This window comes from Humulus lupulus, chromosome 1 (assembly GCF_963169125.1).
Source record: "Humulus lupulus chromosome 1, drHumLupu1.1, whole genome shotgun sequence".
In the NCBI taxonomy this organism is placed as follows: domain Eukaryota; kingdom Viridiplantae; phylum Streptophyta; class Magnoliopsida; order Rosales; family Cannabaceae; genus Humulus; species Humulus lupulus.
In genome coordinates, this window is record NC_084793.1 from 67,587,036 (window position 1) to 67,659,124 (window position 72,089).

At 34.6% G+C, this 72,089-nt stretch overlaps 2 protein-coding genes across 4 annotated transcripts; one reads left to right on the forward strand and one right to left on the reverse strand.

Annotated features, from left to right (window-relative positions):
• Window positions 1-30,341: 30,341 nt before the first annotated feature.
• LOC133793900 (uncharacterized) lies at window positions 30,342-45,456 on the reverse strand. 3 transcript variants are annotated; one of them, XM_062231147.1, is made up of 3 exons: window positions 44,894-45,456; window positions 44,354-44,501; window positions 30,342-30,488 (listed from the first exon to the last, which is right to left on the reverse strand). In XM_062231147.1, the coding sequence occupies exons 1-2, from the start codon at window positions 45,234-45,236 to the stop codon at window positions 44,425-44,427; spliced, it is 420 nt and encodes a 139-aa protein (XP_062087131.1). In that variant the 5' UTR covers window positions 45,237-45,456; the 3' UTR covers window positions 30,342-30,488; window positions 44,354-44,424. The 3 variants fall into 3 exon arrangements, with proteins under 3 accessions (XP_062087131.1, XP_062087135.1, XP_062087126.1); XM_062231151.1 differs by lacking the exon at window positions 30,342-30,488 and adding an exon at window positions 33,025-33,040; XM_062231142.1 differs by lacking the exon at window positions 30,342-30,488 and adding an exon at window positions 40,821-41,360.
• LOC133793889 (rho GTPase-activating protein 2) lies at window positions 41,009-43,739 on the forward strand. Its single transcript, XM_062231135.1, has 4 exons — window positions 41,009-41,355; window positions 41,972-42,092; window positions 42,232-42,582; window positions 42,676-43,739. Exons 1-4 carry the CDS (start codon window positions 41,009-41,011, stop codon window positions 43,330-43,332), a joined length of 1,476 nt encoding a protein of 491 aa, XP_062087119.1. The 3' UTR covers window positions 43,333-43,739.
• Window positions 45,457-72,089: the final 26,633 nt, after the last annotated feature.

Below are 72,089 nucleotides of genomic sequence, written 5' to 3' on the forward strand. Positions count from 1 at the left end.
AGGAAGGGTGCTAGAGAGCATGGAGCCCAGATAGTGGTAGGCTCTTGCTGTTGAAAGCATAAAAGATGGGAGGAAGGGTGCTGGAGAGCATGGAGCCCAGATAGTGGTACCTCCACTTATTAGAGCAAACAAGAGTGAAAGCTGGAAGACTCGTTCGATATGCATTAGATGCAAGAGGCGTCATCTGGGAGAATGCTGGGCAAGGGCATGTTTTGCTTGCAGCATGGTTGGGCATTTCAAGAAGAATTGCCCAAGGCTAAAAGAGCATGAGCAAAAGGGGATAGACAGCTCGATTCCAACTCAAGTGTTTATTCCGAAGCAGTCAGAGTCTGAGACCGAGACTAGTTCCTCGGGGGTGGCAGGTCAGTTTTTGGTTTTGATCTTTATTTTGTGCTGACTGATTTGGTGCCATGTTGTTCTTTATTTGTTGTATATAGAGAGGTATAAAGTTGATATACAGGTCATATGGTTATGTTATGATGAAAAGTGATACTGTATTGGTAATTTAAGAGATCAGGTGAATTATTGTGAAAGGGCTCATTAGTGACTTTGTTAAAGCTGGTTATGAATGGCTTTGGTTTGATCCAGGGTATGGATTGGTTAAGTAATTATGGAGCAATTTTAAATGGCAAGGAAGGAATAGTATTTCTTGAGCTTAGAAGTGGGAAGCCTTGTGACAGTTGGCACTATGCAAGGATTTGATATGTTTATGACATCTGTATTGTGAGCTAGAGTTCTATGCCAGGGAGATGCATGGAACTCTTAGCTAGTGTGGTTGATACCACTTAGTTTGTGCCAGTGTAGTCAAGACAGACTAGATTGGTCTGTGAGTTCTGGATGTGTTTCCAGGGGATTTGTTAGGGTTCCTTTATGTGGAAAGATAGAATGGTGATTAAGTTAATGTCAGGAATGGAACAACACTTAGGGTACTATTTTGAATGGCTCGGTAGAGTTGTAAGAATAAAAGGCCTAGTTAACGAGTAATATGGTATTCTTTAAGGTGGATCGTTGATCTAGTCAATACCAGTTAGAGATCAGGGAAAAGGATAAATAAAAGATTGTGTTATATCAGATAAGGGCACTAGGAGTGCTGAGTTATGATTTGAAAACTTGTTTAATGCCAAGTGTTTATGAATCAGATGTACAGAGCATTCAAAGGTTTATTTGAATGGGAATTGTGATCGTCTTGGACGATGGTATTGTGATGCTTTTCTCTGCGAAGATTTGCCAAGGTTAAGGAACGCCTTAGGATCAAGAGCTTCCTTGGGTGCTAAGGATATTGTAGGTGCCTTGGGAATTAATTCTGAGTCTTCTTGCAAATCAGAATTAGTTTGAGGTTGTTGTGACACCTCAGTAATAGAGAAAGTTGGTTGCCTTTGCAATGCGTTGGTTAAGGGATCTGACCAGAACTAGAGTAGAGTTTCTGGTGGGCCAGGTGGCCAGATTTATGTTTGAGATTATTATCTCAGGGAAGATCAAAAGGAAAGATGGTTAAGTGAATCACAGATAGGAAGATTGAGAAGAATGTCTTAGCTGGATTAGCTAAGGGTTACACAGTGTTAGACATGAATTTATTGAGGTATGGAGATCGGATTTGGGATCCGATGGACACTAGGATTAAAATGGGAGATTCCGGATGAATCTTGTTTATTCTCCTATTCTCTTCATTCATGCATCCTAGAAATGTAACAAGATATGAAAGTTTTGTAGTGATGGCCTGAGATGGAGAGGGATGTAATGGATGCATGGTAAAATTCTTAGTCTGTTAGCAGGTCAGGACAAAGTATCAGGATTCAGCAAGGCCATTGCAGCCTTTGAGTATTTTATAATGGAAATAAGGAAAGCACCGTGATGGGTTTCGCGGTGGGATTGCCCAAGTTAGTGGATCAGTGTGAATTGGTTTAGGTCATCATGGACCAGCATTTTAAGTAAGTTTATTTTGTCATAAAGGATAAATAATGCAACTGATTAGTATTCAGATCCTTGTGTGAGAAAGGAATAGAGCGCCTTCTTGAGAACTCAAGGTCTATCTTATTAGATGAAGACTCTAGTGCGACTTCCAAGTTTTGGAAGGGTTAAGAAGGCAATGAGTATATAGATGGAATTCAGTGCAGTTTATTACTCTCAGACTGATGTTAAATCAGAGAAAGAGGGTTATCCAATTATTATTGGAAGAACATCTTATAAGATGAATGAGTTAATATGTATCTGGATCCTGAGCTGATTCAAGGGGTTATTGAGATTATTGGAGGATGGAGCTTGGATGCTCACTTCTCATAATAAATGGAAAAGTTTTACTGAATTGAAAAGCAGGAATGTGAAATTCCAAGTAGGATAATGTATCTTCTTTAAAGTATCACCATAGAAAGGGGTGAGGAGTTAAGGGCAAGCTAAACCCTAGATTATCTCGGCAGTTGAATCCTAGATAGGATTGGTTAGGTTGACTTTGGATCAGCCTTATCTTAGGCACTGCCAGTTGAATGCAATGTGTTATGTACTTCCATGCAGTGGACATGGGTTAAAGGAACTCATGAGTTGAGTTATAAGAATCTGAAGGTTAAGTATTTTGGTAAGGAATAGCCAGTTCAGATTTTAGCAGAAGTAATAAGGTTCTGAGGAACAGAGTGTACCTTAAGCTAAGATAATGCTACAGAGACTGTGAGTTCGAGGAAGCAACCTGGAAAATTGGAGTCAATTGTACAGAATTCTTATTCCGGGCTGTATAGATAAATTTCGAGGACGAAATTTTTGTAAGGAGGGGATAGTTGTAATGCCCCGAATTTCCTAATAAGGGTTAGGACCTTGATTAGGAGGTTGGGAGGGCCATAATTGAATTATGATGCTATTTAATGATCATATGCATGTTTATGAGAATTATATTATAATATGATGATAAATGCATGCATATGGGTGTATTTATAATTATAAGGGTATTTTGGTAATTTGGCCCGTTGAGGGCGTAATTGTGTATTTTCGTGCATGTGGGTGAGTTATGATTCGTACCACATTATATGTGGATTTTTTCGAGCCTTTCGGCATGAGACGATCATGAAATGAAAGTGTTCGATCTGGTCATAACGGATTTAAGTTCGGGGCTCGGGGTGAGTCTCGGGGTGATTTTAATGATTAGAGCATTACCGGGAATTTAAAGGGTAATGGGATACAATTTATTGGTGTTTGAGAATATCGAGAATAGTGGGAATTGGAGAGCGTTAATTATGATTAACGAGATAGGTGGGAAATACCGATTTTTCCCTTGGTGGCTATTAAGGCTTTATTTTAGACTTGAGGGTATTTAGTCTTTTCACCCTTAGAGATTGATATAAGCCATTAAGTCTGTAGAAAGAAGAGTAAAATAGAGTGTTGTTATCCTTCTCTCCTGATGGTTTTTCTCCCTCATTTTCCCTTGAATTTTCAAGCTTCTTTTTGAGGAATCAAGCTAAGGAACCAAGCTGGGATAAGCTAGGGTTATGCTCCACCATTGAAGAGGGTGTGTTGCTAAGATTGAGGTGAGTTTTTAGCCATTAGAACTCTAGCTTTTACTCTGTTTTCTTAGTTGAGTTTCAGCTGGTTTTTGGGTTGGAAAGTGGGGAATTGATTGGAGTTTTGGCTAGGGTTCTTGGGGTTATGATGCTTGGGACATGTGAGGATGGTATTTGGGTTCATTTGGGACTGAATTTGATGTTTGGAAGCTTTTTATTTGGGTTGGAAATGGTAGAATTGAAGGAGGAGATTTCTGGGAATTTGCTGGCTGAAGGTAGCGCTACAGCGCCCAGTGTAGGGCGCTACAGCGCTACCTGCAGAGGAGGCTAGGGCGGTTTGGTTTTGAGTATAGCGCTGGGGCGCTAGGAGGGTGGCGCTGTAGAGCTGCCCTATTTCTTCAAAACCCTGTTTTGAGTGTTTTTAAGGGTTTTTGGCTCGGGGTTTCAATCCTTAAGGCCCGGGATCGAATCTACTCACCGTGTGGGCATGTTTCGAGGTCCCGAGAGTGGGGTTTAGGTCAAGACCCTATCTTGGTTGATTTTCATTAATCGGAGGTTATGTTTGGCTATGACTAGGTGACTGCTAAAGGATTAAGGATCGATCGTTCTCAAGGGTCGTTGTTGTTCTAATTCTCGCTCGAACTGGAGGTAAGAAAACTGCACCCTGTGTATATGTGACATGCATGGTTATTCTTGATGCATGTTGGATGTCTAATATAATGCACAAGAAACATGTGATTAGGACATGCTTTGTATACTGAGTATGATATTGTTCAGAGCGTGAGCCTCTGTGTTTATGCATGATCCTAATTGTGCTAGTATTTGTTAAGTAAGCATGTTGAATGCCCTGTATTCGGATATTGGATATGTGATATATGTTTGGTGGCATTGCTTACTTGTATATGGCACTGACTAGTCAGGGACACTGACCTAAGAGTCAGAAACGGCATAAGCGTCCTGAACGCGGGGTCGAATAAAGATTAGATCTAATCAATATTAGCGTTGAATGACCCTAAGGCATTAATGCTAGACCGACCCTAAGGTCGACGAATCTTATAAGTGCTTGGCTAGTTTAAGACTAGTTACTCATAGCCAAGGCCTAAGGCCTAGGTGACTGCTTGTCACATGGCTAGGGAACAGAGTTCCATGGTTATGACTCTATGGTCATGAGGAAGGTTATGTTGATGACTAGTCATCATGCACCTCTCTTATTTAAGCTAGTGAAAGGATCACTTATCTACTCGATAGGTTTATGCTGGTGACTATTTCACCAGATACCTATCTTGTTTAAGCTAGTGAAAGGATCACTTATCTATAAGCCTCGGTGACCCTATCGTCACATGGCTATTAGGAACGGAACCCACCTTAGTGACTGTACCACTGTCACTCTTCTGTTGGGGCTAAAAGCCCTGGATGGCTATTATGGTCATTGGTTGATGTGTTATACTCAACAATACGTGGTTTTGCTTGCCTGCTGGAATAGGGCTATATTTGCTAGGCATGTGCCTTATGATTTGATGACATGTTATTACTGGTCATGAGCATATTGAGTTTTCTTGCTGGGCTTCGGATCACGGGTGCTATGTGGTGCAGGTAAAGGCGAAAGAAAGCTGGACCATCCTTGAGCTGGAGAGCTTAGGTGACGATGTGTACATATGCGGCTGCTCGACCGCCACGGCCGTGGGTTGAAAGAGGAACTAGGGTTAAACCCTGTTTTGCCACTTAGATCGGCCTATCGTAAATATTTTCCTGCAATAGACTCTTAAATTGTATTTTTGGGATTCAAATGTATACAGTAAACGTTCTAATGAAACGTTACATCTTAACCAAAAAATTTAATCCCTAAACCGCTAATCATACTTAGTTACACGATTTTGGCCAAATGACTCGATTAGCGAGTTTAGCATTGGTTACAAGGCACACTGTAACGGTCCCTGGAGTTTGGGGCGTTACAACAACGTTGACCATAGGTCAATTCAATCTTAATTCTAAGTGAATAATATTTTGCTAATGGTATTATTCAAGTCTTTTGATTTGTTCGTTACCAACTTACCCTACAGACTAGCTCATACTTACATATTGGAGATTTGGTAGTATAATTGAGTGGGAGTATTTATCATAGACATGAAATCTATAGCTTCTGTTTAAGAAGTGAAACGATGATTTCCTTATAGCTCGATTAAAGTGTTAAATGATAGAGTACTCATTTATGCAATTAAGTTTACGGAAATATCATTTAAAATGGACTTAGTGGGAGTTAAGGACAAAATAAAAATGAGGGGTATAACAGTAATTTGCACCAGTCTCATTAGTAGATCATCTATAGAGGATTGAATGACGGTTATGGTTATAAAAATAGATATTGTGTTTACATTTGATGTAAAGTGTTCTATGAATTCAAGAGTACAATTTTGAGTCTATCGTGGAGTCACGAGGAATTAATAAGGTAATGAGTTTATTTGTTATAAATAAACTCACGGTAACTTATTGGAGCTTCAGTTCATGGATCCATGGCCCCCGTGTCATCTCTTATAAAAATGAACCTAGTAGTCTTGAATAATTAATTTAATTATTAATTATAAAAATATCATATTGACTAGGTCAGTGAAAATAAATAATGTTAAATTATTTATTGATATTTTGTGAGAAAAGAAATAGAAGAAACTTTGAGGTTTTTATTGCAAAGTCTCAAAAAGATTAGGACAATTTTGCTAATATTGAGATTGGTATTGATATTAATTAAATGAATTATATAATGGTCAAAAGTGTAATTGCTTAATTTTGACAAGTATTTAATTAATTATAATTAAAAATAAAATGAGAAACTAAAACCAATTTTATGTCCTCGCTAATTGCCTATGTATGCTAGTATTATTGTAATGCCCTAGATAGCCAAGACCATTACACTGTGTATTTAAAATAGTGTTGAACTTGTGAATCAAGTCATATGGACATAAACGTGTTACTAAGGTTGATTAACAGATTAGGGTTAAAATATTTTGATCGTAGAAACAACTATTTTCATTAAAAGGTTTGAGTCTGTACATGGGATCCCAAAAATAAGTATTTACAAGGCATTTACAACTCTCAAAACAAATACAACTTAAGCCAGCCTAAGCGGCAAAATCAAGTTTGGCTCTAGTCCTTGTTGATCCCTCGACCGTGGTGATCGAGCAACTGCAAATGTCCATGCTGCCCCTAAAGCTCTCCAACTCACAGCTGGTCCAGCTTTCCCTTTCCCTTACATGCACCACATAGCACCCGTGAGCCAAGGCTCAACAACAAAACTTAATTAACAAATATAAACGAACAACAATATATAAATCGTATACTTAAATCATTCAATTCAATAACAACATATCATATGCAATAAGCTAGGCAATAATAATAATCTATTCAGTTCAACATATAATTCAATCACAGCATTCAACACAGTTAGTTAAGTGCAAACGACATTTCTGTTTACTTAGTAACGTTCAGGCCCGGCTCCCTTAGGTCAAGTCCTCTAGTTATATAGCTGACCCTTGCTCACTTAGGTCAGGCTGCGTTCCACACGCCTAACGCCAGCCCCGACTCCCTTAGGCCAGACTTTCAGATCAAATATAAACAAATAAATAGATTGCAGAACACACAATCGATTGTAGCATAAATCAGCATGTCTATTAAGATATTCTCAAATATAGATATAATCACAATCGCACATATATATAATCACACTCGTTAATAGGGATCCAAGCCCCAATCACAACCCGGGTGCAGTTTTCTTACCTCGAGTCCCAAGCTAAAGGTCTAAGACGATCTTGAGCATGATCCCAAATGCTGAGCCTTAATGGAAAACCTAGTCACAACGTAATAATAAATAACCATTAAAACCTAAACCAATTAAAATCTTCAGAATAATATACTAGCCTCCGGGACCTCAAATTCTACTAAACAAGATAGTAGATTCCTTCCCGAGCACCTAGGTTTGAGTTCCTGAGCCTAAAAACCCTATTTGGCCAATAATTCCTCTTTGAGTCGCGACCCTCCTCAGAGGCCCTGCGGCCCTTTACAAGTTAGAGAGCAAGGGGGCTCTCTCCTAGAAGACACAGGCCGCGGCGCGCCCTAACCAACGCCACGATGCTTAGGCGATTTCAGAGAATCATCAAGGCCATCCCCTACACACGGGCCATAGCGTCTGAAGAATAGTGTCACAGCTCGAGCCCAAAACACAGAAATCTCCAACGTTTTCAATACAAAAATATTCATAATTTCCTACAAAAAACCTCAATTTTTTCAAAATCAAACCCCCAAACAAGTTCATTGCGGCATATACAACATTTATGACCTATAAACTAGCTCAAAACTACCTCAAATCTAAAGATTCACACTTAAGCTAATAACTTAAAGAAATTTTAACTTGATTACATAAATTTACCTAATAAACAGGTTTTAGACCTTTCCTTGATAACGATTCCGACCCTGAACTGATCCTCAAGTAATCCTAGCTTCAATTCTTCAGAAAAACTCAGCCCTTCCCCTTGAATTCACCAAGACTCCAACCAGCTTTGGGAGAGAAAGAGAGTAAGCTGAGGGAATGATCTAAGTGGTTTCTGGTGGTTTCTCTAACAGCCAAGTCTAACGAAAGCTTAAAGAATGACCAAAATGCCCTTATACTTATCCTTAGCCTCTTAATGCTTTTAAGGGCAAACCCGTCATTTACCGCATTTTCCGCTAATCCTCAAGTGGTCCTATAAATTCCCAATTAATCCCAGCGTGCCCAAATAATCACCAAATGTGCACTAAGTCCCCAAAATAACCCTAGGCTCACCCCGAGCCTGACATTTAACCCCATTGTGACTATTTCGCTAATCCGCTCACTAGGATCGCCTCGAGCCAAATACCGCAAATATATCCACATAATAATGTGTCTCAATAATTTAATACATATAATCACATTTATACCCTTAACGGTCAAAATTACAAATATGCCCTTATTAACAAAAACGGGCCCACGTGCATATTTAATACACATAAACATGCACATATATTCATATTACCATATAAATCATGTATGCCACATAGTCACACATTTAATCAATTAATTCCACACATATATATCCAATTATGCCCTCTAGGCACACTAATCAAGGCACTAAGCCTTATTAGCTATTTGGGACGTTACAACTATCCCCTCCTGGTGAAAATTTCGTCCTCAAAATTTACCTAAATAACTCGGAATGCTGATCCCACATAACCGACTCTAGCTCCCACGTCATTTTCTCGACCTTGCTATTCCTCCATAAGACTTTGACTAGAGGAATCGTCTTGTTCCTTAGATCCTTGTCCTTCTGTCTAGGATCTGAACTGGTCGCTTCTCATAAGACAAGTCTGTTTGTAGCTCCAGATCCTCATATCCCAATACATGGGTTGTATCTGACACATCATGAACTCCTGATAATGATGGGGGCAGAGCCAATCTGTAGGCAACTTGTCTGATCCTCTCTAGGATCTCATAAGGTCCTACGAATATAGGACTCAGCTTGCCCTTCTTCCCAAATCTCCACTCCCAGCAATGGCGAAACTCGCAGAAATACGTGGTCCCTGACCTGAAACTCCACATCCCTACGCTTAAGGTCAACATAGCTTTTCTGTCTGCTCTGTGAAGCAAGCATTCGAGCTCAAATCTTCTCAATAGCTTCATTAGTCTTCTGAATCATCTCTGGCCCCAAATACTTCCTTTCCCCCATCTCATCCCAATGAATGGGGGACCTACACTTCCTTCCATACAACATCTCGTATGGAGCTACTCCAATCATTGACTGATAACTATTATTGTAAGAAAATTCAATCAATGTGAGGTACTTACTCCAAGACCCCTCGAAGTCTAGCACACATGCTCTAAGCATGTCCTCCAATATCTGAATTGTCCTCTCAGACTGCCCGTCTGTGTAAGGATGGATGGTTGTACTAAACTTCAGCTGAGTCCCCATGGCCTTCTGTAAGCTACCCCAAAACTTAGAAGTAAATATGGGATCCCGGTCTGATAGTATAGACTTTGGAACCCCATGGAGATGCACAATCTTCCTCACATACAGCTCTGCATACTAGTCCACAGTATAGTTTATCCTCACTAGCAGAAAATGAGCTGACTTTGTATATCTGTCCACTATCACCCATACCGAGTCATGTTGTCCCACCGTCCTGGGCAAGCCTCCTACAAAGCCCATGGTAATATCTCCCCACTTCCATTCAGGAATACCTAAAGGCTGTAACAACCCCGCTGGGCACTGGTGTTCAGCCTTCACCTGCTGACAGGTTAAACACTTCGCTATGTAATCAACCACGTCCTTCTTCATCCCAAATCACCAGTATAACGACCATAGATCCTGATACATCTTCATAGTGATTGGATGTAATGAGTATGGTGTGGTATGAGATTCATCTAGGATCTCTCATTTGATACCCGTGTCCATCAAAACACAGATCTGATCCTTATATCTCAGCCAACCTGTCTCTGAAATGGAATAATCCTTAGCTACTCCAGCTTGGACATCCACTCTATTCTCCTTCAACCATGTATCACTCATCTGGCCCTCTTTTATTCTCTCGAAAAGGGTGGACTGTAGTGTAATATTGGCCAACTAGCCAACTACCAATTCTATCCTTGCTCTGGTCGTATCTTCTGCCAATTCCTTCGATATCTACTTTGAGCTAAACAACTGTCCTGGGCCCCTCCGGTTCAAAGCATCTACCACTAAATTGGCTTTACCTGGGTGATAAAGGATCTCACAGTCATAATCCTTTACCAACTCTAGCCAACGTCTCTGTCTCATATTTAGGCCCTTTTGGGTGAAGAAATACTTCAAACTCTTTTGATCGGTGTATATCTCACATTTTCTCCATACAAATAGTGTTGCCACACTTTCAGTGCGAATACCACCACTGCTAGCTCCAGATCATGGGTATGGGTAGGGTATTGTTGCTCATATTCCTTCAACTGTCGCGATGCATAGGCAATAACCTTCCCACTCTACATCAACACACATCCTAACCCCAGTCTCGATGCATCGCAATACACCACAAATTTGTCCCCATCTGAAGGAAGACTCAGTACCAAAGCAGTAATCAATCGCCGCTTCAGTTCCTGGAAACTACCCTCATATTTGTCTGACCATGCAAACTTCAGATTCTTCCATGTCAACTCAGTCAATGGTGTCGAAATCTTCTAAAACCCTTCAACGAACTGCCTGTAATATCTTGCCAACCCAAGGAAGCTCCTAACCTCTGAGGCGTTCCTTAGCCTCAGCCATTCTCTAACTACTTCAACCTTGGTCAGATCTACCTTAATCCTGTATCCACTGACAATATGACCAAGGAATGTCACATGCTGTAGCCAAAACTCGCACTTTTTAAACTTAGCATATAACTGGTGCTCCCTCAACCTCTGCAATATCAATCAGAGATATTGCTCGTGCTCTGCCTCTAAACGAGAGTAAACTAGGATGTCGTCGATGACGACAATCACGAACTGGTCTAAATAATCCTTGAACACCCTGTTCATCAGATCCATAAACGGTGTTGGGGCATTGGTCAATCCAATGACATGACCAAGAACTCATAATGCACGTACCTTGTGTGGAAGGTTGTCTTCGTGATATCATTGTTCTTGATCCTCAGCTGGTGATAACCAGATCGAAGATCAATCTTTGAAAATACTGTCTTACCATGTAACTGATCAAACAGGTCGTCTATCCTTAGTAGTGGGTACTTGTTCTTGATAGTCAACTTGTTCAACTCCCTATAGTCTATACACATCCTCAGGCTCCCATCCTTCTTCTTCACAAAGAAAATTGGAGCACTCAAAGGTGGGAAGCTATGTCTAATAAATCTCAACTCCAATAACTCTTATAATTGTACCTTCAACTCCTTTAGCTCTGCCGGAGCCATTCTGTATGGTGCCCTCGACACTGGTTCTATACCTGGCGCTAACTCAATGATGAACTTGATCTCCTGGTGTGGTGGCAGTCTTGGTAAGTCCTCAGGGTACACATCCAAGAACTCACATACAAGTCTAGTCTCCCCTAGTCCCACTGGCATGACCCTAGTGGTATCCACCACACTGGCTACAAAAGCCTATACAACCTCCTTGTAATAGGTCTTTAGCCCTCAACGTTGATACCATGGGAAGGCGAGATCCATGCATAGTACCAACAAAAACAAAGGGGTCTTCACCCTCAAGCTCAAATGTTACCATCTTCTTCTTGCAGTCTATAGTCGCCCCATGCCTGACTAACCAATCCATCCCCAAAATCATGTCGAAGTCATCCATACCCAGCATAATCAAGTCTACTAATAGTTCCTTGTTGTCCACCATTACTGGCAGTGACCTAACACATCTCCTAGAAACTACTAGTTCCTTTGTAGGTAGTATAGTCCCAAACGCCGCAATATAATACTATCAAGGGCTACAAAATCTGTCAATCACTTTGCTAGAAACAAATGAATGTGTAGCACTAGAATCAATCAATACAGTATATGAATTGGCTACGCTAGAAAGATGATCTGTCACCACTGAGGGACTAGCCTCAGCCTCAGCCTCTGCCTGAGTCAAGGAAAACATTCGAGCTGGAGTCAAGTTGTCTGCCTTCCTTGGTTCTTCTTTCTTCAAAGTCGGGCAGTCCTTCTTGAGGTGCCCAATCACTCCGCACAAATAACAGGATTTCGCTCAGCATTCACCCAGATGGCGCTTCCTGCATCTAGCACACTCTGGGTATCTTCTCCAAGCCTCATTGCTACCTTGGCGACTGCCCTGGACACCCCGACCCCTCCTATAAGGACCAGCAGTGGTCGAGGTGTAAGTGGTATTCGTCTTCTGATCACTGGGACCTCTGCCCCTACCAGATCCCACAACAGGAGGCACTACTCTTGGAACATCCCACCTTGCAACGCTCTCCCTCCATATCTTGTTCTATGCCTCCTCAGTTGTGAGGGCCTTCTCAACCACCTAGGCATAAGTCGTCTCCCCAGGCACTGATGTGATCTATACATCTCGGGCTATCATAGCATTCAACCCCCGAACAAACCTGTCTTACATGGCTACATCTGTAGGCACTAGATTAGGTGCAAACTTCGCTAGTCTATCAAATTTCAGGGCATACTCAGTAATTTTCTTGCTGTCCTGTACCAAACTGGTGAACTCATTCACCTTTGCCGCCCTGACGACAATGTTGTAATATTTCTAGTTGAACAAATCTCCGAACTCATCACAACTCATAGTAGAAACATCTCGAGTTTGGGATGCCACCTCCCACAAAATGTGAGCATCATCTCGAAATATGTAAGTGGCGCTGGCCACCCAATCATAACCTACCACCCTCATGGAGTCCATGATGGAGGTGATCAGACTCATCCACTGTTCAGCCTTAAGTGGATCTAGTCGTCCATCAAAGATTGGAGGATGATGCTTCCTAAACCTTTCGTACAGTAGCTCCCACCTGTTCCCAATCTCAGGCTGTTGTACTACTGGTGCCACAGCATGTGGCAAGTATGGTGCAGCGTTCTTTAGTGAAACCTGTTGTCTCAGAAGACGAATCTCTTCCTCTTGACTCTGAAGTCTAGCTTGCATATCAGTAAGCATCTGTGGCCAGTTCTTAGGGACTAGCAAAGGGTTCTGGCCCTGGCCATCATTCTAGCCTCGATCTCGATACCAGCTAGTCGAACTGATCGTCTTGGAGGCATAACTTTCCAAGTTTATCTGTATTCAATGACTCAGCTGATCAGGCAATGATAACAGGTTTTTTTAAATCACCCCACGGTCTAATGTCAATACTCGAGCAACAGTATACAATTACAATGCAAACAAGCATTTTAACAATTATTCACATACAGAAGCAATGCTAGTAAGCATGCCTCATCATATACACATAGCAGTCTAGGGCCAGGCTCTATCAATATATCTCATGCTTCCTAGTAAACAAGCAAATAAGGCATTTATATTTCATTTAAACAGTTAAACATATAATCACATATACAGTTACCAAACCCTGGATCGAGCTTATCTTTAGCGGAGAGTGTACATACCCAGCCAGTCTTTAGGAACCCTTAAACCTAGACCGCTCTGATACCAAGTTGTAATGCCCTGGATAGCCAAGACCATTACACTGTGTATTTAAAATAGTGCTAGACTTGCTAATCAAGTCATTTGGACATAAACGTGTTACCAAGGTTGATTAACGGATTAGGGTTAAAATATTGTGATCGTAGAAACAATTGTTTTCATTAAAAGGTTTGAGTTTGTACATTGGATCCCAAAATTAAATATTTACAAGGAATTTACAGATCTCAAAACAAATACAACTTAAGCCAGCCTAAGTGGCAAAATCAAATTTGCTTCTAGTCCCTATTGATCCCTCGGCCGTGGTGGTCGAATAGCTGCAAATGTACATGCAACCCCTAAAGCTCTCCAACTCATGGTTGGTCCAATTTTCCCTTTCCCTTACCTACACCACATAGCACTCATGAGGCAAGGATCAGTAAGAAAATTTAATTCACAAATACAAACGAACAACAATATATAAATCGTATACTTAAATCGTTCAATTCAATAACAACAGATCATACGCAATAAGCTAGGCAATAATAATAATATTCTCAGTTCAACAAATAATTCAATCACAGCATTCAACACAGTTAGTTAAGCGTAAACGAGACTTCTGTTTACTTAGTAAAGTTCAAGCTCGACTCCCTTAGGCCGAGTCCTCTAGTTATATAGCTGACCCTGGCTCACTTAGGCCAGGCTGCATTCTACACGCCTAACGTCATCCCCGACTCTCTTAAGCTAGACTTTCAAATAAAATATAAACAAACAAATAGATTGCAGAACACGCAATCGGTTGTAGCATAAATCAGTATGTCTATCCAAATATTCTCAAATATAGATATAATCCCAATCGCACATATATATAACCATACTCATTAACGAGGGTCCAAGCCCTAATCACATCCCGAGTGCAATTTTCTTACTTCGAGTCCCAAGCTGAAGGTGTAAGATTGTACGGAGCACAATCCCTAATGTCGAGCCTTAACGGTAAACCTGTCACAACGTAGTAATAAATAACCATTAAAACCTAAACCAATTAAAAGCTTAAGAATAATATACTGGCCTCTAGAACCTCGAATTCTACTAAATCGGGTAGTAGAATCCTTCCCAAGCACCTAGGTTTGAGTTCTCGAGCCTAAGAAACCTATTTGACCAATATTTCCTATTTGAGTTGGGACTCTCCTCAGAGGCGCCGCGACCCTTTACAAGTCAGAAAGCAAGGGGGCTCTCTCTTGAAGATTACGGGCCACGGCACGCCCCGACCAGCGTTGCAGTGCTTAGGTGATTCTAGAGAATCACCAAGGCCATCCCCTGCACACTGGCCACAGCACCTGAAGAATAATGCCGCGGCTCGAGCCCAAAACCCAGAAATCTCCAACGTTTTCAATCAAAAAATCTTCAGAATTTTCTACCAAAAACCTCATTTTTCCCAAAATCAAAACCCCAAACAAGTTCATTGTGGCATATACAACATTTATGATCCATAAACTAGTTCAAAACCACCCTCAAATCTTAAAATTCACACTTAAGCTAAAAACTTAAAGAAAACTTAACTTGATCATAGAAATTAACCTAATAAACAGGTTTTAGACCTTATCTTGATAACGATTTCGACCCTGAACTGCTCCTCAAGTAATCCTAGCTTCAATTCTTTAGAAACACTCAGCCCTTCCCCATGAATTAACCAAGACTCCAACCAGCTCTGGGAGAGAGAGTGTAAGAAGAGGGAGTGATCTAAGTGGTTTCTGGTGGTTTCTCTAACAGCCAAATCTAACAAAAGCTTAAAGAATGACCAAAATGCCTTTATACTTATCCTTAGCCTCTTAATGCCTTTAAGGGCAAACCCGTTATTTACTGCATTTCCCGCCAATCCTCAAGTGGTCCTATAAATTCCCAATTAATCCTTACGTGCCCAAATAATCACCAAATGCGCACAAGTCCTCAAAATACCCCTAGGCTCACCCCGAGCCTGGCATTAAACCCCGTTGTGACTATTCCGCTAATCCGCTCACTAAGATCGCCTTGAGACGAATACCGCAAATATATCCACACAATAATGTGGTCTCAATCATTTAATACATATAATCACATTTATACCCTCAATGGGTCAAAATTACAAATATGCCATTATTAACAAAAACGGGCCCACGTGCATATTTAATACACATATATTCATATTACCATATAAATCATGTATGCTACATAGTCACACATTTAATCAATTAATTCCACACACATATATATCCAATTATGCCCTCCCAGCACACTAATCAAGGCACTCAGCCTTATTAGCAATTTGTGACGTTACAGTTATAGAATGCATTAGGTAAGATGAATTTGATAAGGTAAAAATTCACTCATAATATTCTATACCTTGCCGCCCACCTCTCTTAGTTTTCTCTCTATGAATTCTCTTCTCATGTGCTGAGACTTGCCCACACAAACAGTAGGTTATTTTAGAGAAAGACTTGGAAGACTATGGTATTATTTCAAAGTAGTTTGGATTCCTTGCAATACCTAGCATTCAACAAGGACAAAAGTTTAGGGAATCCAAATGGCATGGTCTTATATTGCTGTGTATTTGTAAATGCTCTAATCTTTATTATGCTATTTACAAATCTCTGTATGAAAATCACATCTATGAATGTATTTATATTTTCTATTGTATGATTTTATGCTTTCTACTATGTATATTGTTTTAAATATATATATATATATATATATGGAGCATGCATATAGACTTATATAAATGAGATCTTACACTTTGTAACCTCTCAATTTTGCATTTTACCACTAAAATGTCCCAACTCATTCCCTTTGATTTTGTAACTTCCATACACCTAATGAGAGTTAAAATCATATCTCCAACCACTATTCAACATAATAGCTCATGAAATTAAATTTAGAAATGTGTAACTCTTATTTTATACATTAATAGGTGATCTTTTGGAAGTTACAAATGGTTACTGATTTATAAGATGTGTAACTCCCAAAAGTATATTACAAATTTAGACAAACCCATTTTTCCCACTTATTTGTAACTCTCAAAATATGTTACAAAATGTGCCAAGCTCATTTTTTCACACTTCTCTTTATTATTTAATCTAACATTATATTATTTTACAAATAATATAACATTCCCCCACTAGATTAAATAATACTTCTTTTGTAACCCTTATTTAATCAATCAAACATTATATTAAGAATATAATATTCCACCGCTTGATTAAATTATAACTATCTCTATAGAAGTCATTGCATTTAGTGCATAAAGTAAAGTATTTTTCAACTTGAACTTTACCGTAGTGTAATTACCACAAAGTTTGTTGAAAATTTGGTTGCACTATGCATTGAACCAACTTTCCCTAGTAACACATACATTTTCTATGTTCACTTAAGACCTCAATGTCTTGCTTTGCACCGTTAATGGTCATGCGCACATTCTATTCATAGACATTCTTGAGAATGACTCCCATTTCTCATGAGGGCCGACTCCACCCCTAGGTCTATATAGATAGAACTCTTACAATATTTTGTTACCCTAAAATACTTGTCCTCTCAATACTAAGTTCTTTTAAAAAGTATTTCGATTTTAACCCTCAATTTGGTAACACACTAGTACTCATATCTCAGATGAGAAACTTTTTGAGTACTATTAATATTCACTTAATTGATAGTATTAAGATAGCTTATCATCAACCATGAATCTCTTTAGGGAGATTTAGTACCATCCCTCAAGATAGTACTAAATCTTTTGTAAAAGATTTAGTTATTTGTCAAGTTTTCACTTAACTTCTCAAAATTGATTCCATTTTGAATCATTTCTTTCTTATGCATGTATCTCTCATTATTTTATTCAAATTTTGTGCTAGCTATAGTTTTAATAAAATAGTTACACCTTTATCAAAATCGTGAGTTAGACCATAGTCAACACCACCACTATTTTCACACTTCAATACTAAAAATAAACATGTTTTCTTGAATATTGAATTTAGAAACATCTTTGTTTCTATAACTCCATTTATTGTCTAAATTGATTACTTCTTGAATCAAATATCTCGTAAACTAACCTTAGACATCAAGCATGTCTAGATTACCCATATTATACATAAAGCTAAAATAATTTAGAATGTGAAATTTCAAATCACATAACTTGTATGTATACATTTAATAAGATGACTAAATAAATCAATCATTTCTCAAAACTAATTGACTAATTTTGAAGCATCCATTTAGAATATAAATCTCTTCATTTCTATTAAGTCATTTACATTATCCTCCAAAATAATACTAGATTTATAATTCTCAAAATTCATCACGAGTCCTTAAACCACATGGTAATTTCACAATAGATCAAAATAAAAAAATAAAAAAACTTCAATGTTAGTTTATTTTGAATGATTTACTTGTGAAAGCAAGACACACCCCTTTGAAAGTATCATTCACTTGGTTTTCTTTCTTTTTATATTTTCATAAAATGATATATATATAAAGAAAAAATAATTTGTGAAAATTTATCAAGTAAATAATCACAAACATAGAATAATAGGATAACACTTTAATCCATTATTCATATTTTATTAACAACTTAATGTTAACATTTAACACAATACACACTCTCTTGATATTTAAATTAAAATACCAAGAATAATAAAATATCTTCATTTTATTATGAGTTTTATATTATTGTCCAAATAACTTGATGTCATGATAACAACTAGTTACCAATTTTACTTTAATTGTCTAAATAATCTCAAAATTACTTAAACAACTTTTGTGCATTTTCTAAGAGTCTCTTTGAGATTCTTTTGAAAACATCACTTTGACATCCATTGATTTTCTCATCAAAATCAATTTTAAGATATCAATTTTAAACACTTAAATCAAAGAAAATAAACTCACGTTGATTTCTCATATTACTTCTTTAGTTTAAAATCATCTCCTCGTTGAGATTATTTTAAACATATCATCATCTTATTATCATTAATGAAAATAAATAAAATTCTCTTTAATTTATTAACCACTCGTTGGTTTAAAGATTCAAAATTATTTCTCCAGTTTTATAATGTCTCCCCATTGAGACATATATTATTTAATATTTAAGATTTATTATCAGTAAATAATTCTAAAATATGTTACTTTTTTTTACCACACTTTAGACTCCAAACCTATAGGTCAATATGTCATCCCATAATTTTGGATCCACCTTGATCCATATTTCTTGCAATAGTAAGACACATCCATCAAAAGATGTAACCCCCTTAGGTTCATCTTTTCTTATCTCAGAAATTGAGATGCTCAACACTTAAATAAGAAAAATTAATTTCCCAAATAATTCTCAAAATAAATGGCAACTCATTCCATACCAACAATAATATAGGATAAAACCTATTTGTATCATTATCACCTTAATTATCATATTATGTGACACACCATGATAATCAGATAATTCACATGTATATACACATATTGATATATTCTATTGATTCACAAAATCAATATATAGACATGTCAATTTGTAACTACCTAATTATCATTATAAGTTCTCAAAATATAATTTTTATGTCAATATATATACTACTATCTCACATATAGCATGCATATAATATTTATAATTCCTAGATTATGAAAATCATGTCAAAAGTTCACTTTTAAGGATTACAAATTAAATTTCACAAATAGATGTATCAACTATGTCACATACTATCATATATTGCATATATCTCATATTGCATCAACATGTTAAAATCTACACAATTATTCCTATATCAACATAAGAAAACATGCTAATACATAAAATAAAATCCCATTACTATTATATAAACCACTATTCTTACCCATAAGTGGCTTGAAGCACCTACCTTTAAAGACGGATCCTCACAAGATCTTCATGGTTTCTCCTTCCATTGAAGATGAAAATAAGCTTTTGATTGTTAGACAATATTATATATTCCAATGGAAATATATACTCAATGGAGGATAAACGTAGTGCACCGAATTTTTTTTATATTTAATTCTGTGTTTTGTTTTATTTAATTGTTAAGTGTTGTGAATTTTTTATTTTTAAATTGTTATAATTGTTTGGTAGAATTTTGTGAATTTAATTGTTAATTGTTAATTTATTTATTTATTTATTTTGTGAATATTTGAGTTTTGGTTTAATGCACCAAGGTGCATGGTAGGTAGTGATGCACCCTAGTGATTGAGTGTGTGCATGTGTATTGTTGCATGGTGCACTTGTATAGAATTTTCTACACATTTTATTGTTTCCTTTTATTCGATTTATTTTTTATTTAATTAAAAAAAACAAAAAGAAAGGGAAAGGAAGAGAGGTGGACGGCAGAGGTGGGAAATGGAAGATTTTATTCCAATTTATTTTGTTCAATCAAATAAAATTAAAATAAAAGAAAATAAACAAGAGAAGAAACTTACCCATTTTCTTCATTAGGCTATTTTTGGCTAGGTTAGAATAAAAAGGGAAGAGAGAAAAAAAGAGAGCATTATGCTCCTTGGTGGCTTTCGAATTTTAGAGAGAGAGAGGGGGGGGGGGGGGGGGAGAGTGGACGTGAGCTAGAGAGAGAAGGAGAAGAAGAAAGAAAGAAAAGGGGAGAAAATTAAAGCCTAGGTGAGTTCTTTGATTTTTGAAAGTTTAATCCTCTCTTCTACATTCTCATCTTCTTAATATAGTTTTCATGTTAATGATTGTGTTGTTCTTTTATGGATTTCGAAAACCCTAGGAGAGTCAATATGGTGATCATATTTTCTTGAGTCTTGATCTACCAAGGAGGTAATGGAACCTCTAACTCTATTCTTTGTTTTATTGTTGTTCTAAATTCTTTGAATATGACTATAGCATATTGCTTCTGTTTTTTGATGATTTGATCTCTTGTTTATGGCTTGTGCAATATTGGTAGTTGTTTTGGGCATGAATATTTGCTAAGGGTTGCCTTAGATTTTAAGATCTATGAAACATGTTCTCAATGTAGTTTTGATGTTATAGTTTTCATAGATGCATGCTAGGTTTGGGTTTTGGTTTTCGCCTACTAATATATGTTGATGGTTATCTTTTATATTTTTTTTAGAAACATGCAAGGGATTTGTTGTTGTTGGAACATGTAGGTTTCAGCCTATGCAAGTATAGGGATCCTCTTCGTATTTTTTTTGTTATTTTAATTTTATGTTAGAACCGTGTTCTAGGATCCTATGTAAATTTTGGCATGATAATTAATTTGGACTCTTGTTATTGAATCCATGAAATTTGATGAATATATTTATGAGATTATGATGTATCAATAGGTTGATGCATTCATGAATGATGATAGAAACATGCTAGGTTTCATGTGAAAGTAAATAAGGATTTTTGTATTTTTATGTTAATGTTCTAGAGAGTTTTCGCCTAGGGGAGATTATCGATGCATGTTGGTTAATTTGTTGATGTCACCTGCACTCATTAGAAACATGTTAGGATAATTTGGAAAATGAAAGGAATTGTCTTAAATCTTGTATAAATTGATGTATTGGTAATACATGAAAATTCACATTTGAGTTTTGAAAGCATGAGTTTGAAATGAATTTGATGATGAATATTGCTTGGTGATTTTGTGTATAAATGGTATGAAACATGATGAAAATAATGATTTGCATGAATAAATGTTTTTGCAAGTGCTATGATGATTTTATGAAATTAAAAGGGTATTTTAATTTACATTAAAATGATATTTTTACTCAAATAAATACATACAGTTTTTTTTTTATATTTAGATAAAATATGAGTTTTAATTTCAAGATGGAGATTTTTTAGGGTTTATTTTGTTGCTGGATTTTTTGTAAAAATTATGAAAAGTCTTTTAATGAAAGAAAGTTTGTGTGTTTGTTGAAATAATATAACACCCCAAACTAAGTAAATATTAAAAATGATATTTTAAATGTAACCTTGAATGTTCACATTTTAATGAGCGTGATTTTTTTTATTTTAATTAAGAAAAATGTTGAAATTAAATTCACTTGTGATTTTTAAATAAATTAAATGGTAGCTAAAAGTTTAGTTTAATAAATTAAAAATAATTATTTGATTATCACATATGAATTTATACTACATAAAATTAAGTCTTAAATAATACAAGCAAAATATATTTTTCTCACACCTAAAAATTATATTTTTCTCACATAAATTTTGTAATTTTATTAATTTAAATAAAATTGTTATTTTTTAAAGGAAACATGATATTTATAAGTACTTTAGATAGTTTCAAGCTTTTGTTATTTTCTATGCAATTTAAAAATAATAAATGGATTTATTATATTTTTAAATGGCTAAACAAATTATTTTTATGAAATAAAAATAATATCTTAAGGGGTTTAATCAACTTACGGAATTAAAAGAAATAAATAATAGTGAGAAATTATGACTTCTAAATCTTTATTTTGAAAAATGATAGAAATAAGCGCATAGAAATTATCGTTTTTAACAACGTTCTCACGTATGCATGTCGCATGTAAATGCACTTTTACGTTAAAAAATATATCTAATATTCAACCCTGTGATTTTTACTTGAAAACCATGCATGTATAATAGGTAGAAGTTGCATTATTCGTTTGGTGATTTTATGTGTAAAATGTGTAGATTTCACCATGTGTGCATAGGTCATCCACACATGAGGTATATGAGTTGGGCACAAGAAAGCCTTATGTGATGCTAAAGAATTTCTATTTGATTATGAATATAGGCTCGTTGTGAAGTTGTTCAATTTTTGCCTTGCTCGGACCTGAGGTAAGGAAGTTAGATAGAATCTTTATAATTATGCTATGAAACGGTAAGATTAGTTTGTATGAGGATATATGCTATGTGTGATGAAGTACCATGAGATATGAAGTATGAAATGCTATTTTGATAAGATGTGATGAATTTGATTAATCATGTATTTCCCTTTGTGTTGATATGACTGGATTGCATGTGTTTTGTATGTTGTATGAAAAAGTGAATGGTTGTAGGCATGTTGAACATGACACAACAAAGGGGTTACTAATGATATAAAGACGTAACTCGAGTTACTAAGGATATAAAGACGTAACTCATAGGGCGGACGCACCGAGGTTATTTAAGGACCAAAGTCTCCTGTTTACCAAAAAGTGTGACATGGACAAGAGAGGGGGCCATGTTCACAAGGATGTAATGATAATGATGTTTATGCTTGATTTTTGCTATTGATGAATGATGTATGACGTTTGATGATGATGTTTAATGTATGATGATCACGTTTACGCATGATGCATGATGATGACGTTAAGTATGATGTATAGCGATGTATGAATATGAATATGAATATGTTTTGTTGTGTTGTGTTTACTTGTGTGTTGTTTGTACTTCCTTACTGGGATTTTAGCTCACTCACTTACTTTCCCTTCCAGGTAGCAAATAGGGTTTCTCTTTGGCATGCAGGGTGATGTGGGGAGTTCCGACGTCAAGGTGTGTATGGCGTGGGAGTATCCTATGGGCGAGCAAACGATCAGCTTAACGCCAATTTCTAAAGAACGATGTTATGTTTTATTTTAATTTTTCAGAACTTATCAGTGTGACTTGAACTTTATATATTTTTAAAACATTGCATGAGAACTTTTATTTTATTTTAAACTATTTGGCCCAACTTTCATGTTTTAGCAAGGCCCCACTGGGATTTTCATATAATACGTGGTTTTCTTCTATAAGTTTATGAGCATGTCAAAGTTTTACAAAGTATTAGTCTAGGGCATTTTATAATAAAACCACAAGATACACCTCCATGCAATAAATACACCTTGAATTAGATGATTGATAAAATAAAGGTTACAACTCTATGCTTAAAATAAAAATTAAAGGATTGAAAAAAAAAAGGAGAAGAAATGAAGAAATACAAACTCAAAGCAATAATAATGCAATATGAACAATAGAGAAAAATAAGAACAAAAGAAAGAAAAGAAACTCTAACACTTACATCACCGTAAGTGTAAAGTAGTGAGGAGCACCAACTTGAACAAGGTTCTAGACCTTTGTCCAAAAGCTTATTTCTTCCTATCTCTAAGCACTAAGAGACTCTCAAGTTTAGAAAATAGCTCCATGGAATTATCTTTTGAGAATTTGTGGCTTTATACTTTCTAAATCAACAATGAATAATGGGAATAATTCAATATTACAAACCCTAGATGTCAATCAAGAACCTTATTTAAAGTATATGAATGCAAATCTTGATAATCAAAGATCCAATGATTAAATGATCATGAGTTTAGAAATATTTAATCATCAAAACTAACAATAATGAACATAAGTAAAGAAGTAAATCACAATAGAATAACATAATTACAAAACTAAGAGTTAGAGAGATACAACCTTTGATTTGAGCACTTAAATCTTCAAATTTAGGGAACATCTAAATGCTTATACACAAGGAGTGTCGCTGTCCAAAATCTCTATTCCAGGTCTTCCAATTGTTGCTTGAAGCTTCACCGAGATAGAATGAGATTTGTGATTTAACAAGCCTTTGAAACTCACCAAGTCAAGCAATTCTTGATGAGTTTCTTTAAGAATACTTGTGATCTTTAAGAGCTAGACAGAGAAAGAGAAAGTTGAAAAGTGTGATAAAGGCTTTTCAACTCTAATAACACTTATTTATAGTGTAGTAATTGTCATTAACTCCAACCAATATGATTAGAAATTTTAAACACATCATTTGAAGCTAAAACACGTAACTGTACGGTCCCGTACAGATCGCCCAGGCGATGGGGGTTTTGCCTCCTAGGAACTTTTAGGCGTTGCATCACCTCCCACATGCGACATAATGAAAATGCCTCTGTAATAATGCTCCGAGCATGACCCCAAGATTCCTCCAAACTTTTTGGGCATACTTAGATACCTCGTTGTATAACTTTAGACCCATAAAAGTCAATTATAGATGCCAACTACAAAATCTCATATTTTCACTTCAACTTAAGTGAAAATCGTTAAGTGTTTTTACCTCATTATGTAAACAACTTAACCATTATATTTAACCAATCTCAGCATTACTAAGCCTTTGGTACATTTTCTAGCCAAGTGTTTTGTGGATAGAAAATTAGTTGTCTTATAAGTGAGCACTGGACTTCTATTTATAGAGTTTTGAGACACCTTTTAAATTTCAAACTCCACCAACCCTCTTAAATGTTACCAATGTTAAATTGAGTATTTATGGAATTAAGGGGAAGATTTTGGAGTTATTTGAAGTGTTCCACGCGTTCAAATTGATGAAAATGCAAAGTGAGATTAGGTTGTAAGCCTCCTAGACCACAACCTGAATCATTCTAGGCCACGGCCTAGAGGCTCTGTCTCCTAGGTCGCGGCCTGACGCACTTTGTAACCTCCAAATTTTGTATTTTTCAACTAAAATTTCCCAACTCATTTCCTTTTGTTTTTGTAACTTCCATACACCTAATAGGGTTGAAATTCATATCTCCAACCTCTATTCAACATAATAGCTCATGAAATTCAATTTAGAAATATGTAACTCTTATTTTACACATTAATATGTGATCTTTTGAAAGTTACAAATGATTAGTGATTTGTAAGATGTGTAACTCTCAAAAGTATGTTACAAATTTGAACAAAAACATTTGTCCCACTTATTTATAACTCTGAAAATATGTTCTAAAATGTAACAAACTCATTTTGTCACACTTCTCTTTATTACATAATCTAATATTATATAATTTTCCACACTTATTTCTTTTCATATTTTGTAGAGTCTCAGAATGTTTACTTAGTTAGCTAGTTAGTAGTAGTTGTAGTATTTTAGATTTCGTAGATTTTGATTCAACCGGGACTTAGTTGGAAACTCCTAGCAATAGTTATAAATTTTATAAGTTTAACCTATAGTTTAAGAATATTAATTATAACATATGGTTTGATTAATCTTGCTGGTCATAAATATGATATTTATTATAACCTAAGGTTTAGATAGAGCCAATAGGAATATGACACTTGTCATAAGAATGATTATTAAGAAATTAAGTATTTTAATAATAAAATAAGGAAATATAAGCTTTAGTATTCACCAGAAACTATTAGGGTCGTAGTTTGACTCGGTCAAAGCAGTTTTCCAACTTCAATTATGCTGAAAAATTGCAATTACGTGTTTAAAATATACATGTATGCCGATATATTGCAGGAATGGAGCTGATATATCGCCTAACAAAGGATACGGAAAACACGTTGACGTTGCACAATTGTACGAATGGAGGCTCGAGACTAGGCCAAAGCCGATATATCGCCACATAGGGGCGATATATCGCCTGGAGTGATATGATTTTTGAAACATAGTTTTTTATTTATTTTAAAATAAACCTTAACTACTTAGACCTGCCCCTGAATAGTTTTGATCGAGTCTTCAGCTTCTGATTGATGAATATTCAAATATTTTCAATTATTATCCATTATTTTATTCAAATCAAAATAGGGTTAGTTTCACTCCTTACCTCTATAAATAGGACCTAGTACCCAGCCCTTCCAATCACTCTTCAAGTTATGATCAGAGACTCCAAGGTGCTAGTGATTCCATAGAGTGATAAACACTTGGGTTAGGAATAAGCTTTGCCATTCTTAAGCTTTATAAAATACTTGGGAAGTGAGGATTAGTGTATTTTGGTATTGAAGTTAGACCAATCCTTAAGGTCAACTAAGGTACTCTTATTCTTTAAGTCCAGTTCTTTAAAACTCTTTAGTTTTCTTTAGTTCCTTTTATTTAGATCCTAACATTTGATATTGGTTTTTGATTAGGTTCTTGAAACTTAAAGATCTTCCTTGGTAAGTTTCGTCTTGAAGGTTTAGTTTCCACAATTGTTCTTTACTCTTTAGAAATACTCACCATTTTTATTGTTGGTTTTAGGAGTGTTCCAAGTCCCGCATTTGTTCTCAAATATCCCAGTTTTGGTAAGGAAAATAGGATATAATTTTATATGTTTATATGATATGTTATATTATCTAATGTTATGTTATCTTATGTTATGTAATGTTTACATTATAGTATGTTTATAGACCTTGGGTATATGACTTGTCTAGCTAGCAAGCCCCAATAATTTATGGGCATATGACTTGCTTGGCTAGCAAGCCCCACAAATCTATTGGGCATATGACTTGCCTAGTTAACAAGCCCCAAGTAATATAATGGTCATTGTAATATCTCAAGGATGTAGGCTATCTTGAGTGTTGTCAAAAAGAATTTCACCTTGTCTTGCCACCTAGTGAAATTAGATCCATCAAACATATCCAACCTCACTAGGTCTTGGTTCATGATCTTGATGGTCTCCCCTTCCATTGAAACAAAAAAGGGATAAGCTTTTGATTATTGGAGAAAATTATGTGATTGCCTCAATGGAAAAGGTAAGATAATACAACTCTATGCAATATATTACAAATAAATAATGATTGATTAAAAAAAGTGTTACAACTCTATAACTGAAAATACAAACAAACAAACAAAGGAAGAGGAAGAAGGAGAAGAAGAGAATGGTGAAAGATACAACTCTAAACAAAAGTTACAAGTAAATAGAAAATGAAAATAAGAAGAAAAATAGAGAAAAAATGCAAGAACAAAACAATAGTAAACTCTCACTCACACAACCTAAGTGAAGAGGGTTGGGGATCACCAACTTGAACAAGGTTTAAAACCTTTGTCCAAAAGCTTATTTCCCCCTAACTCAAGCACTAAGGGATCTCTCACAGATTTTTGGAAATGCTTTCTTGAATAATCAAGCCTCAAGGTGTATTTTCCAGCCAAGTGCTTTGTGGATGGAAAATGGTGTGTCTTACAAGTGAGCATTAGACTCCTATTTATAGAGTTTAAGATACCCTTTGGATTTCAAATTCCACCAACCCCATGGCTGTTACCAAGGTTTAATTGGGTGTTTATGGAATTAAAATGGAGATTTGGGAGTTATTTGGGATGTTAGAACCGTTCAATTTGGAAAAAAAATTAAAAATCCAAATAGGTTGTCAACTTCACTGGCCGCGGCCACTGGCCTCTGTCCCCCAGGCCGCGGCCAGGGAAAGACAGAGGTCGCGGCCACAACCTAGTTTCAGCACAAAAAATGTCATTTTCCAAATCGTTCCAAAACGTCCCAAATCATTTCCCACATGATTGTGTAACCTCCAAACACCTATTGGGAGTTAAAACATGTCTTCAACAGCCATATTTCATTATGGCTTTATGAAATCCGATCTCAAATGTGTAACATATAATATACACATTATTGGGTAATATTTGGGAGTTATAAATTTGTAACTGATTTTGTAACTCCAAAATATGTCACATTTGGGCACACACATGTGTCCAATTTTGTGACTCTCAATAATATGTTACAAGGTGTGACAAATCACATTTGTATGACAAATCACATTTTGTCACATTATTTGATCTAATATTATATTATATGAAATAATATAGCATTCCCCTACTAGATTAAATAATCACTTTTTGTAACACTTATTTAATCAATCAAACATTATATTAAAATATAATATTCCCCCACTTGATTAAATAATCACTCTCTATAGAAACCTTTGCATTAGTGCATAAAGTAAAATGTCTTTCGACTTGAATTTTACCTTAGTGTAATTATCACAAAGTTTGTTGAAATTTTGGTTGCCGAAGCATTAAACCACTATAACTTGATAACAAACCGGTGTTAACACACGCACATTTGTTGTGTTCACTTGAGACCTCAGTGTCTCACTTTTGCACCGTTAATGTCCATGTGCACATTCCATTCATAGATTTTTCTTGAGAATGACTCACAATTCTCATGAGGGGCAGCACCACCCCTAGGGCTATATAGGTAGAACTCTTACAGTATTTTGTTACCCTAAAATACTTGTCTTTTCAAGACTGAGTTCTATTAAAAAAAACCTTTCAGTTTTAACCCTCATTTTGGTAACACACTAGTACTCATATCTCAGATGGGACAAAATTTGAGTACTACTACTATTCACTTGATTGACTTGTAATTACCTATTGAACCTAATACTAGTTTGGTGACTAGTATTAAGATAGGTTACCATCAACCATGAATCTCTTTAGCGAGTCTAAGTCCCACCCCTTGAGATGTAGAAATGATTCCATTTGAATCATTTCTTTTCTCATGTATGCATACTTTAAACACTCTCTTTATTTTATTCAAATTTTGTTGCTAGCCATAGTTTGATTAAAATAGTTACCTCTTTAAAATAGTGATTTTGACCATAGTCAACACCCCCACTATTTTATAGTTTAATATCAAAGATAAACATTTTCCTTGAATATTAATTCTAGAATCCTCTTTGTTTCTAAAATTCTCCTTTATGTTTTAAATTGATTCCTTCTTGAATCAAAATATTACAAACAATGAATTTAAACACCAAACATGTCTAGATTTGTCCGATCTACACACATATAGCCAATGTGATTTAGAATGTGGAATTCCAAATCACCTATTTGATAGGATGACCAAATTAATCAATTGATTAACAACAAAATAAATTGATTAACTTTGGAGCATCACCCCCACATTTCTTACATAGTGATAATCACTTTAAAATATAAATTTCTTCATTTCTATTAAGTCCTTTATCTTCCAAGATAAATCTAGAATTATAATTCTCAAAGTTCATCATGAGTCCTCTAAGCCACATGATAAACTCTCAAGATAAAATATCAACGTTTATCTTGATTTATTTACTTGCTAAAGCAAGGCACACTTCTTTCAAAGCAACTTTTACTTAGTTTCTTTCTTTTATGTATTTCACAAAATAAAAATGTGGACACAAATGTAATGTGAGAATTTCTCAAACAAATAATCACATTATGAAATAATAGGTCTACACTCTTACCTATTATTTTAACAAGTTCATTTTGAAACTTTGTTAATGTCTCACACAAATTTCTCATAGCAAAATAAAGAATTATCATAGAATAATACTTTAATTTTATTGATAGCTTTCAAGAGTACAAGCTTTATTACAAAATAACAATTTTCCCAACCAGGCACATAAACATGGTAATCATGCTAGGATCTCTTCTTCCTTTTCTATAGCATTTACCTCATTCTCATGTGGGTCCTTTCGGTACCTACATACTCTAGCATAATGCTTAGGTTTTCCACAAACAAAACAATGACCTCTCACGTCTTTGAATACTCCATGATCTTTCTTTGGAACTAAAGGGTTCCCACTACTTTTTTTGTTGTTGTTGTTGTTGTTGTTGTTGTTGCCCTTTGGATGCTTGTGTGAAACCGCATTGGCCTTGGAAGTCTCATCTTTAGACTCATTCACACCCTTGTCTCTTATTCTCGATTCCTCTTCAATTCTAATGTGTTTTTGGATCTCTTCAAAAGTGTAATCCTCATTCTTATGGAGGATTCTTTTCCTATAGCTCCTGCAAGTTGGTGGTAATTTTTCCACTATTGCACCAACTTGGAAGGCCTCGGGAAGCTCAATCTTGAGAACTTTCAACTTGTTTACAATCACTTGTAACTCATGAATTTGAGGTAAAAGAGTTTTCCCATCAATGAAAGAAAATTCAAAATATTGAGAAATTAAGAACTTTCTTGTACCTTCTTCCTCGACCTTGTACTTACTCTCCAAGGCATCCCAAATCTCCTTAGTGGATTTGGTATTGGTATAGAGGTCATATAGCCTATCGGATAGGGCATTAAGGATATGACCCCTACACAGAAGGTTGTCCTCTTCTCTCTTCCTTCTTTTCTCCACTTCCTTAGGAGTGTCTTTGTCGGATGGCTCGGCTAGAGGTGCCAAGGATGACTCAAGGATGTAGGCTATCTTGAGTGTTGTCAAAAGGAATTTCACCTTGTCTTCCCACCTAGTGAAATTAGATCCACCAAACCTATCCAACCTCACTAGGTCTTGGTTCATGATCTTGATGGTTCCCCTTCCATTGAAACAAAAAAGGGATAAGCTTTTGATTGTTAGACAAAATTATGTAATTGCCTCAATGGAAAAGGTAAGATAATACAACTCTATGCAATATATTACAAATAAATAATGATTGATTAAAAAAAGTGTTACAACTCTATAACTGAAAATACAAACAAACAAAGAAATGATGAGGAAGAAGGAGAAGAAGAGAATGGTGAAATAGACAACTCTAAACAAAAGATTACAAGTAAAGGAAAGGTTTTTGAAACAAAAGACAAGAAGATTACAACTCTAAACAAAAGTTACAAGTAAATAGAAAATGAAAATAAGAAGAAAAATAGAGAAAAAATGCAAGAACAAAACAATAGTAAACTCTCACTTACACAACCTAAGTGAAGAGGGTTGGGGATCACCAACTTGAACAAGGTTTAAAACCTTTGTCCAAAAGCTTATTTACCCCTAACTCAAGCACTAAGGGATCTCTCACATATTTTTGGAAATGCTTTCTGGAATAATCAAGCCTCAATGTGTATTTTCCAGCCAAGTGCTTTGTGGATGGAAAATGGTGTGTCTTACAAGTGAGCATTAGGCTCCTATTTATAGAGTTTAAGATACCCTTTGGATTTCAAATTCCACCAACCCCCATGGCTGTTACCAAGGTTTAATTGGGTGTTTATGGAATTAAAATGGAGATTTGGGAGTTATTTGGGATGTTAGAACCGTTCAATTTGGAAAAAATTGAAAATCCAAATAGGTTGTCAACTTCACTGGCCGCGGCCAGGATCATCAGTGGCCACAGCCACTGGCCTCTGTCCCCCAGGCCACGGCCAGGGAAAGACAGTGGCTGTGGCCACAGCCTAGTTTCAGCACAAAAAATGTCATTTTCCAAATCGTTCCAAAACGTCCCAAATCCTTTCCCACATGATTTTGTAACCTCCAAACACCTATTGGAAGTTAAAACATGTCTCCAACAACCATATTTCATTATGGCTTTATGAAATCCTATCTCAAATGTGCAACATATAATATACACATTATTGGGTAATATTTGGGAGTTACAAATTTGTAACTAATTTTGTAACTCCAAAATATGTCACATTTGGGCACACACATGTGTCTAATTTTGTAACTCTCAATAATATGTTACAAGGTGTGACAAATCATATTTGCGAGAAAAATCACACTTTGTCACATTATTTAATCTAACATTATATTATATGAAATAATATAGCAATAATTTATGTATATGTTTTATGTTATTAGTAGTTTTTCCTTGCTGGGCATTAGGCTCACTCATTCACTTTTAGTGTGATGTAGAAAAATAGATACAAAGGTGGAAGGATTCTTGAAAGCTTGGAGTGTGTGTTGAGGTGAATGGAGCGGATGGGCTGCGTGTCGATTCGAGGACGACATTATTTTTTTTAGTCTATTTAAATTACATTTTTATGTATTTTCTGCATTTAGCTTTGTAAAAAAATTCATTTAAAGTTATGTTTTATTTTTAAAACAATGAGCTCATTTATGTATTACAAATATTATTTTAAAGTTTCAATAAAGTTATGAATATTTCTCATGTATGTTCACTTCAAAGTAGTAGTTATGTCTAATGGTCTAAGTCTTAGAAATAGTTGGGTCATTACAGTTGGTATCAGAGCCAGGTTCATTTACATGAAATTCTCCTTGATACACAAGCTCAAGCTCCGAATCCAACCGCCAATGTAAGTATTTATGTTTTAGTTATTATGTTTCTATGTTTTAGCTAACATTTTAGTCTTATGTTTTCAGTTAAGAATGGATGGAGCTTTATCATATAACGATATCCGAGCCATTAAGGCCTTAAAAAGGATTAGAGAACCAAGAAATACAGTAGGAATATTGGAAAGAATCACTTGGAGATTACTTTTATTCCATAATCAAATTGTTCATCTCCAAACATCTAAGCAAATAATGATGAGAGCCACGGAACAATATATTTTAGTAATTAGGCTTTTTAAAGATTTTCCTTTTGTAATTGCTGCTTTGGAAGAAATATGGGAGACAATAGATGTTGACGATGAAATACCAGTGGCAATGAGATATTATTTTCTCATAATTAGGTTTACCTCTAAGATGGAATTCCAATTCATAAGAGAACAAAAGAATAGAATCTTTACGAATCTTCCCCGAGGAATTTTTGAGGCTCACGAAAATGATGATTATGAAGAGATAGATGATGACATGTTAGATGAAGGATCTGATGTAGAAGATCCCAATTTTTAGAATAGATTAGTTTCTTTATTTATTTTATTTATTATTTTGCCTTTATGATTGTACTTAGTTAAAATTGTTTTTCCAAATTAATATCATTATTATTTTGATGACATGTATGAGTTTGATTTTTTTTATTTTGCAATCATAATAAATAATAAATTTAATAAATAATGACTAAGTTCAGTGAAGGTGGATACAAATCAATGAACCAGGGTTCTATATTGAGAGTTAGGGGGTCATAGTAGTGGGAACGATTTTACTGATCCTAGCCCTCCCTCAGTATGGTTAACTTTGGAACAACGATGAGTTTTGAACCTGAGAATTAAGTCAGATAGGATAATTAGAAACACAGTTAGAAAATAATAAAGATGGCATATTTTTCTAAGTTTAGAAACACACCCTAATTATAAAGATGGCTTATATAATTCTTTTCATAAGAAATCATATTTAATAGGTCCGAGTTATGTTTGCTTTGATTAAGTTTTTTCTTTAGAGCCTATTAAGGTAAGTTCTAACATGTTTTTCTCGACTGTTAGAACTCTGCTGAAGATGTCGCTCAGAAGATCTACTCGCAACAATGTCAATGTCCCCAACGCCGCTCCTGAGAGAAATGAAGCCCTTCCAGTTCGCAGAAGGGGAGTGCGTGCTAATGCCAACCGAAATGCGCCACCGCCGCCGCCGATTGACAACACTGCAGAAATTGCCAGGCTACGACAACAAGTTGAGGAATTACTACAGTAATAGCGACAACAGACTCAGCCTCAGCTGCGACCACAACCTCAGCAAATGGCCCCAGCACCCCAACAAGTTGGTCCATATGGGGGATGGCCAATGGAAAACTATGCACCATACCCAGCTCAGCACATGGAGCCAGTTTATGAGCGGTTTCGTAAGCAACACGCTCCGAAGTTTGAAGGGACAACAGACCCCTTCGAGGCGGAAGAATGGCTCAGAAATGTGGAGCAGATCCTGATGCACATGAACCTCGGTAACGCGGACCGCATATCCTGGGTTTCGTCTCTGCACAAGAAAGATGCTAGAATATGGTGGGATTTAGTTCAGCAGACTCACGATGTCGCCACCATGACTTGGACCAGATTTATGGAGCTGTTCCACAAAAAGTACTACAATTCGGCAGTCATCACTTTAAGAGTTGAGGAGTTCGCTGGTCTGAAGCAAGGGAGTTTATCAGTAGCAGAATATGCTCGGTAGTTCGACCGATTAGCCAAGTTTGCACCGGATTTGGTTCCAACTGATTTTCTGAGGGTGACCAAGTTCGTTAGAGGACTTATACCAAAGATTGAGCTAAGGTTCAAACTAGCAAACCCAAGAAATAATACCTATGCCGATGTTCTAGAAATGGTAATAGAAGTAGAAAGGCTTCATGCGAACGTTAGTAAAGAAGAGGCCAGTAAGCCTAAGCCTAAACATCAGAGTCAACATCAGAATGGTCGGAACAACAACAACAACAATCAGTTCAGCAATAATAGTAATGGTCAGAAGAGACGGCATCCTGACAACAAGCAGTCCGATAATGATAAAAGGGCACAGATGAACAATGGAAGTAATAGGCCGGGTTATGTTGAATACCCGCAATGTGCTAAGTGCTAAAAGAAACATCCTGGTGAATGACGTTCAAACACCAAGGGATGCTACAACTGTGGTCAGGAAGGACACTGGAAGAGAGAATGTCCCCAGCTCAAGCCAGAGGGAAAAAGGGAGGACAAGATGGTTCCTGCCAGGGTATTTTCCTTAACCCAAGGAGAAGCTGACACTAGCAATAAAGTAGTTACAGGTCAGGTTTCTATCCTCCATAATATATTTTATGTATTATTTGATTCGGGAGCCACTCATTCGTATATCTCGTTAGGAATGATAGAGAAATTAGACAAACCTTGTGAAAAATTTAGAACTAGGTTTGTAACCGAGTTGCCTTCGGGCGAAGTAGTCATATCATCACGGATAGTGCGAGGTGTACCGATCAAGATAGAGGACGTAGAACTAGAAGGAGACCTAATAGAACTGGAGATTAAAGACTTCGACGTGATACTTGGAATGGATTGGCTAGCAAGGCATGGCGCAACCATCGACTGCAAACGTAAGCAAGTGATATTCGAGACTCCTGACGGTCAGAAACTATGCTTTATGGGACAAGTTTCACGACTACACACACCGCTTATTTCATCTCTCAAAGCTCAAAGGATGATAGAAAAAGGATGTCAAGCATTTTTAGCTAGCGTCATGGATGTGGTCAAGGAAACACCGCTAAAAGTTGGAGACGTTCATATTGTAAAGGAATTTCCAGAAGTATTTCCTGACGACTTACCAGGGTTGCCGCCGACTCGGGAAATTGACTTCACAATCAAATTAGTACCGGGCATCGAGCCTATCTCCAAGGCACCATATCGGATGGCACCCACCGAACTCAAGGAGTTAAAGACGCAGCTACAAGAACTCTTAGACTTAGGATTCATTAGACCGAGCCATTCGCCATGGGGAGCACCGGTTCTATTTGTGAAGAAGAAGGACGGGAGTATGCGGATGTGTATAGATTACCGTGAGCTGAATAAGATGACGATTAAGAACAAGTATCCGCTACCCTGGATTGACGACTTGTTTGATCAATTCCAAGGAGCAACTATGTTCTCAAAGATTGATCTACGGTCCGGGTATCATCAGCTCAAGGTACGGAAAGAAGACATTCCTAAGGCAGCTTTTAGAACTTGTTATGGGCATTACGAGTTTCTAGTCATGTCTTTCGGTCTTACAAACGCTCCAGACGTATTTATGGACCTAATGAATAGGGTCTTTAAGGACTACTTAGATAAATTCATCGTGGTATTCATTGACAATATCTTGGTGTGCTCAAAGGATAAAGTCGAGCATGAGAAACATTTAAGGTTAATCTTGTTGCAACTAAAGGAGCATCAGCTTTACGCCAAGTTCAAGAAGTGCGAATTTTGGCTTTCACAAGTAGCATTTCTCGGCCACATAGTATCCAAAGACAGAATTGCTGTAGACCCATCTAAAGTGGAAGCTGTGAAGGATTGGCCAAGACCAAAGAACGCGTCTGAAGTAAGAAGTTTTCTGGGACTAGCAGGCTATTATCAGAGGTTTATAGAAGGCTTTTCTAAGATAGCCACTCTGCTCACCAACCTGACTCGAAAGCAGCAGAGGTTCAACTGGAATGATAAGTGTGAAGAGAGTTTCCAGTTGCTAAAAGATAAGCTATGCTCAGCACCAGTACTTTGTGTACCGACACCCAATGACAAGTTTGTAGTCTACTGTGATGCGTCAAAGCAAGGGTTGGGTTGTGTGCTGATGCAGAATGACAAGGCGATAGCCTACGCCTCAAGGTAATTGAAGGAGTACGAGCAACGCTATCCAACACACGATATGGAGTTAGCAGCGGTAGTTTTTGCATTGAAAATCTGGCGCCATTATCTTTATGGAGAACGGTGTGAGATTTATACGGACCACAAAAGCTTAAAGTATTTCTTCACTCAAAAGGAGCTCAACATGAGACATCGCAGGTGGTTAGAACTAGTAAAGGATTATGACTGTGAAATTTTATACCACCCGGGAAAGGAAAATGTAGTTGTTGATGCGCTAAGTAGGAAGAATTATGGAAGTCTAGCAATACTAGCCGGAATAGAAAAGTCACTACAGCAGGAGCTGATCAATGCTGGAATAGAAGTGGTCATTGGTAAATTGGCTAACTTGTCCATACAGTCAAGTCTGTTAGAAGAGATACGGATTGGGCAAGGGCATGATGATACATTAGTAATACATATGGATGCAGTTAAAGAAGGCAAGGCAACAGACTTCTCGATATACGGACAAGGTTCTTGAGGTATAAGGATCGAGTATGTGTGCCAAGTGATCAAGGGATTAAGGTGAAGATTTTAGAAGAAGCACACAGTACCCCATACTCAGTTCACTCAGGGTTGACCAAGATGACCCACGATCTTAAAGTACTGTATTGGTGGCCAGGAATGAAGAAGGATATAGCGGAGTATGTGTCTAAATGCTTAGTATGCCAGCAAGTAAAAGCAGAACATCAACGACCTGCAGGCTTATTACAACCGCTTAGCATTCTAGAATGGAAATAGGACGATATAGCCATGGATTTTGTGACAGGACTTCCACAAAAAAATAAGCAACACGACTCGACTTCGGTAGTAGTAGATAGACTAACCAAGTCAGCTCATTTCCTGCCTGTTAAAACTACGTTCACAGCAGATCAATACACAGACGTTTATGTCCAAGAAATAGTACGACTTCATGGAATCCGTAAAACAATAGTATTGGATAGAGGATCAGTGTTTACATCGAGATTTTGGGGAAGTTTGCAGCAAGTCATAGACACCAAGTTAAGTCTTAGTACAACATTTCATCCTCAGACAGACGGTCAGTCCGAGCATACCATACAGATTTTAGAAGATATGTTGTGCGCTTATGTACTTGATTTCGGAGGATCGTGGAGTAAGTACTTGCCGCTGATAGAATTATCCTATAATAATAGCTACCAGTCAACGATCGGGATGGTACTTTACGAGCTACTTTATGGAAGGAGGTGTCGATCGCCGTTACATTGGGATGAGGTAGGAGAAAGGCAACTACTTGGACCCGAAGTTGTTAAAGAAGCTCAGGAAGTAGTAGCACTGATTAGAAAACGTATGCTCGCTGCTCAAAGTCGTTAGAAAAGTCATGCAAATGCCAAGCGACGTGATGTGGAATTCAAAGTTGGAGATCAAGCCTTCCTAAAGATATCTCCTATGAAAGGTGTGAAGCGGTTTGGGAAGAAAGGCAAGCTTAGTCCTAGGTTTATAGGTCCTTTTGAGATATTGGACAAAGTGGGAGCAGTTGCATATAGATTAGCCCTACCGCCAGCATTAGCAGATACCTACAATGTGTTCCACATCTCGATGTTGCACAAATATGTGTTGACCCATCTCACGTCCTCAAGTATGATACGATAGCACTCCAGAAAGACTTGAGTTACGAGGAACAGTCGGTTAGCATCCTAGATATAGGGATGAAGGAATTACGGTCTAAGAGTATTCCGATAGTCAAAGTCCTATGGAGAAATAGTTATGAACGGGAGGCAACGTGGGAGTTGGAGGAGGACATGCAAGCTTGGTATCCGAAATTGTTTGGTAAGTAAATTTTGGGGACGAAATTCTTTGTAGTAGGGGAGAATTGTAGAGTCCCAGAATGTTTACTTAGTTAGCTAGTTAGTAGTAGTTGTAGTATTTTAGATTTCATGGATTTTGGTTCAAACCGAGACTTTGGAAACTCCTAGCAATAGTTATGAATTTTATAAGTTTAACCTATAGTTTAAGAATATTAATTATAACATAAGGTTTGATTAATATTGCTGGTCATAAATATGATATTTATTATAACCTAAGGTTTAGATAGAGCCAATAGGAATATGACACTTGTCATAAGCATGATTATTAAGGAATTAAGTATTTTAATGATAAAATAAGGAAATATAAGCTTTAGTATTCACCAGAAACGGTTAGGGTCGTAGTTTGACTCAGTCAAAGCAGTTATCCAACTTCAACTATGCTGAAAAAGTGCAATTACGTATTTAAAATATTCATGTATGTCGATATATCGCAGCATTGGAGCCGATATATCGCCTGACGAAGGATACAGAAAACACGTTGACATTGCACGATTGTACGAACGGAGGCTCGGGACTAGGCCAGAGCTGATATATCGCCACATAGGGGCGATATATCGCCTGGAGTGATATGAGTTTTGAAACTTAGTTTTTTATTTATTTTAAAATAAACCTTAACTACTTAGACCTACCCCTGAATAGTTTTGATCGAGTCTTCAGCCTCTGATTGACGAATATTCAAATATTTTCAATTATTATTCATTATTTTATTCAAATCAAAATAGGGTTAGTTTCACTCCTTACCTCTATAAATAGGACCTAGTACCCAACCCTTCCAATCACTCTTCAAGCTGTGATCAGAGACTCCAAGGTGCTAGTGATTCCATAGAATGATAAACACTTGGGTTGGGAAAAAGCTTTGTCATTCTTAAGCTTTATAAAATACTTGGGAATTGAGGATTAGTGTATTTCGGTATTGAAGTTAGACCAATCCTTAAGGTCAACTAAGGTACTCTTATTCTTTAAGTCCAGTTCTTTAAAACTCTTTAGTTTTCTTTAGTTCCTTTTATTCAGATCCTAACATTTGATATTGGTTTTTGATTAGGTTCTTGAAACTTAAAGATCTTCTTTGGTAAGTTTCGTCTTGAAAGTTTAGTTTCCACAATTGTTCTTTACTCTTTAGAAATACTCACCATTTTTATTGTTGGTTTTAGGAGTGTTCCAAGTCTCGCATTTGTTCTCAAATATCCCGATTTTGGTAAGGAAAATATGATATAATTTTATATGTTTATATGATATGTTATATTATCTAATGTTATGTTATCTTATGTTATGTAATGTTTACATTATAGTATGTTTAGACCTTGGACATATGACTTGTCTAGCTAGCAAGCCCCAATAATTTATGGGCATATGACTTGCTTGGCTAGCAAGCCCCACAAATCTATTGGGCATATGACTTGCCTAGTTAACAAGCCCCAAGTTGTATAATGGTCATTGTAATATTATATGACATATGTTTATAGTATATGTGTTTATGATACAATTTATGTATATGTTTTATGTTGTTAGTAGTTTTTCCTTGTTGGACATTAGTCTCACTCATTTACTTTTAGTGTGATGCAAGAAAATAGATGCAAAGGCGAAAGGATTCTTAGAAGCTTGGCATGTGTGTTGAGTTGAATGGAGTGGATGAGTTGCGTGTCGATTCGAGGACGACGTTATTTTCTTTAGTCTATTTAAATTACATTTTTATGTATTTTCTGCATTTAGCTTTGTAAACAATTTCATTTAAAGTTATGTTTTATTTTTAAAACAATGAACTCATTTATGTATTACAAATATTATTTTAAAGTTTCAATAAAGTTATGAATATTTCTCATGTATGTTCTCTTTAAAGTAGATGTTATGTGTAATGGTCTAAGTCTCGGAAATAGTTGGGTCATTACATACTTATTATAATTTCTTACATAAAATTCTTTCATTGGGATTTTGTGTACTTCTCCTTGACGATTTTGATTGTCAACAAGATTGTACTCTAATTTTATGCTATGGTGATTCAGACCATTAAACATACGAAGTAATATATTTACAAATTATCAATCCTTCACTAGTAAAATAGGAAGTGGTTGTTCTTGTGAAGGCCGAAAAACTACGTGCAAAATACTCTATTATTCAACTTTGTTATTGGCATCTCATACCATAAAGAGATGAAAGATGCAAAACTCTTAGGAATTTTTTTTTTTTACTGAATAATCCTATCTAAGCTTCATAGATACAAAACTTCTATAAACAACTCTTATATTAAATACAAGTTATATGGATGAACTAATAGCTCATAATAATCCAGTATAAGTACTAACTAGCAAGCTAACAAACTCCAACTAACAATCAAACTACCAAGAAATCACATGGATTAATATATACTTTCCATTTTTCTTTTACATTTAAGTATAAATGGCCTTTAATCACGCGGATACGAAAAGGATTCCAATATTGGAAATATCAAAGTTTGTCCGAAGTTGGAGGGTCCAATCACATTGATTATATTTTACTTTCTTACATTAAATCTTCATCAAGTTGTATTATGCCAACTGAGCAGCTAATTAATTTTATGAAAATTATTGAACCTTGTATTCTCTTTTAATTCTTGTCAATGATAACAATCCTTAAGAAATGCAAATAAAAGTGATAGTTTAATTTGGTTATAATAATTTCATGCCCAAGATTTTCGTTTCCAGAAATTATTTCCAGTTAGTTAAATTTAAAAAGTTGGCAATTAATGACGTTAAATAGTGATTGAGTTATTCCTTAATAAAAAGCCGCCATTTCAAGAAGAATAAGGCTAAGAAATAATATGCGGTAGTGGCTTTGTCGTTATTATTTGAACTTCGGAGGTCAAATTCAAAAATCATTTGATAAAGTAAGACTCGAGAAAGAGAAAATTCAAATGAGTGGCCGTTGGAAGTTCAAAAACCGGAGAGAGAGAGAAAGTTATATTTCTTCGAATGCAACTATAGAAGTGAAAAACCATTCAAATCAAGCTTCACTTCAACCACTGTTTTTTTCTTTCTTTCTTTCTTCACTTCCCATACTATACTCTCTTTCTAGAGAGAAAAACTCTCCCATAAATTATAGATAATAGAGATATGACAGGTCTTGTTGTGGTGACCAGGGGAGGTGGGTGCGGTGGTGGTGGCGGAGCTAATATTGGAGGTGGAAAAGGGGCAAGTAATAAGGGAACAGTGAAAAGCTCTGACGAAGACCAAAACCAGCTCCCACTGGTTACGTTTCTCTTGGCAGCTCTGAAGAAATCCATGGTGGCTTGCCGTGTCGAGAGAGGTGAAGATGCCATCTCCAGCGTTCATCATATGGAGATTGGATGCCCCACCAATGTCCGTCACATAACTCATGTCACCTTTGATCGCTTCAATGGCTTTCTTGGTCTTCCTGTTGAGTTCGAGGTTGAGATCCCTGGTCGAGTTCCCAGTGCTAGGTAAACTGAAAAGAATAATTAATAAAAGCTCTTTCGCTTTCTGGGTTACTCTAAAATTTGTCAAATTTAGAAAGAGTTTGCTTTTAAACTGCTGAATAAGTACATTTTTTTCGTATGAATATCAACTTAATAATTTATACATCACTATTTTTATTTTTATTTTTTAATTGGAGCTGAAGATATTAGTGTCTGAGCTGAGAATTAACTGCTTTAGCTCTTGTAAATTAAAAGTTAAGATGACTTTATTAGTTTTTTTGGTGGGGTTTGGGGTTTAAAGGGGATTGAGATTTAGCTTTTTACCACTCGTGACTGCTGAGGATAATTAAGTAGAAGAAACTATAATTAGCAAAAAGGGTTTTGTTCAGATCTGTTTTACAGTTACTATTGTAGGAGATTAATGTGACTTTTATGTAGTGCTTAATATTATGAATAAGAGCATACCATTCAGTTAATGGACACTTTTATGATTCTATCACATTGAATTTAAAGTGACCTTCTCCAAGTGTCGCTAATAACATGGTTAAATTAGATGTTTCATTGAGATGGTTATGGGATGATTTCTAGATGGGTAATTTTTCACTAAAGCTCATCTTCTTTCGAATCTTCTAATTTGCAGCGCAAGCGTCTTTGGGGTGTCAGCTGAATCAATGCAGTGTTGTTATGATTCGAGAGGGAACAGTGTGCCGACTATTCTTTTGCTAATGCAGGAGCGCCTATACTCACAAGGAGGTTTGAAGGTAATAAATTTCAACTAGTTCATCAGCAATTAAACCCGATTTTTTTAATGTGTCATCAGTTTACTTCTACTCATAAATTTAATTATTTATTATATTTTTTAAAAAGGTTCATATTGGTATTTGAATGCTTTATTTGCAGGCAGAAGGGGTATTCAGAATAAACCCAGAAAATAGTAAAGAGGAGCATGTGAGGGACCAACTGAACAGGGGCAATGTGCCAGATGACATTGATGTACATTGTTTGGCAGGCTTAATCAAAGCTTGGTTTAGAGAGCTTCCTTCAGGAGTACTAGATGGACTTTCACCTGAACAAGTTCTCCAGTGCAACAGCGAGGAAGAATGCGACGAACTTGTGAAGCAACTAAAGCCCACAGAGACAGCATTGCTCAACTGGGCAGTTGATCTCATGGCTGATGTTGTTGAGGAAGAGGAGTACAACAAAATGAACGCCAGAAATATAGCTATGGTTTTTTCTCCAAACATGACTCAAGTATGATAAAAACAGCCGAACTTATATTACTTGTTTTCCTTTTACTATTATTAATGAAGCTCAGATTGTCTGACTCTTTTTCTTGATCACCAGATGTCTGATCCATTGACGGCTCTGATGCATGCGGTTCAAGTGATGAACTTGCTCAAGAATCTCATCACAAAAACACTAAGAGAGCGTGAAGATGCAACTTCCGGAGGATATTCACCCATGTCATCTTGTTCAGCTGAACATCATAGCGATGAAGATTTTGATTGTCAGCAAGAGATGGACACTAACAACGAAACTAGAGGGCATGCGTCAGATTATGATGAAAATGTCAATTACAGCCATGGCCGTGAAGATGATGGTGATGGTGATGGTGATGATGGAGTTCATTCACTGGGTGAGGTAGAAGAGTGCTTCTTGAGGCAGATGGACGACAACAAAGCTGTCAACTTAACCAGCTCCGCTGATCAATCAGTAGGTGATTTGCAACAAAACTATGCCAAGTCTTGCTCTCCCTGGAGCAAAATGGAAGAATCATGCGTGTCGTTTAGTGAAAGCAAAGAGGAAAATTCAGGCTTGACTACAAGTGAGGGAGAGGAAGAAGACTCTTGCAAAAGCTTGGTATACATAGAAAAGAGGATTAATGACGAAGAAGAGGAATCATCAATAGTTTGTTCAAGCATGAACAACATTGAAATGGAGAGACTAGAAGGAGAGAACAACACTCGCCTGTTCCATCGTTTGCATTTGATGAATCCATGATCTAACTCGACACTATTGTCGTCTCAAGAGTGGTATAAGAATTACTTTTCTTAGCTAGCTCTATATTTTTGGTTGGTTTCTGTAAATTAAGTAATGTGTCCTGTTCAGCAAGAAGGGCTTGACTGAACTAAATATGTGGTTTAATGTGATTGGTTTCAGACTCGTGAAGAGGTAGAAAAGGGTTCAGCTTTGGGCTGAAGCCATACGTACGTACCTTAGTTAAGGTTGAAGATGTGTGACTGTGTTCTACGTAGGAAAGAATTTACTAACCTTTGACATACATATCAGATTGGAATGAATTAGTGTCAAAGTAATGTATGTAAAAGTCTTGTCGGCAGAACCTTATGGAGGAGAATGTAGTAGTTTTCTGTGCTTGACTTTTTATGAATCGTATCATTGAAATTCAACGTGGTACTCCACTCTGGTGTTTCAATTCTCATGGTCATAATTAATGTCTATTTACTCAATTGTCAAGTAAGTATATACCCATTACATTCCACTTTCACACTTTTACTTTCTATTCAGTCTTAGATTGAGAGGTATTAGGTAAGGGAAACATCCCTTAAACTCATATTAAAACAATTTGCACAAAATTTGTCAGATAAAATAATTACACGCCGAAATATAAAAGATCGACAATTCAACAAGTTCAATAATTCATTATTTTTTTTATTTTGGTGTTCCAATGAAATAAACAACCCTTCATGTATTAAATTGACACAACTAAAAATATGGGCCCTCAATATTAATTATCAAAATATCTATGTAAATTTATTATTCTGAAACATACTTATTGAAATAAAATATATCAACCATTCATTTTTATGCAATTTTTTTTCTCAAAAAAAAAAACCATTTATTTTTATGTTATTTCACACAATATATATATCGTCATTAACACATCCACTACATATCACATTCAATTTCTACACTCAACTAATATTTTTTAAACTAATTAGTTATCTACTTCAATAACAATAAGTACATTAATTAAAGAAAGATGCGAAAAAGAAAAAAATACCTCGGCCACTACTGAAAAAGTGAAAGCAGCAAACTTCCGACCAGATATTCTTCGAATCAAAGACTCTCATATCAAGAAAAAGAGAGTGAGAGATATATATCAAAAGGGCAGATTCTTGTATTTTGGCAAATGGGATATTCTTGATGCCCTTCAATAATAATAATAATAATAACTTACTTTGAAACGAATAAAGAAGAAAATACAAAGAAGAAGGGTAAATAATGTTTCTCTTAAAAAGAGTAAATAATGCAAATATATGAAAACTTAAAACAAAATATCGTTTTATTTATATTTTTTTCCAAAAAAATGGTTACTATATTTACACATTGTTGAACTTAAACTTGTATAATATGGGATAGATTTAATTAACAATAAACATCCCACTAAATTTTAAAAAATAAAATAAAAATTAGGAAGCTAAACAAGTTTCCCAAAAGAGCCTGTTCTTCTCCATCTCATTCAAAGACTTGAACTCTTTCGTTGTTGAAACTACAGAGACATGAGATTTATGTTTAGAATTATGGCTGTCTTTTGACTTACCAATATTTATTTCTCCAGTACTATCACTCCATTTTCGGAAAGCTGGGTCCGACGTCGCTTCATCTTCATCTTCATAATCATCTTCTTCCATATAATCGATTACAAATTCTTCGCCTATATTATGATCAAGCGAATCAGAACCAATCGACGCATATAATCGATCATCATCGGTCGACAAATCCCAACTGCACGATTCAGCATCGTCTTCATCGAGAGCAACCGAGCTTTCTTCGGTGACGGCGGAATCGAAGTTAGAACAAGACTCAGAATCGCCGGTGACTTCGAATACGAAGAAGGAAGACAAATCCACAACATTTCTATTACTGATATTCATCACATCCATGATTTTTCACACACAAAAAAGAAAAATCAATATCTATACATGAAAGCAGCAGTAGCTGATTGGTTACTAGGAAAAGATTGGAAAAGGAAAAAATATTAAAAAAAACCTCACAAGTTGTATTAAAAAAAAAATGTATATATATATACACACAAGTATAGGAAGAAGAGGAAACGAGTGAAAATAGAGTAAGAGACGTTATGGGCGTCTAGATTTGACACCTTGAAAAAGGAAAAGCGTTACTATTAATAATATATATATTTTTTAAAATAATAAAGTTGGATTAGAAAAGGTAGTGGGGGGATGTTCTAGAAGAAAAGAATCAGCATACAGCTAATAATAATAATAATAACATCTACTCTTTCTAGAAGATAAGTTTACGTGAATGGATCGCATTCATATTGTGGCACCCCCAATTCACATCATCTTCAAACAAAATTATTGATAATTAAAAAAAAAATCATAATTGAGCATATTGTTTTTTCTATTTTGCACATGCCACATTCTTTTAATAAATGTTTTATGGATTGTTAAGATAAATAATACAACTTTGTCATTTTCAATTATACTTTTTTTTTTTTGTTGCAATTCCCACTTGGTTTTTTTAATAGTTTTCTATTTCTTTTGGTGTAATGGTTTATTATTAATATAAGGGAGCTAACATTTGGAATGAGGACCAATTTTAGTATCTTAATTCGTATCATACATATCACATAATTTAAAATTGAAAAGCATCTTTTTTTTTTTGAGTAAAAAATTAAAAAGCATCTTGATTCCTATATTTTGTACCCCATAAGCATACAATCAATGACTTACGGGCACCTGGTCCCTTGACTTTTTTTTTCTGTAATGTATTTTTGAAAAAAAATAATATAAATATATGTAAAAATAAATATTGGCTACCTCTAAAATTAAAAAATTATATATATATATATATATTCTATATACATTAGTATAAATTTCATGAAATTTTTTTAGCCCTTTTATGTTTTACTCCTCGATCAATCAATATATATAAATATACCTCAAACTAATATATTTATTTTATAATTGGATATATAATGTTTATTATTGTATAATTATATATAAGTTAAATTAAGTAATAATAAAAAGGAGTAACGTATTTTTTTAGAAATAATATATTAATATTAAAAAATAAATAAAAATTAAAATTATGTATTAAATATTATTATAATAATATTTTATAATATTTAAATTTATATTAATATAATTATTAAATATCGAATTTATCATATTTTTATTAATTAATTTGAAAGATATGTTTTGATATTTGTAAGATTTAGTTAAAGTTTACTGGAAAAAAATGTTAAACCAAGAATTTAATATATATTTTTTTATATATAAAGATAAAAATATACAATAATTCTCATTTAGTTTTGAGTAGAAATTCTCAATTAATTTTGTGAATTTATGTTGTTCTTTCTTTTCTTTTTTTATTATTTGATATAAATGTTATTATTTGTTTATTTGGTTATTCATATTAATAATTAAATTTAATATGATGAGAATAGCACTCCATGGCATGCAGATTATGCTAGCTTGTACTCAAGACTAAATAATATCGGGAAATTTGAGTATTACATATATAAATACAAGTTCTGATTCAAATGAGTACATACTTTGATTTGATAGCTAGTCCTAGTCCTAGTACATTAAATATTATTTATAGTGATTTAATATTATTTAATGATGATGAAAAGGTCGATTAAGATAAAAATAAAAATGAGAATAATGATGATAATACTTGGTGCGAGAAAACCGGTTTAGAAAAATAGTTTTTCCTAACCCTGAAAAGGACAGCCTTAGTGGTGGCCGTGTCTTTGGTAAAGCTGAAATTTCAAGTTGCTGACCCGAAAAAATGTTTATATTAGCATAATTATTACGACCTCCATTCATTACATTAGAAAAGAAAAATAGAAAATTAAAAGTAAAACCCTCCTATTCTCATGTATCTTAAAACCAAGGAAAATTTAGTCAAAGTTTGATGTATTCATACAACTTATTATATATAAAAGCAAATGCCAAGTTACGGAGCCATGATCAAAACATAGAGCCGATTAAATAAAAGATTTAATAAAAATTGTACTAATATATAAACAAAATATATAAGTGGACAATTTTTTGTTTATTATACGAGAGTAATACCAACAACAATCTCCTATTTTAATTTCTTAGTCAATTTCTGCTTCGAAAATACGTGCCAAAATATTTTTTACAGTAGTGTTCGTTGTAGTTTCAATATATATCCTGCAAATTTTCGAAAAATTCTGAATAGTTTACAATGTTGAAAATAAGTTTGTATTTTTTCGAACACTATTACAATTTGAGGGGGGAAAGACCACTAGGACTAGGATTGAAATTTCATCTTAAAACCAATTGGTTTTAAGTGGAGTAACTCTTTCCTTTATAAGAATATTGTTGTTTCTATATATTTTCCATGTAAGACTTTTTTCACATTTAATATGCCCCTCGCGTTTGGTCTTGAAAGTGTGGACATTATTAACGACCTTAGATATAACAGGTCTGGACGTGATTATTTGATAGAATGCCACAAGGCTGACTCAGGAAATTTGTGGGAATATAGGACATCACAAGGCTGGTCGGGAAATTTGTAGGTATACACGTCGTCTGAAACAAGTCATAGAATTCAACACGAATCGACATACATTTGAAAGGTCCCAAATTGAGGTCAAGAGTGGAGTGCAGTGGAAGTCAAACTTGTTCTTGATACCATATTACAATTTAAGGGGGGAAATGCCACTAGGACTATGATTGAGATTCCATCTTAAAACCAAGTAGTTTTAAGTGGAGTAACTATTTATGTTGTAAAGATATTGTTGTTCCTATATACTTTCCATGTGAGACTTTTCTCACATTTGTAAAATCCTAAATTGGTTGTCTTTTTATTAAGTATATTTTATCAATTTAATTGGTATTTTCGAAACTCCATCTTGGTTAAGTAAGTGGATTTTGCCTCTTTTTGGTAAGAATAACTTCTATGCATTTTATATAGTCCAAGTTTCCTTATTTATTTATGACAATTTTGTTTATAATAAGCATGTCTATTATAGAATTGATCACTGCATATTTTCTTTGATTTTATTAGATTTCAAAAGAGGAAATTGAAATATTCTTTGTGCCCAAGTAAGTTAATTTCGTAATGAACCTGATTTGGGTTTGAGTCCAGGTTCGTCCATTTTCTTGATGCTACAAGATGATTCTCTGTTACATCTGGAATAAAATGCTGTAAAGATAATTGGGAGTTATTTTTAGAAACTTCCTGATTTGGTATGAAACTTTGGCTTTGGTCTGATTGAGATCATGAACGAGATTGGTTGGCTTATGGTTTCCTAAACTCTATAAATACCAGACCTAAGCAGCAACTAATCTCATATCTTCACCATTCTAACGTTTTATATTTTGAAGAGTTCTTTTCTATGTAAAGAGTATTCTTTGTTCAACTATCTCTTTGTTTGTTTGTTTGTTTTGCTTTGTGTTGTTTATTCTTAAACAAATCATTAAGCTTGCGAATGTGACATACAATCTTCGGGAGAAGATTTCCATAAGTCTCACTTCGAGAGGATGCGAGCACTCATTAAGTTCAAAAGGGATTTTGTGTTGTTGGTGTTTATCAAAACCATATTAATAAAGTGGAGTACTTCAAGGTTGCGACAAAGATTTAGAGGGAGTCTAAACTTGTATAAGTCAATTGCTTATTGTATTCTTGAGACTTTACTAATTGTTTTTATCTCTAAGCGTGGCCCCGTGGACTAAGTTTTTTCTAACAACGTAAAAAAACTTCTTGTGTCACGTTACTTTTAGTTTATTTATTTTATGCTCGTATATTCTTATTCATCAACAATTTTTCCTGATACATCAAAATATCTGTCTAATCAAACAATTGTTTAACTATTCTACATTAATTAAATCATTTGTTAAATTCAGCTGGTAATCTTAAATTATGGAATTTCAATTGGTATCAAAGCAGTTCACTGAACTCTTAGCAAGATCTTGTATTTTTTCTTTTTGTTTTTTTGTGTTTCTATTTGCCACATGTCATTTTTTGCAGAAGGAGGTTCTACAATTCATCCACCAATGCTTAATGATTCAAACTATTCCTACTGGAAGGTTAGAATGATTCGTCCACCAATTTTCCACATGCTTAATGATTCATCAAATCTCAAGATGAGAAGGCGTGGAGATGTGCCTTAACAAGTTGGTCAACACCGATTGAGGTTGACGCAAAAACTGGTGAAACAACGGTAAAATCTGAGTTAAATTAGTCAAATGTTAATTATTTATTGTCCAGTTATAATAACAAGGCCTTACACACTTTGTTCAATGGTGTTGGTGAAGGGTATATTAAACTTATATCCTTTTGTGATTCGGCCAAAGAAGCTTGGCGAATCCTTCAAACTCAATTTGAAGGAACTGATGTTGTCAAGCGTTCTAGGTCCATTATGTTACAAATAAAATTTGAGGATCTTAGAATGTTTGAAACTGAAACTCTTAGTGATTTTTATGAGAGATTGTCTGATGTTGCTAATGAATTTTTTGCCTTAGGTGAAAAATTACATGAATATGTTTTAGTTCAAAAAATTGTTCGTGTTTTACCCGTTGACCTGTGAAATTGGCCAACGGTCGTATGTACAGTATACGACACCTTTTGAACGAAATAAATAGAATAAACGACAGAGTACGATTATCTTAAATAAACACACAGGAATTTTATACTGGTTCAACCCTATTCTGATGAACAGTAATAACCTAATCCACTTAGCTTTTAGTATTGAATCACTCGACAATTACACTGTTGAACCAAAGTATTCACTCATTCTCACTTGCCCAGAATTTCTCCCCAAATGCTCTTTAGATCTCCAAAATTCCAGAAAAAGTGATCCAGGAAAGAGTCCAAAAGTCCCCGTAAATGAAGCCCTGGGTCATTTATTTATAGTACCCAGGGGCTGTTACATGACCAGTAGTACTGGGATCATGGTTTGGTACACGATTATCATGTAATGGAGAGACGTATCCACATCCCATGATCATGAGATTGTGGCTCTTCTCATTGTTTCTTTAGATTGTGGTAGACAATGCACGATTAAAACTTCTGGGAAAATGTTAAGTCTTTGTTGGTATATGAGAGTTAGATGCTAGGTCCGACGACCAAAGCTTGGGTGCTGGACCTGTGACCTTCTAGGTGCTGGACCTGTTGATCCTCTAGGTGTTAGGTCTGTTGATCTCAGTTTGAACGAGAGTGATTATTTCTCAGTGAAGTGTACTTGGGGGTTTAGGCTGACCGCCTAGGTGGCTCTTGGGCCTGCTTAGGCCGACCATCCTAGGGGTTGAGGTCAGGCCGACCACCCCTAGGGGTCCTTGGGCATACTGGGGTCGAATACCCTAGGGGTTGGGGTCAGGTTAACCACCCCTAGGGGTCCTTGTGCATGCTGGGGTCAACCACCCCCGGGGTAGGGGTCAGGTCGACTACTCCTAGGCCCTTGGGCCTGCTTAGCCTGACCACCCCTAGGGGTATGGATCAAACTGACCACCCCTAGGGGTTTTAGGCTTGGTTGACTTTCCTAGGTCCTGGACCTATCTTTTTTTCCCATCGGTCTTTTCTCAATACTTTGTCATTTTTCCCTAATTTGTGATGTCATGTGTCACATTCTCATTTTCCACATCATCCTCGTATTTTTGAGGGATAACATTACCTGACCAGTTTAACACCAAGCTAACGACCATGAAGGAGGTCAAAGATCTAAATTCCATGAAAGTGGAAGAACTAATGGGTTCTCTACGAACATTTGAACTAAATCAACAGATCAGACAAAAAGAAAAGCCGAACAAGGTAAGAGAAAAATAAAAATCTATTGCTTTGAAAAGTTCTGAAAATGTAAGTTCAAATGATGAAGATGATAATAAGTTGGTCATATTGACTAGACATTTTCAAAAATATATGAAAAAATTGGGCATTAAAAAGAATTTTTCTAAATTCTCAAAAGAGAACACATATTCTAAACCTTTTGTTCCCAACAATAAAAAGAGAGTACAATGCAGGGAATCTAATGATTTTGGTCTTATTCAATCAGAATGTGCAAATACCTTGAAAAGAAACAAAAAAAATGTATGAATGCTACTCTGAAAGTAGTGATGAAGATGGTGAAAATGTTGCTTTAACATCTGTGTTCTCTAGTCTTCCTTGTTTTTTGCAAGAAAATAAAAAACTTGTTTGTCTAAACAATATTGTTTCGGTAACTAAAGTTACTGACGATACGACATGTACTGATGATGTTGTTGACACTAATTCTGATAAATCAGAAGTCAATGAGGATTCGCTGGAAGAATCTTACAAAAAAATGTATGATGAATGGATTAAATAGTGTTGTAAATCAGTCAAATGCAAAAATTACCAAATCTCTTTCTTGCAGAAATGATGAACTTGAATCAAATGCTACAACTTTTGAAACTGAGATTTTTAATAAAAATACTGAAATTAACCGTATGAAAAAAGAGCTTGATCTTATTAAGAAAAATGTTAAGATGCTTAATTCAGGATCTACAATTTTTAAGGAGGTCCAGAATCCAGGTCAACGAAACAATGCTCGATTGGGATCTAAAGGGTCTCAATCAAAGAGAAAGATTGTGTTTGTTCAAGCTCGCTCATTACCTATTTTTTCTTCTGATCTAACATTGCAGGTTTATGATCCATAAACATCTCAAAATGTCTCATCAACAAAGAGACATATAGGTAAGAATCTTACGCCCTATGAAAGGACTAAGAAATTCATTCCCACTTGCCATTTTTGTGGGGTCAAGGGTCACATTCGACCAAAGTGTTTTCCAATGATGAATTTTTTCAATTCAAATTATTTTCATCATGCAAATTTAAAAAAAGGTGCAAAAGAAACATCATGCGCCTAAACAAAAATGGGTAAAAAAGGATGAGAATAATTGTCTTGCTACATTTACTTGTCATAGAACTTATACATCTAATTCTTGGTACTTTGATAGTAGATGTTCTAGACATATGACAGGTGAAAAAAATATCCTCATCAATTTCAAGACTGTAAATTGTGGTATAGTCACTTTTGGTGATGGTGTAGCAGGTAAAGTTCTTGGAAAATGAACCCTAAATTTGGAAGGCCTGCCTAAATTGAAAAATGTTCTGCTAGTTGATGGATTGAAAGCTAATCTAATTAGCATAAGTCAATTTTGTGATCAAGGATACACTATTAATTTTTCTTGTGATGATTGTAGTGTGTTGATCAAAATGGAAATTGTGTTCTAAAAGGTTTTAGATTAGTTGATAATTGCTATACTTTCTCTCAAAATATGTCATGTCACTCGGCTACAAGCAATTCTACTGATCTATGATATGAAAAACTTGGTCACATTAATTTCAAAAACATGAAAAAATTGTCAAATGCAAGTATTGTTTGTGGTTTACCCAAATTGGGTAGAGAATCTACTGGCAAGTGTGAACCTTGCCAACTTGGTAAGCAATTAAAGATCATTCACAAAGGTATCACAAATGTGAATAACACCAAAGTGTTAGAATTGCTTCACATGGATCTAATGGGTCCAATTCAAGTTGAAAGCTTAAATGAAAAAGATACACTTTTGTGTGTGTAGATGATTTCTCTTGTTTTACTTAGGTTGATTTTTTAAGAGAAAAATCTGAAACTTTTGAAGCTTTCAAAACTCTTTGTTTAAAATTAAAAGTTGAAAAATATTGTAATATTGGCAAGATTGTTAGAATTTTTAGTGATCATGGTAAAGAATTTGAGAATGTTGTGTATGATGAATTTTGTAATTCTTGTGGAATATCTCATGAATTTTCAGCTCTCAAAATTCCTGAGCAAAATGGAGTTGTTGAGAGAAAGAATCACACTCTTCAGGAAATGGCAAGAGTAATGTTGAATAGTAAGCAACTGTCCAAAAGATTGTGGGCAGAAGCTATTAATACTGCTTGCTACACAGTAAATAGAGTGTTTTTGCGTCTAGGTACTGCCAAAATTCCTTATGAGATCTGGAAAGGTAAGTGTCCAAATGTAAGTTATTTTCACATTTTTGGGTGTGTGTGTTACATATTGAAAGATCGAGAAAATGTTGGAAATGCTAGAAGTGATATAGGTGTATTTCTTGGTTATTCCATAAATAGTAGGGCATATCGTTTGTATAACATGAGAACCCAAACTATTTTGGAGTCTGCTAATATTTTTGTTGATGATGGCAAAGCTTTTTTAGAATTTTCAACGGAAGACAAGATAGATAATTTTTTAGAAGAATCTCCTAATCAATCAAAAGTCTAGAATGATGTATAAGAAATTCCATCTGTTGCCATAGGAATGAAAACTTAATCATCATCCAACACATTTGATACATCCACATCTGAACAGACAAAGACGCAAATGCTTAAACTATCACTGATCCAATTTAGAGAGAACCTTCAGTCAGGTTAAAAAGAATCATCCAATTGATCTCATTATGGGAGATTTAGAAGAAAGCATGGGCACAAGGAAAATGTATATAAATCTCGTCCAATATGTGTGTGTTTACCTCTTCACTTGAACCAAAAAATGTGAAAGAAGCTTTAACTGATGGGTCTTGGATTAAAGTTATGCAAGAAGAGGATGACAAGACAAATGGAGGATGAACAACTTGGTGTCATGGCACAACAAAAAGAAAAATTCTATTTTATTATCTATTGCTGAGGCCGAGTAATGAGTCATGATCTCTTGGTGTCATGAGTCAAAACTTGCAGCAAACACTTTGTTAGAAAAATGATTAAGTTCCTAAGAACTCCCCCTACAAACAAGCATGCTAAAAAAGATAAGATTTGTGTAAGTGTGTGAAGTGTAAAAATAGGGCCATTTCCCTGTTGGCAATTTCGACATTATTCTATAATACCCAATGGAGACGATATCACACTACACCAGTAGTAGCCCTTTTCAATGGTAGTGTATCCTCTACGTAGGTCTAATTACACATGCTCAACTTATTCAAAGTTGGCTTTCACACACTGGCATAGGTAGCTCTATTCTCTTAGAGGAACCTGAAACTGAAGAAATTATGTTAATTTTTCTCAATACACTCTTAGTAAGCATTTTTCCCAAAAATATATCATGAAGAAAATTTTATTTCGAAACCAACATACTTAGCATGACATAAGTACTCATAATTTTTTTGAATAAGTTTGAAAATCTTTTAAACATGTATACAATTATTTATTTAGCAGTTAGGGAAAAATTAGTCAAGAACAAAACAAAAATTACATGCTACAAATCCCCATGGATTTCCTGAGGGAATCATACCGAACATAATTTTGGGGTGTTAGACTTTTATTTGGGCTTACATTATTTATTTTCATGTTTTATAAAATATGGGTTGATAAATAGTTCTTTGTTGATCTAGCCCATTTAATTTTAATGATCTCTTGTTTATGGGCTTAATATCTATAGTAGTCTAGTTGAGGCAGAAGTGATCGCTTTCTAGTTAACTGAAACATTTGATGAGGAGGTCCAGTCCAACTAGGTTAATATAAGCTAAGTCTCCTCCCTAACTCTCTATATATATATATGAATAGTCTCATTGTTATTCTGTAATCTATCAACTTTAGAAATAGAGGTCTTAGGGAGGAAGACTTAGTTGGTTAGTATTGCACTAACAATTCACGTTTTCTCCATGGTTGAATTAAGTATATTTTCTATATATTCTTTAATTGTTTATTGTGTTCTAAGTTGTATGTAAAATTATTAGTAAGATGTTGTATGAATATATAACATGTGGTATCAGAGTCAGGTTGTATAAGATTTAGGACCTATAATTTTTTTTGTTTAAGCTAAATTGAGATTGATTAATCATTGATAAACCCTAAATAATTTTCGTTATTATTTAATGTCCAAATTTTTATAGTTAGATCCTAAAATATTAGGGATTTTGTTTATCTTGAAATTACCTTTCTATTCATATATTATATGATTAATTTTCTTACATATTGATGAAGAATTTTGAATTTAAAATTTTAGGGTTTTTTCATAAATTTCGAAATTGTAAAATTGCTATATCTCAATTTAATGGTTATTTTTCCAAATTCAATAATTGTATGTATTCATTATTGTTTGTGGAAGATATCTCATGTTTTAATTTTGTATAGATTCGGCCATTTACACATACTTTTACCTGAAATTTTGATGCATTTTTTGTTGTTGCATATAATCTCTTAGATCTACACTTATTTCCTTGTTTTTACTCCATATAAACCCCATAAATCAATTGCTCATGATCCTCGGATGAAAACCCCTCATTAAATGCTCGAAACTGCCTCTTTTTCTAGCCAGAAACCCGTCGGATCCGACCGGGTCGCAATCCGGGTCGCACGACCCGTTTCAAAGCTGCTGGAGGTTGAAGACAACCTCTTCCAACAACGCCCACTCGCAGCAGGTGGCGCGTGCAGCGTCTCCCGATGTCATTTTTTGACGTTTCTTTTTTCCAACATTAATAGAATTCAATTTCTGAATTTTCTATGATTTTTATTTAATTTTTTGAAATGTTAAAATAATTATTACGAAATTAATCTTATTTAAGCTGTCATAAAACATTAATAAATGATTTATAATGTTTTCTCCACAATTTTGAATCACATAAAATTATTTGAGTATTTGTTTGTTCATTTGAACATACTCACTCTCTGGAACAATCTTTGTTTTTCATATACTCTCCACTCAAACAATAGGTTTTAATTTTCATAAAAAAAATCCTACATTCTTTGTTGTTCTAAAGTGCCAAACTTGATTATTTGATGACTTATAATGTGTTATGGCGGGACATATTGTTTTGATCATTCATAAATTTAATGCGCATTTTTTTTGGGAATTTAGTTGAAAATATTATAATTATTATCATCAAAGTGATTTAATTATATTATTTTTCAATAATTGTTTTATCGCCAAATTTCATCCGTTTATAAAAAATATTTTCCTTTGATAATTGATATGTATAATTACTTACCCAAATGAGGTAATTATATATATTAATTAATGTCTCATGAAGTGTGTTGATTATAATGCATGTTTAAAATTATTTGCCCAAATGTAATAATTTTTTATGTGTATATTGTTTGGTTTGAATTAATATATATGCTTTGAGATTTTATTACCTTTGGGCAAATAAATTTTTAATTTATATATATTTTTTCTATTTAACTTCATGGAAATAGATCATATGTGTACTATATTCTCACCCCAAATGAGAGTTTGTGATGACCCTCTTGACTCTATTTATATATTTTCTTGATATGCTCATAGTTTTCTTGATATGCTCATAGTTTAATCAAGTTTTGTCATTTTCCTTTTGTCTTGTAGTTTCTTTTTCTGTGAACAACAACAATGCTTTAATTCAAATTATGACTAGGTCCAACTACAAGAAGTGGAAACGAGATGTGGATTTTAGTTTGGGAATCATGGACTTGGACCTATGCATGCGTGAAGATCAACCTACTGCTCTTACTGATGTGAGCACTACTGCCCAGAGAACTCTCCATGTATAATGGGAAAAGTCAAATCGTCTCAGTCTAATAGCTATGAAAAGATCGATTCCTGAACATCTTTTGAGTGGTCTGCCTGAGACGACTAATGCCAAAGAGTTTTTAACTAATGTGGAAAAATTGTATGACACTGGTGAGAATGTTGAAACTGGATTTCTTATGGTTGAGACTCAAACCATCAAGTATGATGAAACTAAAGGAGTGAGGGACTTCATTCTGAAAATTGTCAATGTTTAGTCAAATCTAAAAGATCGTAAGATCCCTTTACCTGATTCTTATAGTATTCATCATGCTCTCAATGCTCTTCCCGCATCTTTCAGTCTTATTAAGACAGCCTACAACACTTATAATCAAACATGGAGCATAAATGACCTAATTTCGAAGTGTGTGGCCGAGGAAAACAAGCTGAAAAAGGATAAGAATGAGTCAGCTCATTATGTTTCTCACCTCAAGCCAAATAAAGGAAAAGGGAGATTCAAAAATCAGAGGAACAACACATCTAAGAACACTAATAATAAACAGGAGCATAACAATGGACAGAAAAAGGAGAATGCCCAATCGAAGTATGCTAATGTTAAGTGTTTCTTCTGTGATAAAATGGGTCATAGAAGAATTGATTGTCACAAATTTAAGATTTGGCTAAAAAAGAAGAAAAAACAATCAGGTACTCCTTTAGCTTGTGTTTGTTTTGAATCTAATCTAGTTGATGTTCCTGTTGATTCTTAGTGGTTAGATAGTGGTGCCATAGTTTATGTTACTACTATCTTGTAGGGGCTAAGGGATCTCAGGAAACCAAATCAGAGGGAGTCAAAATTTAAAGTACGAAACGATGTTGGCGTTGAAGTTTGCTATGTTGGAACCTTTATTCTTGAATTACAGAATAGTTTTAAGCTTGTTTTGAACAATACTTTTTATGTTCCTACTTTTAAGAGAAATTTAGTTTCGCTTCCGCTTTTGGATAAACAAGGATATTCGTTTCTTTTTGCAAATTATAAAGTTGACATTATGTTTGCTCCAAAGTTATTGGAAATTATTTTTATTCTAATGGTCTCTACAAATATTTGGCTCCTTTGGTTTCCTATTTTAATGTTGAGAATACTGTGGCTAAGAGATCTCATATAAAGGAACATTATTTACTTTTGTGGGACAAACAGTTAGGTCATATTTCAAAGGAATGAGTTGATAGATTGATTAAAGCTAATATTCTTCCTCCTCTTGATGCTTCTGATTTGGACAATTGTGCTGATTGTGCTTAAGGGAAGTTAATCAAGACTCGTAAGAAAAGTTCCAATCGCAATCAAAATCTATTAGATATTATACACACTGATATCAATGGGCCTTATTCTACTACTCTTTGTAAGAAGAAATATTTTATCACTTTTATTGATGACTTTTCTCGATATGGCTTTACTTATTTGATTAGGGGAAAATAGGATGCTCTTGATAAATTCAAAATATTTTGAACCGAGGTTGAGAAACAATTAGGAAAAGTTATCAAGATTGTGCATTCGGATCGTGGAGATGAATATTATGGCAAGTACACTGAGACTGGAAAAAATATGGGGCCTTCTGCTAAGTACTTACAGGACAGTGGTATAATTGCATAATACACTATGCCTGGTACTCCTGAACAAAATGGAGTTGTTGAAAGACGAAATCGTACTCTTATGGATATGACCAGAAGTATGATAAGTAGATCCAATATGCCAAAGTTATTATGGGGTGAAGCTATTTTGACTGCTACTTATATACTGAATCGAGTTCCAAGTAAATATGTACCCAAAACTCCTTTTGAGTTATGGACTGGTAGAAAGCCTAGTTTGAACCATTTTCGTGTATGAGGTTGTCTAGCTGAAGTGAAGATTTATGATCCTAACTTGAAAAAGTTAGACCCCAGAAAAGTTTGCTATTTTTTCATTGGTTATCCAGATCATTCAAAAGGTTATAGATTTTATTGTCCTACTCGCGATACTAGAATTGTTGAATCTTAGACTGCCAAATTTCTGGAATTTGATATTGCTGAGAAAGTTTCTACTCCATCTCTTGAAACAGGGGAGTCATCTGGTAGAATTTTCATTCCTTTATATTTTTCAAGAGATGATATAATATAGACAAATGATGCACATAATGATCCTATTCCTACTCCTATTGTTGATGCTCCCATTATGGATGAGGCTCCTGTTTTTGAAGAAGTTCTGGTTGCTGAAGACGTCATTCAAGATGGCATTCAGCAACAAGCAGCAATTCCATAAATAATTCCTCTAAGAAGATCTCAGAGGGCAAAGAGGTCAGCAATTTCTAATGATTTTTTGGTTTATCTTGGAGAAGGAGAATATGATATTGGTCATGTTGTTGACCCTGTGACTTATAGTGAAGCTCTTAAAAGTGAACAATCTTCTAAATGGATGGAAGCCATGAAAGATGGAATTGAATCCATGAAGAATAATGATGTGTGGGAATTGGTTGAGTTACCTGTTGGTTTTAAACCAATAGAATGTAAATGGATTTTCAAAACCAAAAAGGATAATAAGGGTAAAATTGAAATATACGAAGCACGACTAGTGGAAAATGGCTTTACTCAAAGATAAGGTATTGATTACACTGAAACCTTCTCACCTATTTCTACAAAAGATTCGTTCAGGATTATTATGGCCTTAGTTGCATATGTTTATTTAGAGTTGCATCAAATGGATGTAAGGACTGCTTTTCTAAATGGGGAGTTGGATGAGCAGGTCTATATGTCTCAGCTGAAGGATTCAAGGAAAGTGGAAGGGAGAACTTGGTTTGCAAATTGAAAAGGTCTATTTATGGTCTAAAACAAGCATCTCGTCAATGGTACTTGAAGTTTGATAAAGTTGTGACATCGTTTGGTTTCATAGAGAACACGTTTGATCAATGCATTTATATGAAGTTTAGTGGGAGTCATTATATTTTTTTTTGTTATTTATGTGGATAGCATTTTACTAAAGAGTAGTGATTTGGGACTTCTAAACGAGACCAAACTTTTCCTGTCTACAAATTTTGATATGAAGGATCTTGGAGAAGCATATTTTGTTTTGGGGATTGAGATTCATCGTGACAGGAAATGAAAAGTTCTTGGTTTATCTCAAGAAGCTTATATCCATTGTGTGCTGAAAAGGTTTAACATGGATCTATGTAAACCTGCATTTTTCCCTCTTCTGAAAGGGGACAAATTTAGTAAACAACAATGTATTAAGAACAACTTAGAGAGAAAAGAAATGTCAAATGTCCCTTATGTAAGTGTGGTAGGAAGTTTGATGTATGCTCAGGTTTGCACTAGACCTAATATTGCTTTTGTGGTAAATGTTCTTGGACGATATTTGTCTGATCCTGGGCGTGATCACTGGGTTGCTGTAAAGAAAGTTTTGAGATATTTACAGAGAACCAAGAATTTTATGCTTGTTTATAAGAAAGTTTAGAATCTCTGAGTTGTTGGTTATTCAGATTATGATTTTAATGGTTATGTGGATGATTTAAAGTAAACTTTTGGATATATTTTCACTTTGGCTGGCGCAGCTATTTCTTGGAAAAGTGTAAAACAGACGTTGATTACTTCATCTACTATGTATGTTGAGTTTGTAGCTTGTTATGGGGCATCCTTGCAAGTTGTGTGGCTAAAGAATCTGATTACAGAGATACAATAGTTGATTCTATTTCCTTACCTATGCTAATCTATTGTGATAATAGTGTTGTCGTTTTCTTTTCCAAAAATAATAAGATCATTGGTGCTTCGAAGCATATGGAGATCAAGTATCTTACTGTTAGAGACCTAGTCAAGAAAGGAGATGTTATTATTGAGAATTGTAAGACAAAATTGATGTTGGTAGATCCTCTAACCAAAGGATTAAGTGCATCATTGTTTAATAAACATGTTGTTGATATGAGAATTTTAGAATCCTTTGATTTTTTTGGTTAGTCAGAGTTTTCTTTTCTGTTTTATTTTTATCCACCAAGAATTATGATTATTTGTAATTTCTTTATTGAACTTATGAACTACAAAGTTTGTTTTTTGGTTTCTTTTGATCAATGAATAATTATGCTTTCATTTATGTTTTGTTATATTCTCGAGAATGTTGAGTTGAAAGCATGTAGTTCATAATATTGTTGTTATTGTCATTTAAGTTTATTTGCTTAATGGCATGGATATCATACTGTTTTATGCACATTTAATGATATAATATTGACTTATTTATTAAGCAGTGCTTTGGTCATTTCACTAGCTTATTTATTAGGCATCACGGTATCAGTGAAATGAGGACCGATAAAAAGATTATGTTATATAACTGATCATATGTTGGACATAATCTCTTACCACACTACTAGACTTATTGACTATGTCGATTTAATACTTTGGTAGTTGTAATTATGAATGTTTTTTGTTGATTGGAATGCAAAGTGATAATCATAGTTCAATATCAATGATTAAATTGGACCGGTTGTTTTAGATACTATCAAAGAACTATTGTTTTTAAAAGTGGCCACAATATTTTTCTTGTTACTCAACCCATGAGTCGTTTTTAAATAAAATTATTTTAATATATATATATATGTATTACAAAATTAATGTAGGCCAAGTGAGAGAATGTTAGACTTTTATTTGAGCTTACATTATTTATTTTCATGTGTTTATAAAATATGAGTTGATAAATAGTTCTTTGCTGATCTAGCCCATTTAATTTTAGTGATCTCTTGTTTATGGGCTTAGTATCTATAGTAGTCTAGTTGAGGCAGAAGTGCAGGCTTTCTAGTTAACTGAAGCCTTTGATGAGGAGGCACAGTCCAACTAGGTTAATATAAGCTAAGTCATCTCTCTAACTCTCTATATATATGAATAGTCTCATCGCTATTCTGTAATCTGATAACCTGCTTCAAAAATAGAGGTCTTAGGGGGGAAAGCTTAGTTGGCTAGTATTGCACTAACAATTCACGTTTTCTCCATGGCTGAATCGGGTATATTTTCAATATTCTTTAATTGTATATTGTGTTTTAAGTTGTATGCAAAATTATTGATAAGATGTTGTATGAATATCTAACAAGGGGATGATTGTAAAATCCTAAATTTGCTGTCTTTTTGCTAAATATATTTTATCAATTTAGTTGGTAATTTCGAAATTCCATTTTGGGTAAGTAAGTGAATTTTGTCTCTTTTTGGTAATAATAAATTCTATATTAAGTGTATTTTATATAGTCCAAGTTTTCTTATTTATTTATGACAACTTTGTCTATAATAAGCATGGCTATTATGAAATTGATTGATACATATTTTTCTTGATTTTATTAGATTTAAAAAGAGAAAACTGAAATATTCTTTGTGCCTAAGTATGTTAATTTCAACCTGGTTTGGGTTTAAGTCCACGTTTGTCCATTTTCCTGATGCTACATGATGATTCTCTGTTACATTTGGAATATTCCGCAGTAAAGATGATTGAGAGTTATTTTTAGAAACTTCCTGATTTGGTCTGATTGAGATCACGAAGGAGATTGACTGGCTTAGGGTCTGATTGAGATCATGAAGGAGATTGATTGGCTTAGGGTATTCTAAACTCTATAAATATCAGACCTAAGAAGCAACAAATCTCATCTCTTCACAACTTGAACGTTTTATATTTTGAAGGGTTATTTTATATGTAAAGAGTAGTATTTGTTCAACTATCTCTTTGTTTGTTTGTTTTGCTTTGTGTTGTTTATTCTTCAACAAGTCATAAGGCTTGTGAATGTGACATTCAATCTCCGGGAGAAGATTTCCATAAGTCTCACTTTGGGAGGAAGCGAGCACTCATCAAGTTCATAAGGGATTTCGTGTTCTTTGTGTTTATCAAAATCATATTATTAAAGTGAAGTACTTCAAGGTTGCGACAAAGATTTAGAGGGAGTCTGAACTTGTATAAGTTGATTGCTTATTGTATTTTTGAGAATTTACTAATTGATTTTATCTTAGAGCGTGACCCTGTGGACTAGGTTTTCCAAACCACGTAAAGAACTTCTTGTGTCACGTTATTTTTAGTTTATTTACTTTTAGTTTGTATATTCTGATTCATCAACAATCTTTCTTGATACATCACAATATCTGTTTGATCAATCAATTGTTTAACTATTCCGCATTAATTGAATTGTTTGTTAAATTCAGTTAGTAATCTTAAAAAATAGAATTTCAACATTTAGTAAATACGCGTGATAACCAGGATTTAAAAAAATATCAGGAGCTTCGTTTTTTGACACTGTAAACTATTCCGAATTTTTCGAAAATTTGTAGGAAGAATGGTGTAACTACAAAAAACACTGCCATAAAAAAATTTTGGAAAAAAAAATACTCAAACATTATTTTTTAGAAATAGCGGTTGACTAAGAGATTAAAATAGGAGATTGACCATAACATTCACCTAGCTTCGTTGCAGAAAAAGTAAGAAGGGTCATGTCTACCCAAGTCCCCTCTAGCTTCGTCATCGTGTGTACGTATATATGAACTTAAATAAGTCAATTTTCGTTGAAGACGAATAGTAAATTGGCTGTTATTTAGTGATACTTAATATAAGTTTAGAATTGAATAGGAAGCATGTGTGAAGTTGTAAAAGTCTTTTTTTTCCTTCTTAATTCATAAAACACTTTTTTAAGGCATTATTATATGTGCAAAGATTATTAATATTGTTGTCTTTTAAAAGGTGACTTTAACGTTGTGTTTCCAGTGCCTTTTTTTTTTAATATTTTATTATATGTACAATGTAAAGTCTAGATGTTAGCTATTTTCTCATCTCTTTTTTAATTATATTATTAATATATTAACTTCTTTGACCTGCTATGCTGCTATTGCGTTTTCTTAGTTAAGTTGAGTTGAGATTGAGTGACTTCTTTCATTGGGTAATCTCTAACAACAAGAAGATTATTTTTATTTATATTTATATATATACTATATACAAGTAAAGGAACGTCGAATATACATATTATAAAATTTATTAATTATTTTTATTAAATTTATATTAATGTCATATAAATTTTAAATAAATAATTTATTTATTATTATTTAAATTTATGTTTTTTTTAATTTTTGAATTTGATAGTGACAACAAGATACTATATATTATATGTTTAATGTAATATTAAATATTATACGTGGATTTTAAATTTAAGTTTCATAATAGTTTTTTTTTTTAAAATAATTTGTTGCTAATTCACTGTAGATTATATTATATGTTTAATATCATATTATTCTAATAAGTGAGTTTAAGTTTAATTAAATTTTATTTAAGTTATAAAATATATAATTTTATTATTTTTAAATAATTATCATTGTAAAATATCTCAAAAATATCACATTTTAATTTGTTTAATTATTTATTATTTTAAAATAATTATCATTGTAAAATATCTAAAAAATATCATATTTTAAAATTTTAATTATTTATTTATTTTATTTAAGTTTAAGTTTTTACAAACTACCATTAAATATAAGAATATTCCGTTAAAGTTAACATTAAGAAAATAAAAGATCGTTAAAACAAAAAATTTACGTTATCTTCACACTTATTATATAAAAGAGATATATACATATTGTGTATTCTAATTTTAAAATAAATATTTTCTTAAAGTACCTATATGTGTTCCAATATAATAAAATATTTGTTTAAAAAATCTATGTACTCACAATTTTAACTTTTGTATTAAAAAATTTTAAATCCAAGAAAATCACTATGACATTTATTTTCTAACTATTAAATTTTTATTATACCTTAATCTAATTGTTGTTTAGTTTATTTGGGTGTATAAAATAATTATTTTCATATATATTTAAGAATTTAAAATTATTATACAATAATTATTCTTTCATTGTTTTTGTCTTAAAGTATATTTTTGATTATTTTTTCAGTCATTCTCTTTCTCAATAAGTCAAAATTTGAAAAAAAAAGAAATGCCACCCTTTAATCAAATTCTAAAACCCACAACATAGTAATTAGATATCACCAATAGATGAAAATAGGCATGTAAATGCGGCAGGGCAGTGCTAACATTTCTTCCCGCCCTAATAAGTTTCTTGGAGCGGGTCGAGTCAACCTGCCTTGACCTGTTTAAATTTATTGTTTTTAAAAAAATTTGAATTATAATTAAACTAGAGTAAAAGTATGAAAATGAAATTCTAAATAGTATGTACAATATACCTTATATGGCCCCATTTCAAAAAAAAAAGTTTCAAAATATATATTATCTCATTTGTAAATAACAGTGTACCTAGATTTTTGTAATCAATTTTTCTTGACTAAAGAGAAAAAATAATACTAATATAAAAGGGTACTAGAAATACATATAAATACACATCACTATTGTAGAACCAACACTAAGACATCCTATTATTAATAATGTTGAGAAAAATATATAATAGTTACATATATCTCAAAATAATATTTTCTAATATTGAGTTTGAGTATAGAAAAAAATAATATTTTCGGATCAATGCCATTTTTACCGGAGCAAAGACGCCCCACCTCACTACCCCCATTTTGCCGTGCCTAGATGAAAAGAGACGATGAGACAAAACTCATTGATTAATTGATATATTGTAATTGATTTATAATATAAAGGATAACTAAATAATCTAGAGACACGCCTTAAAGAAAGGTTGCAGTACACGTGTACAACAAATATGTTTGACTAGTTGGACTATTTGAAATATTCAAAAATATAAAACAAACTAAGAGATTCAATTATACAAAATAGAGAATATACTCATTTGGTACCCTGTGTTTTTGCAAAGTATCATTTTGGTATCATCTGTTTTCAATAATGCTCATATGGTACCCTGTATTTTAAAATCGTACATATTTGGTACCCTAAACTCAGATTTGATAGATAAAATTTTGTCAATATGATTAAACTATCATCAGTTATATGTAATTATGTAATTAAATTTAAATTTGTAACTTACATAATTGACAGTAGTTTAATTAAATTGACAAAATTTTATCTATCAAATCTGAGTTTAGGGTACCAAATGTGTACGATTTTAAAATACAGGGTACCATATGAGCATTATTGAAAATAGAGGGTACCAAAATGATATTTTGCAAAAACATAGGGTACAAAATGAGTATATTCCCTACTCAATATATGGTTAGTAATTGATATGTCCCCTCAAGAGAGGCCACAAGAAGAGAGGCCGATATCGACTTTGAGAGATTAAAATTTAGAGCGAGGTAGGGTTTTGTAAGAGCATTTGCAAGTTGGTCTTCAGCGGAAACATGAGCTACATGAAGAGATCCTGCTTGAACTTGATCATGAATAATATGAAAGTCTATTGCAGCATGTTTCATTCTTGAGTGAATAATAGGGTTGGAATACAGCTGTGTAGCTCCAATACTATCGCAATAGAGTACTGGAGCATGAGGTAACTTAATACAAAGATCTGGTAAGAGGAAACATAGCCACTTAATACAATAGAGTGATATTCAGCTTCTGTAGAAGAACACGCAATAGTATTTTGCTTTTTGGAACTCCTCGAGATAAGATAACGACCAATATAAATGATGTATGCACTAGTAGAGCTATAATCATCTGGATTTCTAGCCCAATCCGCATTAGAAAATGCATGTAAAGATAAAGGAGAATCACAATGAAGAAGAATCACTTCTTATAAAGTACCACATAAGTAACACAAGATGCGCTTTACAAGACTCCAATGTTCAGTTGTTGGTTAATGCATATATTGAGATAACTTGACCACATAAGAGATATGATGCTGAGTCAGTGAAAAATATTGCATACTGCTAACGATAGTTCAGTATTTAGTTGGATCAGTTAGTGGTGTGCCATAGTGTAAACTGATCTAGGGACTAGTAGGCAATGGTGTAGAAACTGGTTTAGCACATGTCATATGAGCTCAATTGAGAAGATCCAAAATTTAATGGTGTTGTGAAAGTAAAATCCCATGTCGATGAGGTACCACTTCAACACCAAGAAAATATGAGAAAGGCCTAAGATCTTTAAGTGAAAGCCATTGAGCAAGATGATCAATTAATTGATTAATTAAATCAGTATTTTCACCTGTGAGAATGATATCATTGGCATATACTAGTAGATAGATAATGTTAGCACCAGTGTTTAGAACAAACAAGGAAGTATCAACATAAGAATTATGAAAACCATCATGAAGAAGAAATTGGCACAACTCATGGTACCAAGTCCTTGGTGCCTGTTTAAGGCCGTATATGGTTTTGCAAAGCTTGCAAACATATGTTGGATGGTCAGAGTCAATAAATCCTAGATATTGTGTCATATAAATATCTTCTGATAGATCTCCTTATAAAAATGCATTATTTACATCTAATTGTTGAAGAGTCCAACTACGACTAACAACAATACTTAGAACAAGTCACACAGTAGTAGGTTTGACAACTGGACTAAATGTCTCGCGGTAGTCAATACCAGATCGTTGTTGAAAACCTTTGGCAACAAGACGAGCTTTATACATGTCAATAGAACCATCAAAATGACATTTAATTCTAAAAATTCATTTACAACCAACAATATTAGAAGCACAGATTGGTGGAACAGGCTCCCATGTCCTATTTCAAACTAAAGCATCATACTCTTCTGACATGGCCCGACACCAGTTAGGATCTTTGATAGCATGGGTCACAGTTGTGGGCCCAATGGCTGAGGTGGGGTTAATGTGTGTGAAGGTTGAGTTTTTGAGGTGGTTTGCATATTTTGTTTTTATATTTGGTGGTCATGTGATGGGGGTTAGTAGGAGGTGGATCTTGAGATACATGTGATGGGTTGATAGGTGGTTGGTTCGTAGGCAGGTTATGTTGTGTTGGCTCCAAAGATGCAGTCACGGGAAGAGGGAGTGGTGGTAAAGTGTTTGGGGGTAGAAGATGATGAAGAATGATCACACAGTGGTATCTCTTATGAGCACTCATTGGATGAGGTAGTGTGGACCGACTGAGAAGGACTTGGAATTCTAATAATTTTTACTGGAAGGAACCATGTATTAATTGTAGTGGAGTCAAGGCATGGTGAATGATTGATAAGTCCAAATTTTAATTATATTTTCTTAGGCTTAGAAATTGTTAGTTTTTAGTTATTTTAATAATTTTAATTTTGTTTTTGGTATTTATTGATTTTTGAGATAAAAATATTTTTAAGAGTTAAAATATACATTTGTTACCATTAAAATAAAGATAATTTTACATAAAGTACAAAAAATGACACTATTTTTACAATTATACTACCACACGACATTTTTTACATTTTTACTATTCAAGGTTAACTTTTATATTGTATTATACTTTTTCATATCACACGTGTAATATCTTACCTATCCGTAGCCTTTTTTAACATTTTTTATATTATTTTATTCTGACACTCTTCCCATTATTCTTCTACACCTTTCCCACTCTCCATTATATTCCTTCTTTTTCTGCTACATGATCACTCTTTAGACTCTTGATTTTTTCCCTAAAAAAGTTTATTGTTAATCGTTCGTATATTCTACAAATATAGCCCACCTTTCTTGATGGTATATTTAGTATCACTTATCATCTATAGCCATTCTACAATTGACATCTTCTACACCTTCACTATCTGTAAAGAAAATACCAAAATCCACCAAGAGTACGAAACATGCTCCATCAATGGGGAAGAAAGCTACTGTGAAGCGTACTAAAGATAATCCAGGCATTCATAACTCACCCAATGTCGACTCGTCCAAAATCGACGCACATAAAATAAGATTTCTATCAGATGCTGTTGAACAGAGCAAGGCGAAAAGGTTGAAATCAAGCAATGGGGATTTGAAAGCTACCAAATATTATTAGAAGAAAAATGTTGTTAAGGTTTGCTTATTGTTTCGATTATACTGTTTTGATGTTGATTTACGGTTTTTTTTTTATGTTTAGTATCAATATGGGTTAGTGATTGTGTAACGTCCTACTAATCCAAAACCGTCACACTATGTGTTTAAAATAGTGCTTAACTTGATAAGTGAGTCATTCAGACTCAAAATTGTAATTTAAGTAACAAAGAGGTCCAAGTAGTAAAATTTTTGGATAAAAATAAATTAACTTTTCATTAAGATTGTAAAAAGAGATTTAATGGGATCCCCAAAATTCTGATCAAAACATAATAACAATTACAGTATTGAAAACAGTCGACCTAAGCGAAAAAATTAGATTGGTAACCTAAGTCACTCATACTACTCGACCGTGGCGGCCAAGTTGGTCGAATATGTACACGCCGCTCCAAAGCTCTCCAACCCATGGCAGATAGAACCTAGCTTGCCCTTACCTGCACTGTTTAGCACCTGTGAGCCAAGGCTCAGTAAGAAAACTTAAATAAGTAGATACAGATACAGATAATCGACATATCATAATTAGCATGCTTAGAAGTAATAACCATACTCAAACAAACATTTAACTCAACTACGCGACCATAGGGTCACACGAGTGCATGTCGCACTTCATTTATTCAAGGGGCTTCAGAGCCATACAAGTGCATATCGCACTTCCAAAGTGGCCCAGCCATAACGGCCTGCATTCCACATGCTTATACTGACCACAACTTATAAGCCAAGCTTTTCAATTAGATTCAATCAAGTATGCAGTTTAGACGTAACACAATCATTCACATTTAAACATATATTCGAAGGCATAATTATAATCATGTTCAATAATCGGAACTCAAGCCCTAATCACAACCCTAGTGCAGTTTTCTTACCTCAAGTTCTGTGCGAGTAATGGTATGACCCCGAGCACGGTCCTTCCCCAAGCCTTGCGATATACCTAGTCATAACCATAAATGATGCCCCCTGTTAAGAACTAAATCCAAACATTGAATCTGAAACCAATCCCGTGCTCTTGGGACCTCCAATTCAACCAAACGGGGTGGTGGAATCATCACCCGAGCCCCCAAGTTCTTCCCAAGCCCTAAAAATGATGCATGCTAAATGGGCATATGGCAGAGGCGCCCAAACCAAGCACAAGGGCACTACATCACGAACCCAGAGTTCTAGGTTGCATTTTCTGCGATTTCTCCGACCCAATTTCACCCATAACCGACCTAAGACTTCCAAAAATCATCAAACCAAGTTTCCTAACCTAATTTCAAAGTAATTTGACTCCAATATAGGTTACCCAAGTGCCAAAGAACACAAAGACAACTTTAAAACATTCAGAGACACAAAAAGGCCAAAATCATTACTTTGAGTTTTTCAAATTCATGATTTCCTCCAATTTGAAAACTAACCGCAAATTCATGGCAATCAAAGGCACTAGAGTCTGCAAATCAATTTCTAAACTTATGATCAAGCTAAAACTACCCACAAATACAATCCAACAACCTCAAAACTCAAAAATTTAGTCAACACCCACACATAACCTTAATAACAAATCAAGAAAATGAAGAACAAAGAAATGGTTCTTGTAACGCACTACTACTTAGGGACAATTACATTGTGTATTTTAAATAGTGCTAAACTAGCTAAACGAGTCATTTGGCCATAATAATGTAACTAAACGTGATTAACGGTTTAGGATTAAAAATTTTGGTCAAAGATACAAACGTTTCACTAAAACGTTTACTGTATACATGGGATCCCAAAATACATTTAAAAGTCTAATTACAATAAAAGAGTTATAGCATGCCGACCTAAGCGGAAAAATAGGGTTTGTTCCTAGTTCCTCTTTAAACCTTCAGCCGTGGTGGTCGAGCAGTCGCATATGTACACATCGTCACCTAAGCTCTCAAACTCAAGGATGGTCCAACTTTCTTTTCCTTTTACCTGCACCATATAGCACCCGTGAGCCAAGGCTCAACAAGAAAACTTAGACATGATTATAAGCATTTCATAACATGTTACCAAATAATACTAAGCATGCCTAGCAGTAATAACCCTACTCATGCATGCATACCATTCATATAAATGACTACAACATCATAAGGGGCCAATTTCCCTAGATAAATGATCAATGCATCATAATGCGGCCCAATGCCCAAAATACAAGATTATGGAATCATACTGGGGTTCAGCACCCAAACACATGATTCATAAATCATATTAGCTCAATGCCCTAGGATATTGGCTCAACGCCCGGGGCCCTTTGCCTTGTCCTCTGTATAACTAGTCTTGGAGCTGGCCAAGCGTACCAGGCGCTTTAGTTATCTCCAACCCATAGGTTGGTCAAGCGTATAATGCGCTCCTAGTTAGACTAAACCATATAGACCAGCACTCTGCGCTACTTCCATGCTTGGCTAATAAGTCAATGCTTTACGACCAACACTCATCGTGCTAAGGTCGTACTTGACTAATAAGTCAATGCTTTATGACCAACACTCACCGTGCTAATGTCGCCCTTGACTAATAAGTCAATGCTTTACGACCAGCACTCAGCGCTATTGCCATCATTGACTAATAAGTCAATGCTTTTCTCAGCTATATAATGCTATCAGGCATTCATCATATAACAAATATCCATGCACAAAGCATTCAACATGCTGTAGTCAATCATTCACATGCATAATCATAATTGTTGACTGACGATTTAGCCAAAGACACGGAGTCACTAAAACGATAAATATTTATAAGTTGAATGCAAGAACTAAACAACACAAAGATTTATAGTGGTTCGCCCCCAAAGATTGGTAATGGCCTACGTCCACTTAGTGTTTTTATTGATGTACTCTGAAACCTACGATCAACAAACTAGGGTTCATTAAGTTTCACAAGCTCCAAAGATGGATACAAAAGTCGTGTATAAAAAACACTAGTTCTCTCTGAATACAAATTATTGCCCCTTTAAATGAATCCCACGAGTCCTATTTATAGGCTTAAGGATGTACATATGGGTCGGTGGGCCGTGTTTAAACTTTGTTACAAACATATTTGAATAATAATAGAAATCGTAATAGTTACACATAAAGAGGGTCAAATATCTTAGAAATATCCGACTTATAACTGTATTTGAACTCCGGTTTCGTTACTACGATCAAACATGGTCGCATATGTCAGCACATCTTATGTCGTACTGTTCAGCATCTTTCTTAAATCCATCGAGCAACTTCCATTTTGGTAGTTGGTCTACCAGACTGCCATCACTAAACAGTCACGTGCTATCCACGTGCCCCTCAGTCGTGCCACGTCAGCAAGCAAATATTTTTTTTCTAAACATTTCCCCCAAGTTTATTTTAATGAGATCAGCATTTAATAAACTTACTCAACCAACAATTCTTCTGATTTGTCACATCTGTCAGTACTTACTTTTTCAAAAAGGCAAGCAATCATGACT

Excerpts from the sequence above, each read along its gene's own strand:
- LOC133793889 (XM_062231135.1), top strand. The coding sequence starts at position 41,009 with ATGACAGGTCTTGTTGTGGTGACCAGGGGAGGTGGGTGCGGTGGTGGT. Across the intron at positions 41,356-41,971 it reads GGTCGAGTTCCCAGTGCTAG|CGCAAGCGTCTTTGGGGTGT; the intron begins GTAAACTGAAAA and ends TCTAATTTGCAG. Across the intron at positions 42,093-42,231 it reads ACTCACAAGGAGGTTTGAAG|GCAGAAGGGGTATTCAGAAT; the intron begins GTAATAAATTTC and ends CTTTATTTGCAG.
- LOC133793900 (XM_062231147.1), bottom strand. The coding sequence starts at position 45,236 with ATGGATGTGATGAATATCAGTAATAGAAATGTTGTGGATTTGTCTTCC. Across the intron at positions 44,502-44,893 it reads TACTGGAGAAATAAATATTG|GGCATCAAGAATATCCCATT; the intron begins GTAAGTCAAAAG and ends TTATTATTGAAG.